The sequence below is a fragment of the Diadema antillarum genome, unplaced genomic scaffold, assembly GCF_040938485.1.
Source record: "Diadema antillarum isolate AM-2024a unplaced genomic scaffold, OU_Dant_1.0 seq00001877_RagTag, whole genome shotgun sequence".
Classification (NCBI taxonomy): domain Eukaryota; kingdom Metazoa; phylum Echinodermata; class Echinoidea; order Diadematoida; family Diadematidae; genus Diadema; species Diadema antillarum.
The window spans coordinates 21,304-93,392 of NW_027272545.1; the positions used below are offsets into that span (position 1 = coordinate 21,304).

Consider the following 72,089-nt stretch of genomic DNA (forward strand, 5'->3'; position numbering starts at 1 on the left):
ACAAAATAGCTGGTTACTGAGCGCGCTTCAAAACTCGAGTTCTTGTTATACTCGCAACTTTTTATGAACTTCATGATGATCGATATATTATAGAAACAAACACCTGGCTTTAACTGGTATCAGATTCCCAGGTGGGTTCATGACTTTAAATGTGTATAAACCATTTGTTGTCGACCGACACCCGAAAAAGGAAGCCATGAGTGATTTGTCGTCTCGAAGTCGTGCAGTATCGTACACATAAAAAGTGATGAGATATTAGAGCTGTGAAAGAAGTTTACCAGTATGAAGTTTATCAATATCAGCATAACCATTATGTCTACTATGTGAGAGAGAGAAAAAAAAAATCCAACCCACCAGCTCCGATTCTCAATTAAACACATTTGTAGAAGAGATTTGAAACGATCGTTTTGTAATGTGTTATGTGGCACAAAATAATTGCACTTATTTTTAATAATGGTAATCGATAACCAAATGAAAATCAATTTGCCAGATATTAGCCAATATAAGATCTTTTCATTTAGTTGGAGTAACGAGCATCAGTTCAGAGTCACAGAGGCTACTTACGAGCTTTTATAAAATGCATTCATAGGAAACTGATAACTACAAGTTTGAACGATGATATCACCCATTATGATGGTTACAGTTCGTTATTGAGGTGAGTATTCCGAAGGTTCGTTATTCCGAAGATTCGTTATTCCAAAGGTTCTTTATTCCGAAGGTTCGTTATTCCGAAGGTTCGTTATTACGAAGATTCGTTATTCCGAAGGTTCGTTAATCCGAAAATAAAACAAAGCTCGTTATTCCGAAGGTTCGTTACGGACCCTATTTCATTGTCGGATCAACGAACCTTCGGAATAACGAACCCTATATTTTATTTCCGGATTAGCGAACCTTCAGAATAACGAACCCTATTTCAGTTTCGAAAAAACAAGCCTTCGGAAAGCGAACCCTATATTTTTTTTTTCGGATGAACGAACCTTCAGAATAACGAACCTGCGGAATAGCGCCAAATATGTTCGGATTAACATAGGCCTACCGTTTTTTTATGTTAGGAATAACGAATATCCGAAACACACAAATCCCCTATACCTAGAGGTTTGTTAACCCGAAAATCAAGAAAGGTTCGTTAATCCGGACATTTGTGACGTTATTCCGAAGGTTGGTTAGTCCGAAAATAAAATAGGGTTTGCTATTCCAAAGGCTCGTTTATTCGAAAATGAAATAGGGTTCGTTATTCCGAAGGTTCGTTAGCCAAAAATCAAACAAGGTTCTGGAACGGGTCACAAGACTTTTTGAACGTTCTTAAAACGTTTTTAAACGATCTAGAGGGCTTTCAAAAGTTATCTGAATGTCTATAACGTCCAAACGTTTTTCTGTCGTCCTTAAAAATCATGTATAGTAAGGTTTTTAATTGTTATTTTTTACGTTTATGAAACGTTTTTATAACGTCCAATTGAAACGTTATAAATACGTCGAAAAACCTTCCAGAAAAATGACGTTCTGACAACGTTTTGACAAAACGTCCAAATAACGAACTTGGAACGTTTCAAGAACGTTTAGAAAACGTCCAAATGTTAGCTAGGAACCAGATTTGTATCATGGTTGTCTTAAGGTGCTCACATGCACTTTATTAGACCTTAACCGGCCACGATCTAAAAATGACATCAAAATCACGTCCATTTTCCTTGTTTATTTTTCCTGAAAAAGGCGTCTTTCAGACATCTTTCTTGTTTTCTTTACCAATATACATCAAAAAGGCATGAGACGTGAGATGACGTGCTCATGACATTATTCTGAAGTACATCTTGTCTTTAGAATTGTGTTTTACACATCATTAAGACGACTCTTATGACCACCAATGACATCTTTGGGACAACTTCCATTTGAGCAAAAATACGACATATTCACGTCAGTTTGAAATGTTTATATGATGCAAACTTGTATCTGCCTGTTATTTTCGTTTATGAGACATTCACTTAGTAATTTACACGTCTTTACGATATCTTTGTATAACCAACCAGGCGTCAGAAAGACGTCACAAATATAACGTCTTTTAGATGTCTTCAAACAATAATACGACTTTTTGGCCTTAGGTTGAGACGTCTAAGTAGCGTCTGTTTTCTTTGCTTATTTAGTAATACGTCAAACAAACGACAATTATTACGCCTTTCTGAAGTCTAGATAATGAATTCTCTCGATGTCTTCCATTTTAGCAAAAAAAAAAAATCTTATTTTTGACAGTTGACTGACGTGGAATTGTCGTCGTTGTGACGACAGTATAATCATACTGATAAAACTCTGTAAAACTATAATTCGTAAGCCTTAATTATATGAAGTCACAAAGACATCGCAAAACTGACGTAAATTTAACGTCACGTCATTAATATGACGTGGTAAATAGGTTGCAAGGCAGCGTAAATTTTATTTCACTAATACGTCGTAAATATAAAGTGGATAATACGTCACAAAACTGACTTGAAATTTACGTCTTTACCCAGCTAACAAAAAGACGTTTTCTAAACGTTCTTGAAACATTCCAAGTTCGTTATTTGGACGTTTTGTCAAAACTCTTTTAGAACGTCTTCTTTCGGAAGGTTTTCGACGTATTTAAAACGTTTCAATTGGACGCTATGAACACTTCTTTTAAACATTAAGATAACACTAAAAAAAACCTTTCTAAATTTTTAGGACCGACAGAAAAACGTTTGGACGTTATAGACATCCAGATAACTTTTGAAAACCCTCTACAACGTTTAAAAAAGTTTTAACAACGTTCAAAAAGTCTCATGACCCGTTCCAGAACCCTGTTTGATTTTCGGATTAACGAACCTTCGGAATAACGAACCCTATTTCTTTTTTGAATAAACGAGCCTTCGGAGTAGCGAACCCTATTTTATTTTCGGACTAACGAACCTCCAGAATAACGTCACAAAATGTTCGGATTAACGAACCTTTCTTGATTTTCGGGTTAACAAATCTCTAGGTATAGGGGATTTGTGTGTTTCGGATATTCGTTATTCCAAAGGTTCGTTAATCCGAAAATCAAAAAGGGTATGTTAATCCGAATATTTGTGACGTTATTCCGCAGGTTAGTTATTCCGAAGGTTCGTTTATCCGAAAAAAAAAAACTAGGGTTCGCTTTCCGAAGGCTCGTTCATTCGAAAATAAAATACGGTTCGTTATTCCGAAGGTTCGCTAACCCGAAAATAAAACAGGGTTCGTTATTCCGAAGGTTTGTTGATCCGACAAGGAAATAGGGTCCGTAACGAACCTTCGGAATAACGAGCTTTGTTTCATTTTGTACTCTCTTTGCAACTTGTTCTGTGTTTGTTATTTGTTGTATATCATTGCATATGTTTGCATTTTCGCCGTGTGTTTGTATACTTTGTTATTCTATGTGAAACACGGCCTTGCTGAAAAACAAAAAATAAACTCAACTCAACTCAACTCATTTTCGGATTAACGAACCTTTGAAAAACGAAACTTCGGAATAGCGAACCTTCGGAATAAAGAACCTTCTGAATAACGAATCTTATGAATAACGAACCTTCGGAAAAAAGAATCTTCTGAATAACGAACCTTGTAGATAACGAACTGTAACCATAATAATGGGTGCTATCATTGTTCAAACTTGTAGTTATCAGTTTCCTATGAATGTATTTCATAAAAACTCGAAAGTAGCCCCTGTGACTCTGAACTGATGCTCGTTGCGCCAACTTAATGAAAAGATCTTAAATTTGGCTAATATCTGGCAAAGTGATTTTCATTTGGTTATCGATTACCATTTTTGAAAATAAGGGAAATTATTTTGTGCCAAATAACACATTATAAAACGATCGTTTCAAATCTCGTCTACAAATGTGTTTTACTTGAGAATCGGAGCTGGTGGGTTGGATTTTTTTTTTCTCTCTCTCTCACATAATATGGTTATGCTGATATTGATAAACTTCATACTGGTAAACTTCTATCACAGCTCTAATATCTCATCACTCTTTATGTGTACGATACTGCACGACTTTGAGACAACAAATCACGCATGGCTTCCCTTTTTGGGTGTCGGTCGACAACAAATGGTTTATACACATTTTTAAAGTCATGAACCCATCTGGGAATCTGATACCAGTTAAAGCCAGGTGTGTGTTTCTATGATATATCGATCATGAATTGTATAAAAAGTTGCGAGTATAACAAGAACTCGAGTTTTGGAGCGCGCTCGGTAACCAGCTATTGTGTACGTGTGAATGCGGCTAGTGTTCTTACAAACAAACAAGCAAACACACAAACAAACAAAAATCAGTGTTTTAATATTCAATCGTTTCTCTTCATCAATTCAATTAAGGGTGCTAGGCCATGTGGGCATTGGAGGAAGGGATCGAGTAGGAATATATTGCCAGTCGCAATGCTTATTTAGACTGAGGATAATGGTGATGATGCAGAAAACTCTGAAAGAGATTTCGTGAAGTTGTTGTTGATAGATTGATGACATGAAAAAAAAGTATTGATAGTGGTGGAAGATATATTGCTTGTGGTGATATGTATACGATGGTAATACGAGTGATAATCGTGGTGATGATGATAAGATGATATCCAGTTGTGAAATGATAGAAATGATGTTTATGGTCGTGCATGGTAATCTAATAAAAGCAATTATGGTATAAGTGATGAGTGCAGTTGTTAAGAAACCAAAACCCAAAGAACAATATGGATTGAGTGAACGCAACAATATTAGCGTTACACATCAGTGAAAGTTTGAGGAAAAATCGGACAATCGATGCAAGTTATTCGTTTTTATATTTTTGGTATTGTAATCACTGAAAAAAGAGATTACTATAGAGACCGTGACGTCTTTAGTGGACAACAATGTAAAGGAAATATAAAGAGAATTCCACACACAAAAAATCAATAAAATTACACATTCCCTCAACTTAATTGATACTGACAAAATTTTTGTTAAGGGTAGTAATCATTCCCCCTACTTTCTGAAAGTGGTTAATCAAATGCTCTTCCATTACTCAAGAAAAGTGAAAACATGCTTGTTTTCTTTTTTCTTTATGTTGTTGCCCACACATGATGTTATATGCAGCCAGTGGTTCAAACATCAAAACGTTAAATATTCATAACTTTTGCATCGATTGCCCGATATTCCTTATACTTTCAGTAATGTGTTCTACTAATGTGGCTGCTTTCACTCAATCCATATTTCTTTTTGGGTTTTGGTTTCCTTCAATGATGGTCGTGGTGGTAGAGGTGACGATGGTACGTGATGAGAAGGACTCGATAGGGTTGGCAATGCAAGTGAACGTCAAAAAAATTATTGATAGAGCAATTCAAATCGTGATACTAGAGCAATTTTGTACATGTATGGACTGGGAAAATAAATTGATTTTGTTGGACATAGGACTTTTTTTAATTTTTAAATGCCGATTCAAAATGCCTTTGTAAAGCTGATTAAATTTATAGAGAGATTTTATCGATCAAAATCGATGATTACTAGCTCTACCCCAGTTTCTCTTCCCTCCCCCATCTTCATATTGGATGTTATTTCACGAGAATGTAATCACATATCTTGATTACATGAACCTGAACAATAGGCCTAAGGAGCCTATACTACGCCTTTCTGAATCATCGTGAAGTTGGAGGATAAACCCAAATTAACCCAGTAGTTCATCCATGTTACCCAAGACCCAATGCCCACTTCAAATCTAGTTTGCAGGCACAAACCCTTGTTGGTCGTATTAGGAGTCTGCATGTGCCAAGACTAATACACGCACCACTGCACTGCAGCCTCTCCCAACAAGGGAGAAGCTACAACACAGGGCCTATATAGTCTGGGTGCCAAAGCCACTTTTTGGGCCTAACCTTGTTTTACCGTCCACCCAATGTTTTTTTGATGGTTTTACCCTATTTCGAGGGTGCTGAATCCGAATCTGGATGATGCAACTCTTGCATCGTTGAGGGTTTTGAGATAATCAAGATGGCCGCCAAAATGGCCGCCAAAACCGGAAATTCCCACGTATTTCCTTCTAAATGGTGAGATATTGAAAACAATTAATGGTTTTACCCTGTTTCGAGGGTGCTGAATCCGAATCTGGATGATGCAACTCTTGCATCCTTGAGGGTTTTGAGATATTCAATATGGCCGCCAAAACCGGAAATTCCCACGTATTTCCTTCTAAATGGTGAGATATTGAAAACAATTAATGGTTTTACCCTGTTTCGAGGGTGCTGAATCCGAATCTGGATGATGCAACTCTTGCATCCTTGAGCGTTTTGAGATATTCAAGATGGCCGCCAAAATGGCCGCCAAAACCGGAAATTCCCACGTATTTATTTCTAAATGGTGAGATATTGAAAAGAATTGATGGTTTTACCCTATTTCGAGGGTGCTGAATCTGAATCTGGATGATACAGCTCTTGCATCCTTGAGGGTTTTGAGTGATTCAAGATGGCCGCCGAAATGGCCGCCAAAACCGGAAATTCCCACGTATTTATTTCTAAATGGTGAGATATTGAAAACAATTAATGGTTTTACCCTATTTCGAGGGTGCTGAATCCGAATCTGGATGATGCAACTCTTGCATCCTTGAGGGTTTTGAGATATTCAAGATGGCCGCCAAAATGGCCGCCAAAACCGGAAATTCCCACGTATTTATTTCTAAATGGTGAGATATTGAAAAGAATTGATGGTTTTACCCTATTTCGAGGGTGCTGAATCCGAATCTGGATGATGCAATTCATGCATCCATGAAGTTTTTTAGATATTCAAGATGGCCGCCAAAATGGCCGCCAATTAAAACCGGAAATTCCCATGTATTTCCTTCTAATTGGTGAGAAATTGAAAACAATTGATGGATCTACCCTATTTCTAGGGTGTTGAATCCGAGTCTGGGTGATGCAAACTTTGCATCCTTGAGGGTATTGAGATATTCAAGATGGCCGCCAAAATGGCCGCCAGAATGGCCGCCAATTAAAACCGGAAATTTCTATGTATAAGCTTTTAAATGGTGAGAAATAGAAAACAATTGATGGTTTTACTCTATTTCGAGGGTGCTGAATCCGAATCTGGATGATGCACCTCGAGATAGTCAAGATGGCCGCCAAAATAGCCGCCGAAATGGAAACTCTAATGTATTTCCTTCTTATAAATGGTGGGAAATTGATAAGAATTGATGGCTTTACCCCAAAGATTTCAGGTATTCGTCAATGGCACAGTTTGAACTTGCTGTATATACAGTGAAACCAGCTCTATCTTTGAGTTGGTACGATACAAGTGTGCCAGCAATGGACCCTTCAAGACTACAAATGCGGTTGAATAATTGCAAGATTACACTGTTTCCTCTACATATAATGGATAAGTTTTGAACACTAACAACAAATGGACAAGACATGTTCATCTAAATCATATTGTGATAGTGATGCAAGAGAAGTGTACTGAAATTACCCAACATTACCTGTCTTAATCCATGAGCAGTTTTAATCTCTTCATTCATGAACACTCAAATTGGTTATTTGGTTTATATTGGTGGTCTTGATGACATTGTTGAAGACACGAGTGGGACATTTTTATAGTTATGATTCAATTAATTTTTTTCTTCAATACGATGTAATATTATGTATGTGTATATGTATATATATATATATATATATATATATATATATGTATATATATAATATATATATGTATATATAGGCCTAATCTATTACAACCACACACGAGGGGACGGACAAATCACAGGTAACGCGCCGTGAAAAAAAAAACTGAATAAAAAAACAAACGACAACATGGAAGGTAATAGTTGATAATCCAGTACTTACGAATATCATAATCGCGCAGAGTGCTTTTGAAATTACCCTTATTGATATCTACTATAGTGGTCATGGATGCAACCATTTCCAGTGACCTAATAAGAATATGCGGCAAGTTTCATAAGAATACGAGGCGAGACTCGTCAGAATACAAGACAAGTTTCAACACCAAATACCAACATGCCATAATTTACTTTTACTCTATTGATAGCCGAAAAGGATTAACTTCACATCTGTGGAGCCATATTATTGGCGACCACAAGCATTATTTTCTAACAATTATGCATAAAGACATTTTCAGTCGTATCTTTCTTTGTGTTTGTACGTTTCAGTATGATGTCAATATCACTTCTTTTTTTTTTCCAGTACGTGTTAAAGTTCCCTTTGAGACATATCAGAATATCTCAGCATATTGCAATACCATTGTGACAAGCATTTTGGATGTCAATAACTTTTGGCTGATTTGACAAATTCGCTCAGCTGAGTTGAATTTAAGAATACGAATTATTGCTTTTCACCCTACATGGGTTTAATCCCCCGCTTCCCGTTAGAGCATAATACTTCACCATTTTAGTATAAGAAAATGTTAAGGAGTTTCCGTTCATACAGGACATTTATAGATGTCCGAAAACCTTCAAAGACCTTCAGCAGCCTCGAAATAGGGTAAGACCATCAATTTATTTTTAATTTTTACCATTAAGAAAAAATATATTAACATTGGAATTTCTGCCACTTATTTTGGCTGTCATCTCGGACGTCTAAAAACCCTAAAGAATGGACGAATTTCAACAACCAAATTTCGAGGGTGCTGAATAGGGCCTAAAATTTACAAATTTTTGACAGTTATTTTGGCGGTCATCTTGGACATCTCAAACCCCTTAAAAAAAAGAACACGAAAGTTGCATCAACCAGGTTCGGATTCAGCACCCTCGAAATAGAGTAAAACCGCCAATTGTTTTCAATTTTACACCATTTAGAAGGTAATATAGGGCTTACATGGAACATTTCGTTTTTGACCATCTTTATTATCTCAAAACCTTCAAGGAAGTTAGAGCTGTATCCTGGAGCTTCAAATTCAGCAAACTCAAAATAGTGTAAAACCACCAACTGTTTTATATTTTACACCATTTAGAAGGAAATAGGGGGTCTACATATGAATTTCCGATTTTGGCGGTCATTTTTGGCGACCATCTTTATCATCTCAAAACCCTTAAGGATACAAGAGTTGTATCCTGAGCTTCGGATTCAGCACACTCAAAATAAGATAAAAACCACCAATTGCTTTCAAATTGTCACCATTTAGAAGGAAATACACGGGAACTTCCGTTTTGGGCAGCCATTTTAACGGCCATATTGAATATCTCAAAATCTTCAACAATGCAGGAGTTGCACCATCTAGATTCTGATTCAGCACCCTCGAAATAGGGTAAAACCATCAATTCTTTTTTTATTTCTCACCATTTAGAAGGAAATACGTGGGAAGTTTCGGTTTTGGTGGCCATTTTGGCGGCCATCTTGAATATCTCAAAATCCTCAAGGGTGCAAGAGTTGCATCATCCAGATTCGGATTCAGCACCCTCGAAATAGGGTAAAACCATAAATTGTTTTCAACAGCTCACCATTTAGAAGGAAATACGTGAGAATTTTCGGTTTTAATTGGCGGCCATTTTGGCGGCCATCTTGAATGTCTCAAAAAGTTCATGGATGCAAGAGTTGCATCATCCAGATTCGGATTCAGCACCCTCGAAATAGGGTAAAACCATCAATTGTTTTTAATTTCTCAACAATTAGAAGGAAGTACATGGAAATTTCCAGTTTTAATTGGCGGCCATTTTGGCGGCCATCTTGAATATCTCAAAAACTTCATGGATGCACGAGTTGCATCATCCAGATTCGGATTCAGCACCTTCCAAATAGGGAGAATCACCAATTACTTTCAATTTCAAACCTTTTAGAAGGAAATACGTGGGAATTTTCGGTTTTGGCGGCCATTTTGGCGGCCATCTTGAATATCTCAAAACCCTCAAGGATGCAAGAGTTGCATCATCCAGATTCAGATTCAACACCCTCGAAATAGGGTAAAACCATCAATTGTTTTCAACATCTCACCATTTAGAATTAAATACGTGGGAATTTCCGGTTTTGGTGGCCATTTTGGCGGCCATCTTGAATATTTCAAAACCCTCAAGGATGCAAGAGTTGCATCATCCAGATTCGGATTCAGCACCCCCGAAATAGGCTAAAACCATCAAAAAACATTGGGTGGACGGTAAAACAAGGTTCAGCCTCTGGCACCCAGACTAATAGGACAGTGCCGAAGTGGTGCATATAGTAGTCTTGGCGCAGACTCCTTTACGACCAACAAGAGTTTGTGCCTGCAAACTACTTCAAATCTGATTTTGTGGGGGTTGATAGACATGATTAATATTGATAACAATAGCAATCGCTGCAGCTGTAGACCTAGATATATAATACTTTGATTATAATTTATTCCAAGCTTCAATTGGATTTCCAATTTACTTTTTTTTGCAAGATATTGATGACGACGTCGAGTTTGCATGCATCCTAATTGGGCTCACACCTGTACAAATAAAATGGAATGTCCCAGACCCCTTCACAAATTCGTACCAAAGATACCAAAATAAATGAAGAAGAATTAATTTAAAATCAATGATATAGTTTGGCAAAAACTGAATAACTGTAAATATTGAGTATGAATTCTTCTACAAACTGCATTTTGGTTGGAAGATGAAAGCTTTTCTGATTGAATTTGAGGAGACTTTATTTCATTGGCTGCATGTACAGAAAAGATGTGATTTTTTGAGTGAAGAGAACTCGTAATTTGGCTTTGCAGACCCTTGGACAGAATTTAAGCCGAAGAACCCACCTGGGAAATTTGATGGATGACAGGGTATATCTCACTTATCCAGGTTAGTGAAGATGAAACATCTCATTTCTTCCAGCTGTTTTACAGAATTTTTTCTAAGGGGAATTATTTACCCGTGTGAGCCCAGTAGACACAGGAAAAATGTCAGTAGACGGCGATCAAAACCACAGAAATACCTACAAAGGCGAACGCGATGCTGATGACATGTGAAGTGGAAACACACACATACACACACGCACACACACACACACACACACACACACACACACACTCACACACACACACACATACCCATACACACAAACCCGTTATGCTTCTGTTTGAAGGACGGCGTCTCATTCTCACATTGTAATCTGATTCTGTAGTTAGCAGACGACCATGCCAATGGTACTGTGTGGAACAGTACAAACTCAACGCCTAACTGCCCAAGTCATGCAGTCCACGCACATGCGTACAAAAACCAACTTGCACACTGATAGTCTTTGCTCAAGCGACACAATGGGCAATTTCGACGCGTTAGGGTTACGGAAAAAAAAATCGCTACCTGGACTGCCTTCGTATACGGTGTGTACTAGTATGGTGTGTATGGTATGAGCAATATCGCACACGGAAATACCGTCGTTGAGGGCGTGTAGTATAAGGAGAGACCCCGTGCAGATCTTTTTTTTTTTCGAGGGCAGCAATTAGGCCCCCCCCCCCCCAAAAAAAAAAAAAAAAAAAAAAAAATTGTTGTATTGGCGTAACACACCCGACCCTACTTTCTTTATTATTATTTTTTTTTGCTATCGATATCAAGTATCTTGTTGATTGCGATCACGATCGCAAAAACCCGGAAGTGGAAAAGGCTCTGGGGACATCGGATGTACGAGGAAGAGATCTAGCTTGCGACTCGACTCGCATAGCCTCGCTTGATCAGTACTAAGTACTAGTATGTCATCTGTTTCCCACACGGACGCGTATCTATATATATAATACGCGAAGTTGTTGTTGTTGTCGCGACCTTATGTACATTGTATTTCCTGTTTTATTCCGGCGTTGCTGGTTTGTCTATCTCCTCCCGAGCCGTCGGCTCCGGGCAGCTGCGACCGGTGCCGTCGGCCGCAGGAGAGTATCCTGCATCGAATGGCGCGGGTTTCGTCCCCTCTCAGCCTCCGTGTCGACGTCGAGGATGAAAAAGAAAAATTAATCAGATAGATGCATAATGCATTTTTGTGCGTGACGAAAGAGCCGAATGTTTTAATATTCACCAATCCTGCGCTGGACTCCTACTTTCTCGATACACAGTAGTGCATCTTTTAGCTTGCAGAGACAGTGGGATACTAAAGATAATGGGTGCAGCGAAATTTCTGACATCTTCCGGCGGACACGCAGGCATGCACACAATGTACTCTCGGGTGGGTACGGTATGCCAGTGTGTGGCCTGCGCCTGTGTATGTATTGACGATGGTCACACGAAACACTATCTGGGTGCGCGTGATATGTACACTCATTATGGTATAATACACGGCGCGGTCATACAAGTACAAGGGCATTTACGTACAGCGACGTTCGCCATTATTGGCGTGCCCAAATGAAAACAACGAACGCTGTTATTTTATTGTATTTTGCACAACTGCAGGATACTATGCAGCTCAGGTATGTCATTTTGTTCACTCTCAAGTCGGGTATCATTGTACTCAGACTGTTCAGGACGGCTAAATATCCACTTAAATTTTGTCCTTGCCGATCGTACCCTTCCATATCAGAGTACACGCGCCGCTGTTCTTTCGTTTACTGCATGCATGCATGGCTGCTGTAAACATGAATATTCATGAGACAAGCGGACGCGGGGGAAACCCTCGCTTTGCTGACCGCCAATTTTTGAAGTTACAAGTGGACATCAAATGTGTGGTTCTATGGTGCATCAAACCAAGTTTTGGTGACAAAAATAAAAAAGAGGGAGCAAATGACGACAAAAATATTCTTCTTTCTCCCATAACGTGGGAAAAGAAATATTAAAGAAAAAATATGAGGCCCTGAGACCCACGGATTCCAATGACAATGATCTCTCCCTCCTCAAATATAACAATGATGATTATAATGATGATAATTATCATAATAATAAAAAAAAATGATAATAGTGATAGTTATAATACTAATAATAACAATAATGATGATAATAATGATGATAATGTACAGTCTGAAGCAGAAGAAGAAGGACATTCATGATTATGATAATAATGATAACAAAAATGTACAGTCTGAAGCAGATACGCGGGTGGTTCTATGATCCATCAAACAAAGGTTTGGTGATAAAAACAAAAAGAAGAGAGCAAACGAAGACGAAAATATTTCATTTCTCTCAGCACAATAGTAACAAAAACACTAGGGGTCTATATATGAAGTAGTCCTCAGCACAAGATTACGTATGTTAGTGCAGTGAGCAGTTTTGGACAGTTTGCGCAGGACTGTCTTCAGAAAAGCTTTTTATCAAGAGCAGAAAAATGGGGGATACAGATTTTTACAATTCTTAACAAATTAACATTTCCGCCTCCTTTGGTTGATCATTCCTATGTTATGACTCTACCATCTGTCTACTCTCTCCTCTCCCCTAAATAATATTAATAATTTTAGTAATAATAATGATAATAACAATGACAATAATACACTGAAATAATGATGATAAAACAATAGGCCAATGCAAATGAATGGGGAGGGGATGCTATGATCTATAACTTAAGAGTGGGCGGAAGAGACACAAACAGGTACAGGATTGTTTTGATGTTTAAAATGAATTTGCAATGATAATGAAGCTATTTGAAATGTATATCAGTCGTAGAGTAACCTTGACATGACGGAAAAAAAGATATTCACTATCCTTGACCGATAAACTTTTTTCCTTAATTCCCTTGATTCATCCCCATGTCAATGAATAATATAAAATGATAAAACCGAATGACTATGATCTCCCCTCCCACAAAATAACAATAGCAATAACAAGAACAATAATAATAATAATGATAACTATGATAATGATGGCGGGAACGATCCCAACCAATGGACTGGATCGCAGGGCACGTACTACAAATGTAATATTAAATTTTTGGGAAGGGTGGTCATTTAGAGGACAGCGCGTCACAATTAACGAAATGAGAAAACTTTCCTTTTTCAATTTCTTCAATAAAAATGTACAAAATCGTATCATGAGAAAAAAGAATAAAACCACTCAGACCCGAGGATTTCCACGGGTGCTGCTATAATAATAATAATAATAATAATAATAATAATAATAATAATAATAACAATAATAATAATAATAACAATAATGATAATAATAACAACAATAATAATAATATAAATCGTAACAATAATAATAATAATTACAGTAATGATAATGTACAGGGTGAAGGAGATAAACGGGTTAGAATATGTAGACATACATATTCATAAGACATGTGCGGACGTGGGGAAAAAAGGGGGGTGTTCTATGATCTATTAAACCAAGGTTTGGTGATAAAAACAAAAAGAAGAGAGCAAATGAAGACGAATATATTTTATTTCTCTCAGTACAATAGCAACAAAAACACTAGGGGTCTATATATGAGGTCCTGCTCAGCTCAGCTATACCGTTTTGCTTTTGTCGTTTTGGTTATTTTTCTCTGAATATTTGTTTTTGTATTTTGTTCGGGGGGGGGGGTGGAAATGTGTGTGTGGGGGTGGTGGTCATGGGTAGAAGAGAGCACACTTTACCAACGAAAGGATGAGAAAACTTTTCTTTTATTTCATCAATAGAAATGTCCAAAATCGTATATAATCCTTATTATGAGGGGAAAAAATAATAAAACCCCTAAGACCCGTGGTTTTCCACGGGTGCTGCTAGTTCTATCAAGATTTATACAGTGTATACTTTGCATTCAGACTGCAATGTACTAGTATTGTGCAGCGTTTCGCCATAGGTTCTTCTGTGGAGAACTTACGCGCATCTCTATATGTGGGACTGTATAGAGATCGCCGTGTGCGATGAAAAGATCGTACACATGAGGTCAATTTGCACCTATCTTATCTCATTCAAAATAGTAAAATATGAAGTGATAACATTCAGGATAGGGATTTCAACATCTTTTAATTCTGTGAAGGGGTATAATTCCAGTAAAATCGGCCCCATAAATGATTTGTAGAATAGAGGAACGCAGCACATTCGGTGCGGCAGTTGTGACTGTTTACTGAGCACGAGTTGTACACGTAAAATGCACGTAAAAAAAAAATCAGCCCGCCCGACCCTATTTGAAAATCTCATGTACAACTTTTCTCTCTCTCTCTCTCTCTCTCTCTCTCTCTTTTTTTTTTTTGGGGGGGGGGGGGGGCCTTAGTGGACTCGCGCGATGCGAGGACTGTCGCGATCGAGAAGACCTCGCGCTACCGCCAACGATGGCGTATGAGAGAATGAGAAAAAAGAAAAGAGTCCCGCATCGGGACTAGCAGGATGCTGGATTCGCACGGATTCGCACGGTAGCGTGCCAACACCACGCACGGTACCGTGCCAACACCTCGCACGGTACCGTGCCACGCACTCGACGGTGGCACGCAGCTGCACGGAGGCGCACTGACTGGCACGCAGCCGCACGGAGGCGCACGAGGGCGCACGAAGGCGCACGAGGTCGCACGGGGTCGCACGGGGGCGTACAGAAGCGCACGCACCCGCACGAGGCCGTACGAAATGGCACGGAGCCGCACGCACCCGTGCGAAACCGCACGAAGCAGCCCCGTGCGCACTGCGTGCGGGAGTAACATAACATAATGGTCTGACTGTACATACATGTACACACATGCACACGCACAAGAAGAAGATGGAGATGGAGGAATTGCAACACTTACATGGTAGCTCACAATGACACCATCAGCCAATGCCTTGTCAAGCATCTTCTTGTACCAGTCCTGCAGTCTCTTTTGCTTAGGGATCTTCTGCTCCGGTGGGTGACAGTGGAAGATATAGTCGTCGCCTTTACTGGGTGGACACGCCCAGATGTGAGCAAACTCGTATCTACATTCAAGAAGAGAGATGGAGAGCAGGTTTACTATTCCTGCAGAAATCTCCAACTGATAACACAAGTATAACAATATTTCCTATGAAGGATAAAATATGAATATGAATATATATATATATATATAAATACAAACTGTGCAAATTACATTTGTGGTAGCTGAACAGATGTGTAGTGTTTTCGCTTTCCCTTTATTTTGTTAACTTTGTATGTTGCCACAATCTCAGGCATGCAAGATGCAGACAGATGTTCCTTGTTTGTTTATTTACACTACGCTACCAGCTGTTAGCTAGTCAATGACCTGGCCGTGGACAATTCTAGGCCAAATGTAAATAAAACAGCATATTCACGACAGGTTATTTATGTATGTTTAAAGTACATTTGAAGGAACTGTCTACAAAAATTGCGACAGATGCAATTTCGCTCGACACCAGTTCCCTCTAAGAAATAAAAGGGAAGCATCAAATTGGGACGCTACAACTGGCATTGAACATTAACATACATCAGCACAGCTACCTAGACGGCCAGTTCTGCGAGCCATCCGGTGCTGCTATGCTGCTGCCCCCCTGGCCCAGACATCAATGAGTGCAGACGTGCCGCTGACCTCGGCTCGTTCCCAACCAGTGCCACTATGCCACTGACTTTGGCTGGTTTAATACCGGTCAACACCGCCATGCCAACGCCCTTGACCAGGGCACCGACCAGCACCAGCTACGCTCCTGCTGCCACAAGGACACCAGGCAACCTTATCTCATTGGCTAGGACCAGCCCCGACATCGCCACAGCGCCCAAGGCCTCAGCCACGTCATTCGCAACCTCGCCGGAACTTCACGCCGCCTAGTCGAGGAAACGCCGTAATGCCGCAGATGAAGCGGCCAAGCGAATCCCCTTAGCGGCGTCCGACTCCAGTTCTCCCCACGACGCAGTGTTAGCGAATTGACTACAAGTGTGGACACGCCCTATTGCAATCACACACAGCACTACCATTCGTCACCCCTGCAAACAAGGTTTAACTGTTTCATTTTAATTCGTGATATGCTGATATATGCCGTTGGTCCAGGTCAATTCAATTCAATTCAATTCAATTCAATTCAATTCAATTTATTCATTTCATAAAATCACATATAAAATATCTACATAAATGTGTGAGTCAAAGGAGGAAATCACACAAAAGCCCAGGGCTTGGAAATGGAGATTCCCTTCACAATATCGATTAAAATCACAGTTTTGAATGAAACATATATATATATATCAAAATAGAACTTAGATTAGAGACCGTTACGAAATCAACAATATATTATGATGGAAACAGGAAACAGGAAACAATACAACGACTGAACTACCGTAAAGTTCCGTGTATAAGACACACCCATGTATAAGACGCACCCCTACTTTCGGACCTAAAATAAAAAATTAAAAAAACACACGAAAATTTCCACGCAAATATTGTGTGTGTCATACATATTATTTCAGCTCAAAATTTCCCTAGAATGCAGCATGTATTTGCTCTATTTTTCGTTTCCTTTTGTATTTTCTTTTAACGGTATTCATCGGACATCGGCAAAATGTGGAAGACGCAAAATGCGAGACTTGTCTCTGTACTCACTTGCACCTTTCAATCTTGGTGTCGTGCATATCGTACTCATGAGTGTACAGTACGATCTTTGCTGTCATACATAGCACTGGGTGTCTCGCATATTGACGCATGTCAGACTGGAAGGTTCATTACGAAAAATAAGAAAAACATCAACAAGTGTAGCAGAGGGATCATACGGCAAGACGTGCGTACGGTAGTACACTCATGCACTACCAGTAACGTGTGTCTCTTGTACCATGCTTGTATGCACAGTGCTAGCCTTTTGCAAAAGGCAGCTTGCTATAATTTCAGCACACGCTCACAGAGAGCAATGGACTTGCACACACAGCGCGCAACGGGCAAGCGCGCTTCGATCCGATCGCTGTGTGCACGCGAGTCCATTGCAAAAGCCTCTCTGCAGCTAGCTGCTGCCTCTAGTAGCTACAAACGTAGCTAGCTACAGTGTAGCTATGCTATCCTAGCTGGCCTCGTGAAATGAAGAGCAAACGAACGACATGGATATGCATGCATGCTTCACGCATCGTTCATATTTACGGTGACATAGTGTCGATCCTACTCCGTATTTTACAGCTTTTGTCTATGGCCATATTGATACTAGTACATTGATAAGTTTTACGGTATTGGTAATTTAGTAATGATACCTGTACATCCCGTATTCCAGCTACTAGGTTGGCTGTTGGTAGCTTGGTAGACTGACATCGGTAGCATACAGCAGTGTTGTTACAGGTGTTGTCTATGGCCAGATTGATACATCGTTACTGCACAAGGCCGATGTAAGTTTATCTCGTATTTGCAGCTTTTGTGTGTGTCCAGATTGAAAGATCGTTCATTTATCCGTAAGTTTTAGTGATTGCTTACCTTCCAAACGTCGATGGGCATACATGGCACCAAGTTGGCCTTATAAAATTGGGTGTACATGACGGATTTTTTTTTCCCGTGATTTGACTGTACCCGTGTATACGACGCACCCCCGATTTTCAACGTTTTCCGACGAAAAAATAAAGCGTCTTATACACGGAACTTTACGGTAATACAATATATTACAATATAATACAATATGTAAGGTCACGTAATTAATTACTGTTATCCTGTTGTCATTGATGTGATTTAAGTGAAGTTAGGATGAATCCTAACTGTTTTTAATGATGCGGTTGAGGTAAAGTTAGGGTAAATTAAACTCTGTGTTATTGGTAAATTCCGTAATTATGCAGGTTATATGTTTCGAGACACACAGCACATGCTCACGAAGCTAATAGAAATTATAAAATGGGTTCAAGAATGTAGCCAATAGGAAGCGCTGAAATGAGACACACCTCCTTCCTTTACTTCAGTACAACTGCACTGCCTGTAATCCTATGGTAGATTGCCGATCGTCTGTGCGCGCGGCGGCTCCTTTGATGAATTGCATGCATACGCGTACGCGCTGTCAATCCTGTAAACAACTTCTAGTTCGGGCTGCCGGCCGGCCGGCCTGTCTTCCCTTGTGCATAACATATGTGGCGTACGTACGTATACTGTACTATACGTACACTTTGTACAGTACAGTAGACCAAGCGTTATGGGACCGGACGCGTACATGGAGTCACTTTGAAGAGCAAATCCAACGATTTAGCAGGTTAATTCTCACGCCGTTTTCAGAGTATGTTGTCTAGTAGGCCTATATGAGGAGTCTATATCAAGTCTTTAAGGTAAAGGGTGCATATTCTATGTAAAATAAGTAAGTTTTCATGCGGGTGTCCGGAAACCCAACCCCCCATTATACTTATACTGTATGTGCGGGACTTCCGCGAGTGCGACGTGCGTAAAAGTTTGGGACGAACATCTTCGGACGTCTTGACCCACAAAGGTACGTGAAAAACGCTGAAAAATGATGTTAGTTTTCGAATTTTCGACCCATTTTATAAAACAAATGATGCACAGGATTATTTCGTGGCGTTAGTGTACCCTCACTACGCCTACACTAACGCACTCTATCCTGTGCATCATTTGTATACTGTGCAGTGAAATTTACTCAGTATACATAGAAACGTGTGTTATCATTAGCATATCCGATTGCAGGAGCGCCCTCACTTGGCCACTGTCATAATAACTGCCGTTATTATTTGTATGTTGAACGTGAAGAAATCAAAGGAGGCACACTCTCTTATGGGCATGAATCAGTCTTCCCTATATTGTATAACAACCCGGTTCGATCACCAGATGTTCTGGCAATAAATTTTATTAGGTTGAAAAGGTAATATCATTGATTTTTGGTTATTTTTGTATGAGTAAAAAAAAAGGTGAAGAGTCTGTATGCGAGAGTCGGGGCTGACATGTCTGTCGCCGGTGTGCCTGCGTGTGTGAATACTTATACACTCCCACCACGGCCTCAAAACTAAAGATGAATTTTATGACACCTCTACAGACCTACATCTGGTCACTGTACCCTATGAGCAAATTCTTAAAATGTCTCTTTACTGTATATTCCCCTTCTCATCAAGCTGCAGTTCTGTTAAGATAAATTGGGCCAAATGTTCACATGTGACATCAATTTTTTAAAGACACAAAAGGCTGGCCCGGCTCAGATACTGTGTGTATTTGAGAATCCCTGTAACAAACTGCGTACAGCTGTATTGATCTCTATGAAAGTACACACAAAGCCGAGAATCTTGGCTGGGAGTCAATCATTACTTCGTGTATGAGTGTGTGCTTCAACGCACATATTCGCTGACCATACAGTTCTATTGGTGGTTTCTTAATATACTCGTACCTCAGTGGGCAGCAAATGAATCAAGCCACCCATGAATCCCTGGTTTATTGCCACTTGGTCTGCTATCAGATGGTCTACTTCTCAGTTCGTCTAGCACTACTATCATGGCTATTGAACTAATTTGGTCTGCTACCAATTCTGTCTAATGGCCATTTGGTCTAATCCTCACTTGGTCTAATGCCCAGTTTGGTTTATTATCGTTTCGTCTAATGACCAGATGGTCTAATTGCAATTTCATCTACTTGGATTTTTTCCCATATCATCTAATATACCGTGGGTATTAGATGATATGGGCATAGTAGACAAACTGGTAATGAGGCTAAGTGGCAATTGGACTAAATGGTCATTAGATAACTGGTTGTAGATGAAACAGGATTAGACCATATGCATTGAGATGAAGTGGGAGTAGACCAGGGGTGGTTTACTGAAAATCTTCCTAAGATTTTTCCTAAATATTTTCCTCAGTCAGATAGTCAGGAAGTGCCTACGAAAGACAAAATTGGTATTTTTAAATTTCTTCCTAGAAACTTCTTAATGCAAATTAGGTCATCCTTATCCTCTCCCACAAATGACTTTTCTTTCTTAGGCCAGTATAAAATGTTGTATTATAAGGAACCAACCTATGACAATTGTATGAAATTATGATGTAAGGTTGAATACATGTGTTGTGCCCACGATTTGTGCGCAGCGAGGCATGTCTGATATTTCATGCCCATTTCGTGCATATAAATGCTTATTGCACACAGTTAAGATAAGAGAGCACATCATTGTAAGTATAGAAAGCTATATACAGATTATAGAGTCAAACTTGTCTACAGCAGCCACCAAAGGAAGACAAAAAAGTGGCCGTTATAGACAGGTGACTGCAATCTACGGGTTTCAATATTTAACATGCTTTTCTCTCAGAGAGAATTGCTTTTACTGGTCATATACGGCAGACACAGACAGACAGACAACCTGAAAACATTATGCCTCCAGCAACACTTTGCGGCAGAAGCATAAAAATATGTTGTTATTACAGCAATGCATTGTTCAACATTAACCAAAGATGTGTTTTGCTCATCTAAAATTAATCACATGTGCCAAATTTCAATTCAAATGTTCAAAAAGTAGTGAGCAAAATCCACTGGTAATTTGTATAAATTTTCATTAAAACAAATCGATAACCACTTTGACTGCTCAAAAACTGAGCGAGTTAGCCCAATCCACATTATTTTTGTGAGATTTTTATTTCAACCCTAATACTCTCAGGGTATTTTTAGTCCTGTTATTATCGAGGGTGGCCGCACATTTGGCCCAGATTGCATTTACATCGAGAAAAGGCCGGGCTTGGCCGTGGCTCGGCCACGGCTCGGCCGCGGCCGAGACCACCTCCAGAGCATGGCCAAATGCGAGGCCAATTTGGCCTCGCATTTGGCCTTTTGCGCGTTTACACTGAAGTGAAGGTGGGCTCAGCTGCGGCTTGGCCGCGGCCGAGCCTTGCACTGTAAACGGGGTCTACTTCTTTTATTTTATATGAATTAACTTATGCTTATTTATGCGATAAATCACAGCTTTGGTTATTTCTCACTGAATGAAGCTTTAGGAATAGCAATAATTTTTTAGTACAAATGTCTTTTAATAACTTCCTTATCAATTCCTGTTAGAAAATAATAGGTTGTGATTTTTATTACCTCCGCCAAGGGAGGAGGTTGTGTTTTCGTTACCGTTGGTTTGTTTGTCTGTGTGCAAAATAACTCAAAAAGTATTTAACATTTGGATGAAACTTGCAGGAAAGGTTGAGAATGACACAAGTAACAAACGATTAACTTTTGGTAATGATCCGAGAATTTTGGGGGAATTTATGAAGGATTTTTGATATTTTGGAAGGTAGGGTCAATGAACTTGGGGGTTCAGGCTGTGCGTATTTGAGGTTTGCCTGTGCGCACCAAAGTGCGTGCTCTAGTTTCTGCTGGGGTGAGGCGCGCCGTGCAGCTGAGGGTTTATGACGTAACAAAGGCTTCTATATTGGGAAATCGGGCGACTTTCAGCACCGATGCTGTGTGTACGTATGATATCTCTATGGAAGAACAAGATCAGTGGTGGAAATAAGCTGCATGCTTGGCGGACGTCTGCGCTCTCAGAGTGCTTTTCTAGTTTTTCATGTATTTATTGTTTTTAATTTCCTTATGCATTTCTTTGATTTTTAAACTTTTTTTTGGCTGTGTGTGGGTGTGTGTGAGAGAGAGTGTGTGTGTAGTATTTGTTTTACACTATTTGAGAAAGTTTTGATACTTCCTAGAAAGTATCTACATAATTTGGAAAAGTTTCTGATTTTGTTCATAGGTTTATACACAGTTATATAAAGAAATAGCGAAATTTCAGCGCCATGTATTCACTTAACATAATCTGACACCCATACCATAGGTCCGATTACCATAAATTTCATATCAAAACGCATGGGAAGGACAATAGAAAACAAGAGACCCGCGGGTCACGCGCTCACCTGAGTATCGCAATTTCACCTTCCATGCATTCTTGCACACTCTTACCTGAGAACATTGGAAACTTAGGTCTGCATATGGATCCCCCCCCCTCAACTCCAGGGTGGGGGGGGGGGGGGGGGGGCAAGCAGCCCTGGATCTGCAATGAACAAACTTGGAACTACACGTAAAGTCATCAATGTACAAACTCATGGTATTAACTATGCTTTATAATTTCTGGTTCTAGAGTAGAAGATTTTAAATATTCCTTAATGTGGGAGGGGGGAGGGGGTGGGAGGTGGGCCCAATAGGGGCCCCCAAGAGGGACATGGTGCCCATTTGAAGGAATTGAGATTCTATCCCCCGAGGGATGCTACCTGCTAAGTTTGGTCAAAATTCATCATGAGGTTTTTAAGAAGAAGATGAACGTGTACAATTCAGGCCCCATTACAACTGTAGTGTAGGACTTCTCTCCATCCCCTCTCCTGGGTCCCAAGGGAGGGGGGGGGGTGGTACCCCTGATTCCGCCAATCCCATGAACAAACTTGAAACTACAGTCATCAATGTACTAACTCATAGTGTTATCTAAGCCCTATCACTTCTGGTTCTAGAAGATTTTTAAAGATTCCTTAATTTTAGGGGGTTTGGGTCCCCCTGGGGGCCCTCCAGGTGGGCCATGGTGCCCATTCGAACAAATTGAGATCCTATCCCCCTAGGGATGCTACCAACCAAGTTTGGTGGAGATCAGACATGGGGACATCAAAGTGAATATAAAAACGTACGATTTAGGCCCCATTAGGACCCCTCCCCATCCCCCTCCCCTGGGTCCCAAGGGGGGCACCCCTGATTCCCCCATGAACAAACTTGAAACTACAGTCATCAATGTACTAACTCATAGTATTAACTAAGCTCTATCACTTCTGGTTCTAGAGAAGAAGATTTTTAAAGATTCCTTAATTTTAGGGTGTTTGGGCCCCCCTGGGGCCCCCCAGGTGGGCCATGGTGCCCATATGAACAAATTGAGATCCTATCCCCCTAGGGATGCTACCTGCCAAGTTTGGTGAAAATCGGTCATGGGGTTCTCAAGAAGAAGATGAAAATGTAAAAAGTTTACGCACGACGGACGACGCACGACGCACGACGCACGACGGACGACGCACGCCGGACGAAGAGCGATCGCAATAGCTCACTTGAGCCTTCGGCTCAGGTGAGCTAAAAAGCCATGGAATTTCGCTTCGAAATATTAAGGTGTTAGGAAGCACTGACAAAATTTCAATAGGAGGGCCATAATGCCCCCCCCCCTCAGTATTAGGGTTAAGATATTGTTACCATGGTAACACACTGTTTGACAATGATACATGTAAAATATTACAAAGTTTTTACAACTTAATGTCATAGTGGTCACTTGCCTTATTTCAAGTCAAATGTTCAAAAACTGAGGGAGGGAGCAAAATCCACATATACATGTATTCGTGTGATTTTCATACAAAATATGTTGTCACCATGGCAACAGATTGTTCAACAATGACGACAGATAGAGTTTGCACATCTAAGTACTATACCAGTTACATGTGCCAAATGTTAAGCCAAATGCCCAGAAATTGAGGGAGTTAGCTCAAACCACAATATCTTTGTATGCCTTTTGAAGGAAAAAAAAAATGCTGTTACTTATACCATCATGGAAACACATTATTTAGTGTTGCTGAAAGATGTGTTTCGCACATCTGAACTTTATATTCAATTCTATTCAATTCAATTTTGGTTTATTATTAAAACCCCACATAAAAGTCTGAAGACTAAACCACATTTGGTTTACATCAAATTTGATGACAAATGCATGTACAATGTAAATAATCCAACTTTACAGCAGGGAGACCAAACCAACACTTTACACAACAAATAATTCATATCTTGAACACAATATCTTGAACCTACCACCCAACCGCCAACTGACCGCCTGGCCACGCGACCTCAAGAGTGATTCCTACTATGTACAGATTGTACATCCCCATACAAACTATGTGTGGGTGAGGGTATAAGAATAATGAAATGATGGACATGTTGTGAATTACCCGAGACATCCTGTGTATTCAAGGTAGCCGATGAGTATTTGATGATAGACAGCCGTCCTGAAAGACCTTGGCTGGAAGAAATGGACACTGTCTAGGTAGGATATGTACACACGCCTGGAAGTAGGAATGAGAACGGCAGAAAAACAAATTATGAGATGCGTGATAGTGGAAATGGCTTTGAAGCAAGGCACAATAAAATTAAAAAATTGCAAATTTGATTTTGTGGGAATTACTTCATATGTTTTCTCATTCTCACTCGCAATGATGAAATTTAAATCTGTAAGCAAAATCATGCCACCTTCATTACGGTGTACATGAATACTGCATTATGTCTGCTGGCAAACAACAAATCATGTTTTGTTATTCACAAGGAATGGACATGGGTAGGCAAAAACATTATGAAACAACATACAGTTTCATAGCATTCCTATCATTTGCAGCTTACTATCATCTTGACCAACACAGTCATGACATATTGCAGGCAACATACCCCTGGTTTGGTTTTGGACTATCTGATCCGTACTCTTGCACATGCATCCCAAAGAAGCACACCTCCACCCCATCGATTTCCTCAAAGGCAAAGAGCGCCTTTGACTTGTATGGAAACCTCTCCGGAAGCTCGTCACCAAATCTGTAACATAAAGGGAGGTCAAGATAAAATGAACCAAGGAACAATCAAGAAGATGAAGATGAGAACCACAGGAGCGCTTGATACTCGACCACGTTCAAGATGTTGCAGACCTTGAGGCAACCTCCTTTATCATCCTCATCTTAATTATGGTCTCATTGGTCAAAATCGTTTTATTTGGTGGGATGTCTTATTCACGTAAGGACAAAATTTGGGGAGAATCAAATGTAAAGCGATTATCACTGCTTGGCACATTATAGCTGAGTGCACGGTTATAGGCTGAAGAGTATTTATGGTGCCCATAGGCACTATGCTCTCTAATTCACTGACATTCATAATGTCAGTATTTTAATATTTGCCTGATTTCAAAATGATATCACAGATCTGTAACACCACTAAAGTGTGACACAAAATTGTTTTTCTCTCACACAAAGTCTATTGATACAGTTATTGGGACACTTTATCATTAGCTTCTTGCAGCACAACAAACAAACAAAAAGAACTAGAAATGTCGCTATGGCGACTGGTATGCCTCCGTCATAATGCATGATTCTCCTAACAGGTCTAGATAGTACATGTGGACAATGTGTGATTACATTTTCACAAAATTGGCAAAATATTGAAATGACAAGTTTGTCACAAATGTGTTGAATGTTCACCTTCCCAGACCTAGGTTTAATTGGATGAATAGGAGAGCATAATATTTGGGGATTTAAGGACTTTAACTTGACTTTGACCCATTCATACATTTATGCATTGAGTAATTTTCAAGGTACGGAGAAAAAGTGCAATTCTGTATTGAACAGTAAATTGTTACCATTTTCATCTGGCCTTTGACCCTACAATTCCTAAGATAATCACTGTCAGGCAGAACATGCATAAATATGTGGTAAGCTTCAAGATAACTTGAGCCACTTCCGAGACATGGAGGAAAAAGTTAGTTCAGCACTTTCACTTGATCTTTGACCTTTTGACCTTTGAGGCAAAAACAAAAAGAAAAAGATAAAATTTCCAGAGAATTTCTATTAGGTTACACATGCATACACCACGAGTAAAAAAAAATTAATCCTGCTGGCATTGCATAAACATGAGGGAAATACTAAAATTTTGAAGTGTTGTACTTGACCTTTGACCCCTGACCTTTGACCCCATGAACCCTATATTCTCTAGATAATCACATCCAGTCAGTACATGTATATGCTTTGTTCCATGAAGATACCATGAACAATTTCCAAGGTACGGAGAAAAAAAAAATGAAGTTTTAATATTTTTATTTGACCTTTTGACCTTTGACTTTTGACCTCATGACCCAAACTTTCACCAGAGAATCTTAATTGGGTAATACATGTACACACTAAGTTTCAAGAAAATACACTGTATATTCAGGCATTTCATAGATATGGTGGAAATAGTGAAATTTTATGTATTTGACTTGACCTTTTGACCTTTGACCTTGAGCATGTGCACCCAAAAGTTGATAGGCACAACTTAACCCCCCAATACACATACATGCCAAGTTTCATTAGGATACCTCAACAGGTTTTGATAGTTATCTTGTCCATAAAATTCATTACGGACGGATGGAAGGACGGAAGGACGGAGGGACGGAAGGACGGACGGACGGACGGAAGGACGGAAGGACGGACGGAAGGACGGACGGACGGACGGACGGACAGACGGACAACCCGAAAACATAATGCCTCTGGCACCACTTCGTGGCGGAGGCATAAAAACAGAAAAAAGAGGTGCCTGGAAATTGTACAACACAAGAAACAGCAAAGAAAACAAATACAATTCCCCCTATCTCCTTTTAAAATGTAGTGTGTGAGTAACAAAGGGAAAACACCTTGCTCGCATGCCAGGTTTGACTTCCACCACCTTCCCTGTGCAAGACATGACCCTGATGAAAACTTCTCCAGCTCCAGCGTTGTGATCTCTCAGGAAATTGTTCACTCGATTTTCAAGGTGCATACCTAGCTTGGAATTTTGAAGTTCTGTCAAATGCACAAACACCAACAAAACAAAGCTAGTACACTTTGCAGAATGACTTGAACAGAGAGACTGTCTATCTTAACAAAATATTCAAAAGTAAACATGAGCTGCATGAACTTCAATTCATTATGTCCATCAAATTCTATTCAACATATTTTCACTTTTCTCACATAATAACAGCACAACTGGCTTGCCTCTGTCAGAAGGCAGGGGAATAATATTACCCTTACAATTATGTCATTAACAAGTCCAGGGAACATGTACATTTCAACAAAAAAAAGAGAAATTTTGTGAAATTCACTTTAAATTTCCTTTATCATCTATGCATGTGACATTACAAACTGCAGTAGTCTTCTCATCCAGCAAAGGCAGCACTGATACTTCGAGAATTCATAACTCTTAAATGGATTGTCTGATTCTCCTTAAACTTTAACCCTATTTTAACTGGGGGGGGGGTCAAATTGACCCCCCTTGACAATTCGTGCCATGATTCCGCAATGAGCAAAGATTTTGCCACGTCGTTTCATGACTTTTTTCCTTGAAGTCTCCAATATATTTTAAGACCAAATTTGCGACGTCCGGGTACACCGTTCTGAAGCTACATAATGTTTTGCATATGCATGTCAACCCGAAAACAGCTCAAATTCATGATTTTGAGTGCAAATCCAATGCAAATTGTGTTTTTTTGTTTAAATGATATAAAATAGATTATTTCAACTTTTAACCATTGAAATTAATCAATTCTAATGTAGATAGGCTCAAAAAAAGTGCCTGCAACAAATTTTGGCAAAAAAACAATAGAAAACAAAAGGTCGAAAAAACAAGAAAATACATAAGAAATTAACAAAATAATAAAAAACAAAAGAAACTGATTTTGATTGCACTATTTTTTTACAAGAAAATTGTTTAATGTGTCTTGAGGAACTCTGACACAAAAAATTTAGCAATCCTTTAATCCTTTTTAATGGAGTTATAGGTGAAAATATGATTTCATGCATAAATTTGCATAATTAATGTATTAAAAAATATAAAATTTCTATTGTATGACCATATAATCTTGTAGTTGGCATCCAGCTCTATGTGCAGGCAAAATTTTGCAGCGATCGCGCGATCGGCGGCCGAGATCTGGAAGGGGGGGTCAAATTGACACCTCTCTCCCCCCCCCCCCCCCCCCCCCCCCGAGTAAAAACTTGGTCTCAAATAGCCCAGGTAAGAGATGTGTTCTACTAATATTGCAGCATTCACTCAATCTACATATTAAGGTGAACTTGTCCTTTAAAAACCCACTTAAAACAACCCTTACATCACACAAAACACTTTGATTACTGAAAGTCAGAATGTAAGAGGAATGGGGGGAAAGCGAGATACTCACTCTTGGCGGTGAACTTGTTCTCTTTCTTCTTGATGTTCTTCTGTTTCCGGCAGCCGTCGCAGATGAAGCCTTCCGTCCAGATGAATTCCACATGCATGACACAGATTTGGTGTAACTTGCGTCCACACTCCAGGCATTCAGTCATTCTAGATTTTATTTAATTCAAATCAAGAATCAGTATTAGATTACGGGAAGGTAGCGGATGCAAAAAGACAAACACACAAACAAACAAACCAAAACAAAAATTTAATATTGAATTTTGTCATGTTTAACAAAACAACAACCAAAATTGGTGAAATACAACTAACAAAGGATACTCACGGTTCTGGCTGAAGAATGTCATTCGTCAATTTCACAAAGTTCTCCTTCTTTATTGTCCTGTAGCATAGAAAGGACAGAATAACAGAAGGCTGATAACAGAATATCATACATTCTGATGTTTAGAAATAATCATGAGACATTGGAATATATAACTCATTTTTAACACTCATTAGGTGATATGCTTAACGGCTATAACATATTGGCCCAAATTCATGAAGGTGGTACAATTGAAACCATGGTTTAAACCATGGACAATTTGTATGGAGCGCCAAGTGTCGCATGGCCTATTTCGTTATGAAATCCGGCCGTCATTTCGTCGACAAAATTACCATTTCTTTGACAAAATGTTGCCATTTCTTTACAAAATGATCATTTCGTTGAAAAAAATTACTGATTTCGTAACGAAACAGGCCATGCGACACTTGGTGCTCCATACAAATTGTCCATAGTTTAAACCATGGTTTCACCTATACCATCTTCGTTTATTCAGGCCAAAGTGTTTGTAAGGAATCTTCCTTTCTTTCTTTTTTTCCCCTCTTTCTTTCTGACAGATTTTGTGAACCCAATATCTCAACAATATGGCTCAACATGAAAGTTTCAGTCATCTTATCTAATTTCACTATCTAAATAAAACTTTTCATAATGTTAACCTATCAGTGACCTCATCTTGGTGCCATTTTGTGATTTCATATGATGTGAAATGATTGATCATATCTTTGTAAGTAAATGTCATATCTTTATCATTTTCAATGGGCACAAAATTCATATGACCGGTGATCTTCTTGCACAGTGTTCATCAGTCAAGCTATCATGACGCATGCATACACCTGCATCAAAAAATTTAACATGATCAAAACAACTTCCTGACCGATTTTCTAGTCGTTTCAGACAATTTTAAGCATTAAAAAAATTTCCATTTGTACGCGTCCATCCTGAAGTTTTCCTGAGCAAAGCGCTTAAGCAACATGAAAATGCACTTTTTGCACCTGATTTGGAGTCCTGATACTTGCAGTAGTAATGACCATATATTTCTGGTCAATCTTGACTAATAACAAGGAAATGAACATGCACTGAAGTTAAAATTCTGTGCACAAATCTACGTGCAAACACAATGAAAAAACATGCCTTCATTTATTTCTCCATAGCTCCTCAAAATATTGGGTGATCTCCCATTTTTATTGCGTATTTCAAAAGCGTACGATTTACAAATGACAGTTCATGTATCAATATTTCAATGACATTTGCATGTCATTATATCGTCATTTGAAATAAAGAAGTGGAATTTTATTTCATGACGTACTGTTTCTGACATTCATTTGCATGACATTTTTGCTCAATATTCTCTTAAATATGAATATGGTTTACTTTGAAAAATTGTCTTTTGATTCAGCATCATTGTTTTTCAACTTGATGTCATCATATTGAAAATTGTGATATACTGCAAAGTGTCATAATCTGCCAAGTTTATGTGTTATGTCTATGGGAGGTGATGACTTAGCAAATCATGCATTGATTTGACAAACATGCTGGAAGCTGTATCTCATCTGATTTTGTTTCATTTCCTCTGAAAGTTGAATAATGTTATAGCTGAGACAACAAGCTTTTGTGATTTTGCATTTTATTTTTACAAATTCCTGATCAGGATGGAAATTTTGTAGTCTAAAAGTGAAAATAGATGCATATGGAAACTGGACAAAATGATTCTTGATTATCTTTCACACTCAAGCTTTGATACGTTCCACACGTCTTGTTTGTGGAGACGTATGGGCAAGTGGTCAAGAACTTTGCCTCTAACGCCAGCAGGTTTGAGCCCAGCAGGATGAAAATCCTCTTTTTGGGGGGTGGGGGGAGGGGGTAAATTGAGCTAAACTCTGGTTTAGTCAAAATGTCAAAATCATATTGTCAAGTAAACACACCCATACGCACACATACGCAATGTCCTTTTGTTTTGCATCGACTGCTGTAACATTTTGTAGGCTTGTAGAGCTTGTCCAACTGATCAGATCACCCTATATTATAATGCGCTAAGTGGTAATTTGTTGCTGTCACGGCCTTATGTATTCCCTGTTTTATTCCGGCATTGCTGGATTGTCCATTTCCTCCGAAGCCGTCGGCTCCAGGCCGCTGCAACAGGTGTCGTCTGCTGTGGGAGAGCATCCTGCATCGAACGGTACAGGTTTCATGTGCGCTCTACCTCCTTGTCGACGTCGAGGACGACAAAGAAAAATCAATTAGATAGATGCATAATGCATGATGTCTGTGCCGAAAGAGCCAAGCGTTTTAATATTCACTGAATTCTCCACTGGACTCCTGCTTTCTTGATAGTCTATCTGTTAGCTTGCAGAGACAGTGGGATACTAAAGATGATGGATGCAGCGAAATCTGTGTCACCTTTAGTGGACACACACGCACACACGCAATGTACTCACAGGTACTGTAAAACATGATATATTCGCGGCATGAATTTTTCGCGAATTGGAGCCAACGGCCTTTTTTGCGGCATGAAATTTTCACGAACTGCCACTGGCATTCAATGCATATAGTGTAGACAAGAACTTTCGCGTGCATTTTAATTTTCGCGAAATTAAAATGCACGCAAACATTCCTCATTTTACAGTATGCAGTGTGTGGCCTGCGCCTGTGTATGTATTGACAATACACGAAACACTCTCTATGTGCGTGTGATATGGACTCTCATACAGTTACATGTGTAATTACGTACTTGCCATTGGCATGCCCAAATGAAAACAACAAATGCTGTCATTTTCTTGTATTTTTGCACAACTACAGGATACTATGCAACTCAGGTACAATGTACATCATTGAATTTACTCTCAAGTCGGTATCATTGTACTCAAGACTGTTTAGGATGGCTAAATATCCACTTGATAACTAGGACATGTCTGTGCCAATCGGGCCCTTCCATTAGAGATTACACGAGCCACTGTCCATTCATTTACTGCAGCTGCTGTAAACATATATATTCATAAGACATGTGCGGACGTTGGTGTAGTCTGCTCACTTTGTTGACGACCTATTTTTGAAGTTGCAAGTGAAAATAAAACGGGTGGTTCTATGATCAATCAAACCAAGTTTTGGTGATAAACATGAGGGAGCAAATGAAGACAAAAACATTCTATTCTTTCTCTCATAACGAGGGAAAAGAAATATTAAAGGAAAAAATATGAGGCCCTGAGACCCATGGATTCCCACGGGAGCCTAATACTTATAAAACCTAATGACTATGATCTCTCCCTCTCCTAATAGTAACGATCATAATAGTGACAATAATATATTAATAATAATAATGTACAGTCTGAAGCAGATAAACGGGTGGTTCTATGATCGATCAAACCAAGTTTTGGTGATAAAAACAAAAGGGAGGGAGCAAATGAAGGCGAAAATATTTTATTTTTCTCTAAAAACGTGGGAGAAGAAATATGAATAAAAAAGATACAAGGCCCTGAGACCAGCCGTGGATTCCCACGGGTGCCTGCATGGAGGAAAGAGCAGGGGGTAATTAATATCAAAATCATAGTGCCAAGGGTATCTCCCCGTTTCGACAGGAACAATCTGTGGGCAGAACTTTTGGGGAAATTTCATAAGCGTTTTTAGTAATTTTTCCCTGAATATTTGTTTTCATTTTTGTTCTGCGAGGGTGGAAATCTGTGTGTTTGTGTGTGTGAAGGGTGGGGGTGGGGGGTGAGTGAGGGACAAGAAGACAACTGTTCGACTTCAACGGGTGCAAATAACCTCTCAAAACTCAAGTTCTATAATAAAAGCAAGTGGCAAGAATGATCCCAACCAATGGACTGGATCACCGGGCATGTACTACAAATGTAATATTAAATTTCTGGGACGGATGGTCATGGGTATAAGAGGGAGCAATTTAACGAAGGAATGAGAAAAAAAAAATTATTTCATCAATAAAAGTGTGCAAAATCGTAAATGAGAAAAAAAATAAAGGTCCTCAGACCCGCAGATTTCCACGGGTGCTAGTATCATAATAGTACAGCAAGATTATACACAGCCATCTTGGCTATGCAAATAAGGGTGAAAGTTCATATTTGAAAAAGCCAATTTTAAGGTCAAGCTTCTGGCCTGTATATCATTTCCTTATTCGTGGAAATGAGAGTTGAAGTTAAGGAATGCCTGTATAGGGGTGTGATTACTTTTGAATTAATAATACCATTCTTTCCCAAAAGTACTGCTTTTAAGTACTGCCCGTTCAAGAGGTGTCGATCACAGGTATCTGATCACGCCCTGCGTATCACAAAACTCTTTCTAAAGTAATGAGTTTCATATCTTGTTTCATTTTTTTTAAATACACTGTAACTGCTCAAAAGATCCTATTAGCATACTTGTTGAGAAAATGGTCAATGATGCTTTATCATGAAGTGAAGAGTATTTACAGAGACTGGCCTTTACCCTGGTAATCGTGAGGTCATACCATGGTCTATCAAGACAAAATCCATATTCTTTGACTGAATCACACATAAGTCGCTAATATAGACTTGCACTGTGCTTTCATTAAATGACCCATTACTTGTTCGTTTATCTCTATGATATCTATATCACTGGTTTAAGTACTCAAGTACAATAATATTGAAGGAATACATCTGAATTGGTGCTAGTCAATCACAGCTGATCATTTGAATTCTGCCCACTTGAAACTACTTACAGCATTGCCACTGGCACCAAATTTTCATATAATGATGCATTGATTTTTCTTGAACATACACTTCAGTTCAAATAATTTTACATCCAACAAAGAGTAATACAAAATACAAAGCATGCATTACATCATCACATTGTTTGATCAATTTGATAAAGAAGATAATGCAATGGGAATTGTAAAGTATAAGTATGTATACTTAGTATAAGTACTAGGTACTAAATACTAAATACAAGAGACCCGCGGGTCTAGCGCTCACCTGAGTATCGCAAGTTCATCTTTCACGCAGTCACTAATCTAAATTATTCACAGCTCTACCAAAATTTGACCAGGCATTCTCAAGTAGAAGATGAAAATGTACAATAAGGGCCCAATTTTTTAAAGATTCCTTAATTTGGGAATATTGGGGCCCTCTGGGGCCCTCTGGGTGGGGTGAGATCCTGACCCCCTAGGGATGCTACCTGCCAAGTTTGATGAAAATCCATCATGAGGTTTTCAGGAAGAAGATGAAAATGTACAATTCAGGCCCCCATTTGGACCTTCCCAACCAACCCCCAACACCCCCCCCCCCCTGCCCCCAAGAGGGGTGCCCCTGGATCTCCTATGAACAAACTTGAAACTACAGTCATTAATGTACTCACTCATAGTATTACCTCAGCTCTATAACTTTTGATTCTAGAGAAGATTTTTCAAGATTCCTTCATTTGGGGGGTTTGGGCCCCCCCTGGGGGCCCCCTGGGTGGGGCATGGTGCCCATTTTAACAAATTGAGTTCCTAACCCCCTAGGCATGCTACCTGCCAAGTTTGGTGAAAATGGGTTATGGGGTTCTCAAGAAGAAGATGAAAATGTACAATTTAGGCCCCATTAGAACCCCTCCCCACCCCCCTCCCCTGGGTCCCAAGGGGGGCACCCCTGATTCTGCCATGAACAAACTTGAAACTACAGTCATCAATGTACTAACTCAGAGTATTAACTTAGCTCTATCACTTCTGGTTCTAGAGAAGAAGATTTTTACAGATTCCTTAATTTTGGGGGGTTTGGGCCCCCCTGGGGGCCCCCTGGGTGGGGCATGGTGCCCATTTTAACAAATTGAGTTCCTAACCCCCTAGGGATGCTACCTGCCAAGTTTGATGAAAATCGGTCTCGGGGTTTTCAAGAAGAAGATGAAAATGTAAAAAGTTTACGCACGACGGACGACGGACGACGCACGACGGACGACGGACGACGCACGACGCACGACGGACGCCGGACGAAGGGCGATCGCAATAGCTCACTTGAGCCTTTGGCTCAGGTGAGCTAATAAGTACAATGTATGTAAAGATATACAGTGAAACCCTGTTATAACGAGTTCGGTTATAATGAGGAACCACTTTAAAAGATGTGATGGCGTCAGTCCCATTTTCATTTGCGTGTAAGCCCATGGCAAAATGCATCGGTTATAAGGAGGACATTTTCAATGCATCATGATAAAGAAAAACATAAGCAATCTGATTGGATGATAAAACAAGGTTTCATTTCTTGACCTGCCTCCTCCAAACCCCCAACAAATGAAACATTGAAAACCGAATTCATGCTATCCACGTATTCTCTTTCCTGCCCTGTAGAGTCTGTGCTGAACACTTTAGAGGGGATGGCTAGTAACTGATCAGTGGGAATCAGTGGGAATGCTGGAGGATGATTGTTCCAATCCTTGTGGGGTTCATTTAAGAGTACATTATATATCTATTCTTGTGTGAAAACTATTTGCTTCAGAATGGTCTCATATTCAAGTAATGTGCAGTTTAATGTTTCCAGGTAAGCGTCCCTGGTCAGTGACGGGGCATTAATCTACACATTACTTGAATATGAGACCATTCTGAAGCAAATAATTTCCACACAACAGTAGATATATAATGTACTCTTAAATGAATCCCACAAGGATTGGCATAATCATCCTTCAGCATTCCCACTGATTCCCACTGATCGGTTACTAGCCATCCCCTTGTGTACACACATGTGCATTATCTGTATAATGATCCCTATGCCATGTCTATAGGAATTATCTGAAGTGGGAAAAGGAAACATGCTCGGCTCAGTCCTGCTGTTATCCCTCTTTATAGAGCATTATCAGTGACAAATAACTGAGTACTGTTCTTTCCATGTTTTCTTATAAATCTCGCGATAAGACACAAAAATACCCTCCAATGCTTTTGCTAAATCACTGAACATAATCATTTGATTCTTTCCTCAAGATACACATGATTTATATTAGCTCAAACCAGATCGCAACGTGGAAAAAAAAAAAAACTCATTCAAAAAATTCATTCGTGGCAGAAAATGGAAGAATATCTCATTGGAATATATGTGCATCTCATCACTACATCCTTCTGATTTTGAGTTCTGACTTCCAGTTGTTTTGTTTGTTAGGAAACATTGGCATGTACATTATCATCGCGATCTCGCCGGTGACAATAGCGTAAAACAAGTTGTGTAACGCATGTTAATCTACCTGACCAGATGTTCAGAAAAAGTAACAAATGCATTTAACAGTTTAATTGATGTGATTTTGTTCATTGTCATTTAACACTGCATTTCACAAATAGATATTTTCATTCTTTGCAGAATTGTCTATGATGACGTAGAGATATGTGTAAAAAGGATAAAGAATTCAACCCTGTCACGTATCTTTCATGAATGCGTGTACAAAATGCGAAGAGAATTTCGGAAGAAAATAAAAAACACATTTTCAACCCCTTTTGGCGCATACATCATTAAAGATTACAGCCAAAATAATTCATGATATCATCACAATCCTGCTGGGCACCAAGAGCGCAAAATGCCCAGCAAGTTAAATAACGCCATGTTTAATACTCTACTTGAGCCTGTGTTTACGAAAACTTAACAAAGGCATTTTATACAATCTAATTTTGTTCAGTATCATTTCACACTGTATTTCAGAACCGAAAATTGTTATTCTTTCAGAATTGTCCAATAAACGAGGAAGAGAGAGGACTGGTGTACAAAGTATCACAAATATGACCCTGCCATGTACTTTTCAAGAATGCATTTACAACATATGCAAAGAGATTTTCAGAATAAATATAGAAAACAAATTTTAATCCCTTTTTCTTTTCCTTTTTCGTACCGATTCACAAATGATTCCATTTTATTCTTTCTCAATGATGATGATCCACACTTGTGTAACAACGCAAAGACTGCTCATAGGTTTGATTCATTGGTATATGACTCCATGCTTATAATGATTCTGAGGGTGCAGCACATGGTGCTATGGAAAATTTTGTCTAACACCACCTAGCAACACCTAGCAACAACATAATGAATATAATAGCATTTATATGCTCCACCCCTTAATAATTTATGCAACCATCATCCAATCAGTTGTCGGTTACATGGCTGTAGGCCATGATCATGTTCCAAAGTGACCATCAGGCTGACTACTAGACTACACTCTACTTTGTCTTGTAGCAACTGTCCACTACCACCTGGCTGGTCATGATGGAAAATCCCATGTATGAGTATGTGTGGTGCTTCTCCCTCCTCCCCGGGACTAGCACCCTTCCCAAAACTTTCCATAAGTTTCCCCAGACTTGACATTCTTATATATCTATTTGTAACAGTTTGTACTGGGGAAACAGCCGAAACTTTCCACAAATTTCCAAAGACTCAACATTTTCTTGTATTTCTTTATATTATGGTTTGCGAACTCAACATTTTCTTTGTATCTCTTCATATTATTGTTTGCAAAGGAGAAGACAGTTTTCTGCTGAATGACCAACTTTTATACCATAGAGCCAATATGGCGGCTGCAGTATTGATGCACTAACTACTGTTACAGTATATGCTGTACAATTAAAGGTCATCCTTTCAAATGGCCGATTATTCAATATCATCAATTTATGGTAGATGTGTGACACAGGATTGATCCACTTGCTCTGTCACAATAACATTCAACGGTAACCATAACAGCTGCAGTACAGGGCAAGTTGCTGTTATGTAATGTGTGTCATGACATCCTCTTTCTCACGTGAAAGCTTACGTTTGTGAGTTCGTCTGGTTGTCGCCAAGCACAACCGTGTCCCCCTGGATGTCGCGGAAGCATTTCTTGCAGAAGTGGTATCTGTTACAAATAAGGACGATACTTTGTTTACTGTGAAGTAAGGTTAGGCAAAGGACAATGTCTCAAAAATACAACAGGAAAAGCGAAATTGGTGGAAGATAGAGGGGAATAACATGAGGTAAAAATGAGAAGAATGAGTAGAAGAGAAAAAGGCAAACAAGAGGCAGCCAAGATCTATTCACAAAGACATTCTTGCTCTGACACAGCTGTTGTTAATGACAGTATTCAGAGAAGAGTCTGAGGAATAATAGATTTATTTTACTGTGTTAAATGGTCAATGAAAGACTACTAAACAAGATTAGAAACATAAACACATAGCAATGACATGGTGAAATTTATAGTCAAGGATCTGACATTCCATAAGTAGCCTGCCTACACAGTTGCAATGATTTCCTTTCACAAACAGGCAGCATTAAACATGTATATACGCAGGCATCACTACTGAAATGCCCTCTGTTTGATTACTTATTGCTCTGACAATCAGATGGATGAATTGCAAACTTATTCTGATGGTATTGCAGTGAAATATACACATTTTGAGTAACAATAATGAAGTTTTGCAACCATGACATTATGTTTATAAAACTACTTGAATCAATGAGTGAATCAAATGCCTGACCATTTCATGAATCACCAACAGAAAACACTTCTTTTCACACTCGTTTCCACTTGACCTGGGTTGAGGGCTTAAGCTCATTCAAAACAAATTGTCAGACTATAGTCTACCACTCTTTCATTCCATACATACCTGTTTTCATACGTCCAGTACTGGGCATCCCTCGAAATAGTACACAATTGCTTCCCGTAACAGCACAGCGCTTGATGGAAAACACGCTGCAGGGAACAAATAACACCCAGATAAGTTATTTTCCAAAGCAACAGGAAGAAACACTCTTGGACCCATTGCATAAAGCTATTTTAACTTTTAACACTTAATGGCAGCTCTGCAATCAATGGTAAGTACAATGTACAATAGCAACACTATTCAATGACCAATGGAAGTCAAGATATTACTGATGGTTTTAGTTACCACTGATTGCAAGTTACCATTAACTGTACACTAACAATGGGGCCCTAGTATTGTACAAACATAATGTGTCAGCAACAGCGCTATAAAGCCATGACATATCCTCATGGTTCATTCAACATACTTGAATTTTCTTCTTCATCTCTTACTTAGTGATTTTCATTTGGGCTTCAATGTGAATTCTACAAGTACAGATTCATAAAATTTGTAGGTAATTTTAGCTCACAATAACTTGCAAAATCCATGAAAATATATTCAAATAAATTTCTTGATGCTGCATTATACTAATGATGCACAGGATAGAGTGTGTTAGTAAAGGTGCGGCGCGCTCGAGAGTATTGACAATGGTGCGACATGCACGAGGCGCAGCCGAGTGCATGTTTGCAACCGTTGTCAATACTCGAGAGTGAGCCGCACCTTCACTAACGCCACGAAATAATCCTGTGCATCATTTGTTTTATAAAATGGGTCGAAAACTAACAGCATTATTCATGTACCTTTGTGGGTCAATACCAGTCAGCTACATGTAGCACTCGCTCAAAAGTCAAGATGTCCGAAGATGTTCGTCCCAAACATTTACGCACGTCGCACTCGGAAATCCCGCACATAAGTACTGTACGTACGTATAAGAGTATACGTACGCCACGTACTGTTATGCACAAGAAAGGCCACCGGCTGTTGTGGCAGCCCGCGGCCCGAACTAGAGGTTGTTTACAGGATTGACAGCGCGTATAGTAGCGCGTGACGCACTTGTAACAACTGATTGAGTGCGCACTGCTAGTGTAAAACATTGTGACGTACGTCAGGCCAAGGAGGTGGAAGAGAGACTCTTCTTAGTGCATACCTGAAGAAAATAATGCACGCACACGTGACTCATTTCAGCGCTTCCAATTGGCTACATTCTTGAACCCATTTTATAATCAACAATAACAGCTAAACAAGTTTCATTTCTACACTTATAGAACTATCACTCAATGTGATTAATTCCCAGGGCTACCTAAAACTGAGGGAGTTGGCTCAACCAGCAATGATTTTGTATACGTTTTATCGAGAAAAAAAAATGTTACCATGGCAATGCATTGTTCAGCATTGAATAAAGATGTGTTTTACTTATTGTTAGTCACATGTGCCATATCTCAAGTCAAGTGCTCAAAAACTGAGTGAGTTACATGTAGATAAATAAACTGGTAATTTCTATGATCTTCGTTAAAAAATTGCAACACAATGTTTGAGATAAACAAAAGATGAAGTTTGCACAACTTCAGATCATATAATAGTCACATGTGCCAAATTTCAAGCCAAATGCTCAAAAGCTGTGGGAGTTAGCTGAATTCACTATATTTTTGTATGATTTTCGTTCACAATATACTGTTACCATGGCAACACATTGTTCAACAATGGCAAAAGATAAAGTTTGCACATCTTTGTACAACAGCAGTAGTGTCACATGTGCCAAATTTCAAGTCAAATAATCATAAACTGATGGAGTTAGCTGAATTCACTACATATTTGTATGATATTCATTCAGAGTATGCTGTCACCAAGGCATCACATTGTTGAACAATGACAAAAGATGAAGTTTGCACATCTACATAAAGTCTGTACTAAAGCGGTTACATGTGCCAAATTTCAAGCTAAGTGTAGCAAAAAAAGGCTGCTGAAAACTGCTTATCCAATGAAGGTGAGTCAATGGAGTAAAATGGAGTCAAAAGGGGCCTGAGCTTTCGATCCTAGCAGAATCTTCATCAGAGGCAAAATGACAAACAAGCAGGGAAAGCAATTACATATAAGGACTTCACACAACAAGAACAGTCAGGGACAGGCTGGGTACACAGAACAAAGAAAACAAAGGAGAGGGTGGGAGGTCACAGGCAAGGAGCCCACAGGTAAAGGGAGGGGGATTAGAGCAGGAGGGTGGACAGACAAAAGGCAGAGGGGGCGGACAGGCAAAAGGCAGAGGAGGGTCAGTAATGATCATGAGGATCATGGGGGCAACCATTGAAGGAAAATGATGAATAGGGAGGCAACATCAAAGAAGATAAGGAACACCAGAGGGATAAAGAAAGGAAAAGAGCGAAAAAGTAACAGCCACGGGAGGGGGTGGGGGCTGAGCAAACAGTGAGCCCTGAAAGGTGTACCAGGAGGAGGCAACAAAATGAAAGTAACCAAACATATCAAAGTGTATATGTGACCCTCTACAACAAAAGGATCCTAAAGTCGCTGACGAGTGAGCCGAGAAAATCAAGTTTGAAGTCAGATCATCAAAATCTGTCAAAACATTTAAATTTCTGTTTTTGACATAATTTTGTAGTCTAATGTATCTTCTATCATCTCCCGAAATTTCGAAGCGAAATGATCAAAGAAAAGGCAAGAAAATTGCATTTTTCTGGGCCATGATTTTCCAACTTTCAACGGAACAGAAACGTGTTCCTAAGATTTGGATTCAGCGCCGCAGCTAGACTCCTCCCCTAGCAACGGGAAAGTGATCTCATTGGTCAGTGTGTGTCATCCTCTGTTACTGATTGGTCCTGCGTAGACTGCTGGCACTAAGCTTGAATGAACATTGCAGAGGTCGCTAGGAGCATACCTTCTATTGTCAAGCGGTGAAAACTGTCTCGCCTCCCCTTGATCATGTTAGCGTAGGAAGGAAAACTTTCAAGGCGTTTTTCTCGAAACTCTGATTTCTTCTACCACTTGACATGCGCTAATAAAATCATCAATATCTCCGCAAGGGAATAATGTAACGTCATTTTCAGAAAATTATCCTCCCCCGACTTTCGGACCCTTTTGTTGTAGCGGGTCACATATCCACACACTGTAATGATAATAATGATCATTACAATAACGATAATGATTATAAAGATAATATATAAAAGAAATAAAATAAAGCACATATGAAAAACGGAGGGGGGGGGGGGAACAACATCCAAAGGAGAGAAAATGGTATATATTCTAACAAAAAATTCTAATAAAAAAGGTGTCTTGCACATCTACCTTTGATAGCGGTCACAAATGCCAAATTTGGGGGTAATTGCTAACAAAAATGAGTAAGTAGTTCGATCCACAAGATTTTTATAAAAATTTGCCAATGCCATGGCAAAGCATTATGCAATACTAACGAAAAAGGTGTCTTGCACATCTACAGTCTGTACCTTTGATAGCTGTCACACATGCCAAATTCGCAGTTAATTGCTCAAACAAGGCAAGTGCCAAAATGTGTCTCGCCCATTCGCGTAAAAGAAATTAATGTTTTTCTAACTCCTGGAAGTTCATTGACCCTGCCTATGACCTTTGACCTTGTGATGACCTCAACTCCCCAGGGGACATCTACCACCAAAGTTTGGTCACAAACAGACACATGGATCAAAAGTTTTGAGCCATAATCCAAATGCGCCGTAAAAACTTAACATTGGGCCCTAAAAGTTTGTTGACCCCTGTTTGTGACCTTTGACCTTGTGATGAACTTCAACTCCCCAAGGGACATTTACCATCCAAGTTTGGTCACAAACGGAGATAGGGATCAAAAGTTATGAGCCATAATCGAAACGCGCCATAAAAACTTAAAGGGACATTCCAGGCGATTTTTATAATTTGACATCATGTAGTACATAAGTCAACAGTTCCATGTATAGATTTGTGGAATTTATTGTGGTTCTTGAGCAGAGAATCAATACTTTGAAAAACCTTAAACGAATTACACTGAACAAGGATGATGACATAGGAGGTTCACATATTCCAGAAATGTAGCAGTGTAATTCCATTACAATACCGCTTGCTTGCGAGTTCACCTGTGTATAATCTATGCATGCTTTCTTCTTTTGTTCTGCTTCCAGGAGCCTCAAGTCATGCATTCTAATGGGGAACCTGCCATGTCATCATCCTTGTTCATTGCAATTTGTTATAAATTTCGAAAATTTTGTTATTTTTCATCCAAATTATCATAAATACTGAAACTCTGTCCTCAGTATAACTAATTTATAGTGATTCAAATGTAAAAATATGAAAATCATCCGGTCTCCTTTAAAGGGAACACAAACCCAAAGAGCAATGTGGATTGAGTAAAATCATTAACATTAGTAGAACACATTAGTGAAAGTTTGAGGAAAATCGGACAATCGCTGCAAAAGTTATGAATTTTTAAAGTTTTGGTGTTGGAACCGCTGGATGAGGAGACTACTAGAGGTTATGACGTATGAGTGGACAACAACATAAAGAAAATATAAAAGGAATGGAATTCAACAAAAATTTACTTTTCCAGCAAAATGAAAGAGTCCTTGACTAACCGCTCTCAGAAAGCAGGGGGAATAATTGCTACCCCTAACATATGTCAGTATCAAGTTGATGGAATGTGTAATTTTCATGAAAAATTAATTTTTATTGAATTCCCTTTATATTTTCCTTGTATTGTAGTCCACTCATACGTCATGACCTCTAGTAGTCTCCTTGCCCAGCAGTTCCAACACCAAAACTTTAAAAATTCATAACTTTTGCATCGATTGCCCGATTTTCCTCAAATTTTCACTGATGTGTTCTATTAATGTTACTGCTTTCACTCAATCCAAATTGCTCTTTGGGTTTGCATTCCCTTTAAAATTGGGCCCTAAAAGTTTGTTGACCTCTGTCTGTGACCTTTGACCTTGTGCTGACCTTCAACTCCCAAAGGGACATATACCACCAAAGTTTGGTCACAAACAGACATATGGATCAAAAGTTTTGAGCCATAATCAAAATGCGCCGTAAAAACTTAAAGGACAAGTCCACCTTCACAGACATGTGGATTGAGTGAATGCAACAATATTAGTAGAACACATCAGTGAAAGTTTGGGGAAAATCGGACAATCCATTCAAAAGTTATGAATTTTTGAAGTTTCTGCTCAGTCACAACTGGATGACAAGACTACTATAGCTTGTGATGTCACATGAGTACAACGAAATAAAGAAAGTATGAAGAAAATTCAACATATTTTTACTTTTCTCGCATAACATAAGAACACTCGACTTCTCTCTTTCCAGAAGGCATGGGGAATAATATTACCCTTAACATATCGTCTGTTGAGAATGAGAAGGGCTTTAAGTCTTCTCGAACACTATAGGTTTTGTGGTCACTTAACGCCCTTATCATTCTCAACCGACGATATGTCAGTAACAAGTCGAAGAAATGTGCACTTTATTTAAAAAGTTAAGTTTTGTGAAATTGTCCTCTTATTTTCTTTATATTGTTGTACACATATGACATCATACACTGTAGTAGTCTTCTCATCCAGCAGTGACTGCGCAGATACAAGTACTTTAACAAGGAAAAGTAGAAATTACGCGGTGCGTAAAATATGTCCCCGCCGGAAGTAGCATTTAGTATCAAAATGTACTATATAGGTCAAAAGATCAAGGTCAAAGGTCAAAGAAGTCAAAGGTCAACATTCTGTGTAGAAGTTTTGAAGCCCTCACCTAGTGCCATCACATAAAGCAAACGGAATCGAAATCCGGTTAGAAATGGCGAAGGAGTAGCATTTTGTAGCCAATGTACAATATAGGTAAAAAATCAAGGTCAAAGGTCAAAGAAGTCAAAGGTCCAAATTCTGTGTAGAAGTTTTGAAGCCCTCATCTAGTGCCATCACATAAAGCACACGGAATCGAAATCGGGTTAGAAATGGCGAAGGAGTAGCATTTTGTAGCAAAACGTACAATACAGGTCAAAAAATCAAGGTCAAAGGTCAAAGAAGTCAAAGGTCAAAATTCTGTGTAGAAGTGTTGAAGCCCTCACCTAGTGCCATCACATAAAGCAAACGGAATCGAAATCGGGTTAGAAATGGCGAAGGAGTAGCATTTTGTAGCAAAATGTACAATATAAGTCAAAAAATCAAGGTCAAATGTCAAAGAAGTATTTTGTATTGAAGTAATTTTGTATTGAAGTATTTTTGTAAAGAAGTACTTTGTATTGATAAACACGGATTATTACGTAAGAAATTGAAAATGGTTATATAGATTACTTAAGAAATGGCGCCTTAATTATTATTCACAGTACATAGCGCCCTCAAACCAACCACCCGAAAAGCTATGTAGTCAGAATAACCTGTTCTGAATTGCCATTACGTTGCTACATAGCGTTGTATACCCATTCTCACTCCTGGTACAAATACCAATGGTTAAGTTAATGTGCACCAGATGTTGTATGATTAACACCCCTGTGTGTTTAAAAAGATCTCATTGACTCTATGTTTCTTGTTGCTAGGCAATCCTTAAATACGAAAAAGCTGACATACATAGTAGTGAGCCAATACGGTCAATACCCTCATTCTCACTATTGGTACACATACCAAGGGACAAAATCCTGCCCACCAGTTGATACATGATTAACGCCTCCAAATATGTGTAAAAGAAGCTCCAGCTGTCATTATTATTCTTGTGATTATATAGGCAGTCCTTTGAGTATCATAGATGTAGCATACACAGTACTGAGTCACTGCGGTCAATGCGCTCATTCTAACTTTTTGCACAAATACCAAGAGGTAATTTCTGTCTACCAGATGTTGCACGATTAACACCTCGATCTGAATATGTATTAGAAAAACTCCGACTGCCATTATCTTTCTTGTTGCTAAGCAGTCAATCCAGTATGAAAAATTTGGTATACGTAGTATTGAGTCAGTACGGGCAGGTATCGGACACATTTTTGCCTCTTTAAGGTATTTAGTAAACACTGGTCGACAGGTTATCTATATCCGCAATAGAGCTTGAGCCCCGGTCGATTGGTATCACATTTTATTCAGTGATTAGGTTTTAAATAGATAATTTTAGTATGACGCTCGGTTTAGTGAACTTAACCTAGCATATGTGTTGATACTACTGTCGCCCCAAAGACAAGACTGAAAACAAAACAAAATTAAACAACGGCACAGTTCGGCGTTTTTTTATAATTTCTCGCTATTGTATCCATTCACATTATTGATTACTACATCATACAATCGGGTGTATTTATGAACTACAGTTTCTATGTTGAATATCTCCAAACTGTTTGCGAACAGTTTCTATGTTGAATATCTCCGAACTGTTTGCGTAGTAGATGGTAAAGTCTGTATTCTTTTTTCTTTCTCTTGTTTTACGAGGCAAAGTTTGATAGTCGTAGGGTGTATTGCAGAATCAAATCGGTCTTTTATCCGACCCCAACTTCAATCCGTACATACTGTTACAGTCGTTAGCAATGCGGAGGCCCATCCATTATGTACTGTTTAACGCATGTCCGCATTTCTCCTGTCAACTGCCGAAGTGATGGTGCTTCAGTTTATTCAGCGCATAGCAACCAAATATTTCTTTTTCTTTTTCCTCTACTGATGTAATATATTGTCAAGGTATGGTGCACATTGGGGTGCATTGTGGGGTCGGCGTGGTTGGCTGCCGGGCCCCCTTCCGCTCCTTTCATATGGTATAAAACCATGTGGAGGGGGGGGGGGGGGGGGGGGGGGTCCGGTGGTTGACCGTGTTGGCCCTGCGGTGTGCTCCGGAGTGTCACTAACCCTTAATATGTTAAGTGTAGGCCTCTTCACAGGTCAACAGACAACCGGTGATTCATTTTACAAACTACTACAAGTGACGCTTTGTATGTTGGACTAGACACCTGCACTACATCGAAAGCGGAAACTTTAGAAAATGTCAATGGTTGGTATGCATGCGGTGTAATTGCGAAAGCAATTATTATACAGGATGATCTGAAATAACCGCATTTCAACGTTGCACACCCCTTATCAAAGAGCTCCATTTGTGTGTTACAGGTGAACCAGATTTTATGTTCTATTCTTATGATAGTAAATCCAGTGCAGGAGTTTTGGTAGAGTTTGCATTGAGGACTCAATGAGGTGAATAATAGTTAAATGTGCATTTATACGCAGATTTATAGCTAAGTTCCCCTGTTTGTTTGTTGTTGTTTTTTATGACTACTAGTAGTAACGTAATCATGTTGACTCTGGCTCTAAGTATTTCGTTTCAATTACTCCTTTATAGTTTGTTACAGCACACCACGCACCGATGCACCTCATCGTATACACCCCGTGCATACGATATGCACTGCACTCCACGTTGCACCACGATATGCAGTTATCACATAATGTCACTCATTGTAAATGGATTTTGATTTTGGAATAGATGACCAACAGCTAGTGAACCACACAAGCCAATATTTCACTATCAACGAATTTAACAGTCAATTTCCTTTCAATACCGCAAATCAGATTTGTGCTAATTTCAGTTTAATTCATTTTAATATAAGAAGTTTAAATAAAAATTTTGAAATATTTGAATTATTTTTAAGTTCCCTCAATGATTTCCCATTTTCCGTCATAGGAGTTACCGAGACATGGTTGCACACCAATTCCCGGACCTATTTGGCATTGAAAATTACAATTTTATTCGTAATGATAGAAAGTATGGCAAAGGAGGTGGGGTTGCCATGTACGTCAATAATCAAATTGAATTTAAAATTCGAACTGATTTGTGTATTCAGGAAGCAGAAAGTTTATTTATTGAAATCCTAAATGAAAATGAAAAAAATATTATAGTTGGTACTATTTACCGTCCTCCACAAAATGACATTCAATCTTTTTTTGATAACTTCGACCATTGTGTTAATGAAATCTTTGGAGAGAGAAAATCCATTTTCTTGATGGGAGATTACAATATAGATTTATTGGAACCTACCCATTTCCACGACATATTATTTTCCAATTCAATGCATCCCCACATCAATAAACCTACCAGAATAAATAACACCACACATAGCAAAACATTAATAGATAACATAATGTCTAACGTAATAACGGAAACCTGTACGAACGGCATTATTTACTCAGATATATCCGATCACCTACCAATTTTTATGATAAATGATAAATCTGTAACAACCCCAATACGTCACCAACCCAAACAATATTTGAAAATGCATAGAAATGTAACGCCACATAATATTGATTCATTGAATCAAGATTTATTTGAAGAACAATGGAATGACGTCTTTGAACTCCAAGATGTTAATTCTTCTTATGAAATTTTCTTACAAAAATTATTAGATTATTGTGATAAGCACATTCCTTTAACTCCCAAAAGAAAAGGAAGGAAAAAAGCTCGGCAACCCTGGATTACTCAAGGCCTTATACGTTCCATTCTCACTCGAAACCGTCTTTATAAAATATCTTTGAGAAAACCTACTCCTGAAAATGTGAAAAGGTATAAAACATATAGAAATAAATTAACTACCTTGATTCGAGTCTCACGTAAATCATATATTTCAAATAAACTCGAATCTAATAAGGATGATAAAAGTGCTCTTTGGCGGACTGTTAATGAAATACTCAAAAAGAAACCTACGGAATGTCCTGACAGCATTACTCATAACGATAATGTTATTACTAATCCTGACCAAATTGCAAATATTTTTAACAATTTTTTTGTTAATGTTGGTCCTTCTTTAGCAGCATCTATTCCTGCAAATGATACAAAGAATTATAAAGATTATTTATTTGAAAGTAATCAAAATTCTTTGTTTTTTACTCCAATTAATGAATCGGAAATTATTGATACTGTTCGATTTTTGAAATGTAGTAAATCCTGTGGGTCTGATAATTTAAGTGTGAATTTGTTGAAAAAAATAATTTACCCCCTAGCAGCCCCTCTCACCCATATATTCAATCTATCCCTACTCAACGGAAATTATCCAGACTCCTTCAAAACGGCCAAAGTTATCCCCATTCATAAAAGAGAAGATCCCTTAATGGTGAAAAATTATAGACCCATTTCATTGTTACCTGCAATATCGAAAATTTTAGAAAAAGTAGTTTACAAGCGTCTCCACTCGTTCATGATTGAAAATGAAATACTAAATGCGAATCAGTTTGGTTTTCGGAAAGGATTTTCTACCGATTATGCTATAATTAAATCTGTTGATAATATTATTGATGCGTTTTCTAAAAAGGAGCACATAATTGGAGTTTTTATGGACCTTAGTAAAGCGTTTGACACTATTGATCATGATATTTTACTTGAAAAATTATATAACTATGGTGTGAGAGGGATTACTCTGTCGTGGTTCAGAAGTTATCTAAGTCATCGAAAACAATATGTTGTATTTAAATTCACTCACTCAACATATTCAAACGTGTCATGCGGTGTCCCTCAGGGATCTATCCTTGGGCCCCTACTCTTTTTGATTTATATCAATGATATTATCAACTCCTCTCCTCGTTTAAATTTCATCTTATTTGCAGACGACACCAATGTTTTTTATTCCCACAAGGACATTGTAACACTGGTTGACACATTAAATACGGAATTAAGCAACATCTCGAAGTGGTTTAGAAGTAATAAGCTTTCATTGAATATTGATAAGACATGTTTTATACACTTTCATACGTTACAATCCCAACCCACCCTTCCTCAAAGTATTTTTATTGATGATATAAACATTGCTGAGAAACATTCAACCAAGTTCCTAGGAGTAACCCTAGATAGCAATCTAACTTGGAATACTCATGTTCAGAATATTACAACAGCAATATCTAAAGCAACTGGTGTTTTAAGAAGAATAAAATATTTGATTAATGATCAAACTTTAATTATGTTATACAACACTTTATTTTTACCATATGTAATGTACTGTAATATTGTATGGGGCAACAGTAGCAAAACAAAATTGAACACAATTTTTCTTCTCCAGAAAAAGGCTCTTCGTATATGCACACATTCACATTTTTTGGCTCACACTGACCCCATATTTTATCGCCTAAAAACTTTGAAGGCCCATGATATACATTTATACCTAACTGCCATATTTATGTATAAACACACTCGAAATGCATTACCATTTTTTCATAATACCCTAGTAACCAATGACCATATTCACTCATACCCTACCCGTCGTTCCCATGATTTTCACTTAAGTAATCCAAAGCTTTTACTTGCTCAAAAGTCGATTAGACATCAAGGTCCGGATACATGGAACACTCTTCCTGAGGAGTTGAAACAGTGTGCCTCCTTGTTTTCATTTAAAGCAAACTTAAAGAAGTACATTTTATTACAGTATATTTCAAATATGAACTAAAAACAAATAACTTATATAAATCTGTAACTAATGTTGGTCTCCTGATAGCAACAGCGCATATCGTCCCCTCTTTCAGTAAACCAATTTCACTATTCTAAATTCCAGCCTATCTGCTATTGTGCACCCTCAAGCACCTGCACACACATTCACCACCACCACCATCACACACCAGAGTTTATTTTCCCCTGCTACCTTCGCAGCAGAATTTATATTGTTACGAATTTAGTACGTCCTTATCTTTTCCTCGGGCCGGCCATCTTTTCAAGCAATGCTTATAATGGCGGCCCTCTGCATAATCGTTTCTTAACTATAAATGTTATTCTTATCACTGCTGCATAGACATGCATACTGTATATTAAATTTCTTTCATATCGTTGTTTATGCAAGTCAAAAGACTGTGTTAAATTTACTTTACATATGTCCTACGTGTTCATGATTATGTACTTAGTATGTATCGTGGTTTATGCAAGTCAAACGACTTTGCGTTTAATTTACTTTGTATATTTCCTGCATTTTCATGATTATGTAACTTATGTATATTGATTTGCAGAAAATAAAGTATCTACCAAACAAACAAACAAAACAAACAAGTCAAAGGTCCAAATTCTGTGTAGAAGTTTTGAAGCCCTCACCTAGTGCCATCACATAAAGCAAACGGAATCGAAATCAGGTTAGAAATGGCGAAGGAGTAGCATTTTGTAGCAAAATGTACAATACAGGTCAAAAATCAAGGTCAAAGGTCAAAGAAGTCAAAGGTCCAAATTCTGTGTAGAAGTTTTGAAGCCCTCACCTAGTGCCATCACATAAAGCAAACGGAATCGAAATCGGGTTAGAAATGGCGAAGGAGTAGCATTTTGTAGCAAAATGTACAATATAGGTCAAAGGTCAAGGTCAAAGGTCAAGGTCAAAGGTCACGACTGAAATTCTGTGTAGAAGTTTCAAAGCTCCCATGTAGTGCTATCATATAAAGCAAACAGAATCAAAATTGGCTCATAAATGACAGAGAAGTAGCAAATTGAAGATTTTGATCACACACGGACGCACACACGGACGGACGGACGCTACGACACACGGACGGACACACACACGTACGGAGCCCGTTTCATAGTCCCCTGCTCGAACTCGTTCGGCGGGGACAAAAATTCATAACTTTTGAACGGATTTTCCGATTTTCCCTAAACTTTCACTGATGTGTTCTACTAATATTGCTGCATTCACTCAATCCACAGGTATATGAAGGTGGACTTGTCCTTTAATATTGGGCCCTAAAAGTTTGTTGACCCCTGTCTGTGACCTTTGACCTTGTGGTGACCTTCAACTCCCCAAGGGACATCTATCAACCAAGTTTGGTCACAAACGGACATATACATCAAAAGTTATGAGCCATAATGGAAACGTGCCATAAAAACTTTTAACATTGGGCCCTAAAGTTCATTGACCCCTGTCTGTGACCTTTGACCTTGAGGTGACCTTCATGATTGTTAAAATGTGTAACTATGTATAACCACTCTTCCTTCCAAGTTTGATTGAAATTGAAGTCCTCAGTAGAGAGTTATTCAAGTTTTTGTAGCGTTACGGATGGACGGATGGACGGATGGACGGATGGACGACAGACGGACAGACGCCGCAGGCGATCCCTTAGTCTCCCCGCACCTCCGGTGGGCTCAACAAAAATGAGAGAGTAGTTCGATCCATAAGATTCAATTTGCAACAAACGAACCATCCGCCCGGCCACCCGACCTCTGAGCAATTCTTATTGTACCCCCATACACATTATGTGTGGGTGGGTATAATCATTACAGTACATAGTCAGTCAATGAGTTGCCTACATCTACTACATCTGCAGCACAGAATCAAGGTCACTTTTATACAAGGTTGTACCTTTTTCCCACAGCAGTAGCCAAATTTCTGCATGACCGGATCTATCTCCTTCTCAAAGACTTCAGCCAGCTTAGTACAGTACTTGTAGACACGGGATGTCTTGCGGTTGTAGAGCCATGCATTGTCAAACATCAGCCACACATCATCCACAAACTGCCAGGGATCAATGTACTGTCCTGTGTCCAACTTCTTCTTGATGGTAGACAGATCCATGGGGTGCTTGATGATGTCAAAGTAGTCATGTAGAGATTGGGATTTACGCCGCATGCAATGACCCAAGTTGGAAATAGATAGACAGACATACCCACACACACATTTCTGTTGGGAACAGTCGTGAATCTTTGTTACTGCTGGATTCCCACTATTATGATAGGTGCAACGATTGAAATTGTAGTTTTAATCATGGAGCAATCATGGTGATCTTATCAGATTTTATCAGACCTTGAGGTCAATTGTGGCAATTGCATTAATTATAGAAATTTTTTTTTACAGTTCAAAAATTTTCTATGATCAACACGATTTATTATCACTCGTGACCATGGCATCAGATCGTCTTGGATCATAACAAACCAGCGGATCCCATCTAATCGTACTTCTTAATCGTGTTGATGAGAATCAACCTTTTCACTTCCCTTCTGTGTATTTATTGCACTTTGCCCTTTTTTTTTAGCTAGAAGACTATAAATTTTGCATTCCGCAAGGTGGTAGCCTCCATCTTTCCGAATGAATAATTGCATGAATGCATTGGCACATTATTTGCATTATGTGAGGCATATACAATTAAATTGTTTGTAATTTCGTGAAATTAATCTTGTATAATATTGTTATATACATAACCTTATTTGAGTTGTGGAGTTGAGCTAAAATCGAGTTGTTCATGATCAAATCATATCGTTAGGTATACACACCTGCATGCACACACACAATTTTCCTTTGTTTTGCATCTGAGTATGCAAAAATAATATCCAAACATAATCATGGAAAAAAACATGAGACTTACTGGAATCTCCAGCTTTTGAGGGTCAACTGGCTGCTGGAAAGGTGAAGACTCTGGATTTTGGCGGTACAGTTTTTCCAACGTTGGCATGAGGGCCTGCCTCAATTCATCAGGTTTGAATGCTGAGCGGACAGAAACAAAAGGTAAAGAAGACAAGAATGTATCACTGAATAATCTTTGAATTCTACAGGTACCAGATGATTACTTCAATATCACACTACACACAGTAGCTATCATTTTACTTTTACTATTTCACATTCATAGGCAATACACTCTACAGGTCCATAATAAGAATTTTTATGGGAGGGTTCAGAATAAAAAATTTAAAAAATGGACCTTTAAAGTTCAAGTGTATGTTCCACATTTGGGGTGCAAAAAATATTTCTGTTGTCACTTCCTGGTTCCATCAGTTGACAAGTAAAAAAAAAACAACCAAAAAACAAAGACTTCCATACGATTTTCTGGTCGTACCACAACAATAGCCTCACAAATATGGTTTCGTCATTTTTTAAACAAAATTAAAAGGGGGCACACTATTCTTCTTAAGGAAGTGGCACAACTCATTCCCAGAACCCCCCCCCCCCCCCCTTCCCGGGCCTGCTCTATTCATTAAGCAGAAATAAATCTCTGAAAGACTCTGAATTTATTCATGATACAAATTAGTAGGATGAGTAATGAACATACTATCTGTAACTGATGTCTTTGTAATGTGCCTTTATATTGCATATGAATATCACTTTAAAGCCCGCTAATTATATAATAATTTGGTTCTTTGTTGAACATTCAAAACAAGAGACCCAGGGTTCCCTTCCTCCTTCCCCAAGTCTGGCACCTTGTCATCATGGGATTTTTGTTCTTTCTTTTGCTAATTCATTTTTTGTTTGTTTGTTCGTTTGTTTTTTGTCAAGATGGTGACAACACGCAGTCACTACCAAAGAGAATAGAAGCTCATGCCATGCGCTATTAAAGAGAGCTTACTCTTGTAATTTCACATGCAAACGGGTGTAGTATGCCATGGAGCCCAGCATGGAGCCCAATGGCGGCCATTTGGGTAACAAGCCCTTGGGGCAATGGGATTGTCATGAGCATATTACATGACCCTATGGAGCAATCTCTGCCTTCCTTTCCTTTCTCCATTAAGGAGGCAGATAGCAGTATAGCTGTGTTTCAGACCTCAAAAAGTCATCTAGAAGCATCCCTTCTGCCGAGGCATTAAAAAAATGAAGTAAATATGTCATTTACTTTTCAATCCATAGTCCCTCAAAGTTTGCGTTTGAGAGCTGACAAATGCCAGCCATCTCTTTCCCTCTCTGTCCCGATTGTTTACCGTAGGCCTATACAGTATTAAAATGATAATGATGATGATAACAATAGCACCGAGAACTATTACTGAAGGTGATTAATATCCCTGCTCCAACAGCCCAGACCCCTTTCAAAAAGAATTGAACCAGGGTTTGATAAAAGGTTCATTGTTTGTGTGTCTGTATGTAGTACCTTGTGTGTACCTTGTGAGTTTGATTGCTTCACAATTGTCGAAGTAGTTCACTCCACAGATTTTCAAGAAAATATGCCATTACCATGGCAACATCTTGTCGAGTACAAACACAAAAACTGTCTTGCATAACTACATCTATATAGATCATTATGCATACCAAATTTGAAATAGATTGCTTAATTACTATGAAAGTAGTTCGCTTCATAAGGTTTTGGGAAAATTTTGGATACCATGGCAATGCTTTCTCCAATAAACACAAAAAACATGTATTGCACATCTACACCTCAATGTCATCACGTACACCAAATCCGAGTTTAATTGATTCAAAATTGTGGAATAGTTCACTCCAAAGATTTTCAGGAAAATATGCCATTACCATGCCAACATCTTGTCAAGTACAAACACAAAGTGTCTTGCATAACTACACCTATATATCATTATCCATAGTATCAAATTTGAAATAAAATGCCTAAATACTATGGAAGTAGTTTGCTTCACAAGGTTTTGGGAAAATTTTGGTTACCATGGCAATGCTTCCTCTGATAAACACAAAAGACATGTCTTGCACATCTACACCTCAATGTCATCATGCATCCCAAGTTTCATCCAAATTGCTTCAAAACTGTACAAGACACAAGATTTGCAACGGACTGCCCGACCGACCACACAATGATTCCTATATACCTCCTCATGCACTTCATGTATATATGCAAGGGTATAATCATCATCATCATCATCATCATCAGGGAGTAAGATAATTGAACCAGAAATTTCTATGATTTTCAGTAAAAAAATATTACCATGGCAACACAATGTTTGACACTAGCAAAAAATGAAGTTTGTACAAAGTCACAGCTGTCACAAATGAAATTGAAATTGAAATTGAATACTTGTGGCTGTTTTCAATGTAACGGGGTCACATATATATAGACATCAAAATTTTGTATTTGTGATACCTCCTTGCAAACTTTTTACAAAAAAACAGGAAATGACAGCCATGTTTGAAGCCAGTTTGAACTTTAAGAAGAGCTCAAGTGTTTAAATTATCTTATTGGGTTCCTTGCATCTTAAAACATATTTAGACATTTCAAGTGTGTATTGGGGATATCGCGAGTTGAAAAGTTACAAGAAAACCCGAAATGGCTGCCATTTTGGATTTTTGTAAAATTTCACTCTGTTTTATTGGTTCTTGTCTGTTTCAAAATTTCTTAATACATATGTGACCCGCTACAACAAAATGATCCTAAAGTCGGGCGAGGTCGATTATTTGAAAATTGCATGATATAATCCCCTAATCTTTCTGCTTTAAATTGATATATAACACATTTTATAAAAATAATCGGCTGCGGAGATATCGATGTTTAAAAGAGAGCATGTCGAGACGTCTGGAAAATCACTGTTTCGAGAAAAGCGCCCTAAAAGTCTTCCTTTCGACCCAATCGCGATCAAGGGACACGCAAGTCAGTTTTCACCTCTGGACAATAGAAGGTAAGCCCTAGCAACCCCCGAAGAGTTCATTCAAGCACATCAGCGTCGGCGGTCTCCTCACCAACCAATCAGTGACCAGGATGTGAGAAGCGGCTGAGCATAGCGCACCCGCCCGCACGCACCAGTCGACTGGGCAGTGTGCGAGCTTCACGCTTCGGTGAGCAGCAAGCAGCAAACTGACCAATGAGATCACTCTGGTCGTTGTTAGGGGCGGAACCTATCTGTGGCGCTCAATCCAAATTTCCGAACCAGTTTCTGCTTAGTTGAAATGCCAAAAAAACATGGCTCAGAAAAACGCTATTTTTTGGTCTTTCCTTTGATCATTTTGCTTCGAAATTTCGACAGATGATAGAAGACATGTTAGACTCCAATAATATATCAAAATCAGAAAATCGTAAGTTTTGACAAATTTTAATGCTCTGACTTCAAACTTGATTTTCATGGCTTTGACCGTGCGCGACTTTAGGACCTTTTTGTTGTAGCCGGTCACATATCTTATTGCATTACTCCTACTTCAAAACAAACACTTATCCACTGAGATATTGTCTTGAGGTTACCTAATGAGAAAAAATGCTAAATGGTGGCCATTTTGGATTTGAGGAAGAGAATAAGTATTTTTATTTTTTTTATTTCTGTATCTCAAAATATCTAAATAATTATTTCACTCGGTTTCTTGTCTCTAAAAACATATACAGAAATGAAGAGTGTATATTGGTGATTCCTACTTGCAATTTTTATCTTGGATTGCAGAAGTGCCCTAGGATGATTTATGAGAACTTTCAGTATGTTATTCTAAACAGATTTCTGGACCCATTGAGAAAAACTAAACAGCTTGTTTAGAAAAATATCCAGGTTTAAGCTTATTCTGACCTAAAGATACTCTTACCCAAGTAAGGATCTAGATTCTTGTACAAATTAGTGGTGAGCAAGTTTGCTTCCACTCACTCTTCTTTGCCTTTGTGGCCCGGGGAGTGGGCTTGCCACCCTTGATATCCATGGGCTCTGTCTTGACAGTGACTTCGGTCTTCACCACAGCATCGTGGTTCACACTGACACTGTTCGGCTTCTCCCCCATGTTGCAGGGCTTCTGGGAGACGACCGGCTTCCCTCCGACAATGTTTGCGTTCATTCTTGCTGTGGATATGCCATCTATGATAAATGCAATAGAGAAATGATGTGGAAACTAAGCAGTGGAAAAGGTTTTTCACATTAAACTGTAACTGACAAGAGATGCTGCATAGGAGGAATTTTGTGCACATTGCCAAGTATGAAAATTTGGGGTTTTTTATTGTTTGGGAAGTAAAGGCAATTGAGCTACCAAGTCAAACAGCTTACCACTTGCACTGCAGATAAGATTGATGGTAACAAGTTTACTAAGCTACCACATACATGTAATACAGATGCTAAAATTATCTTGCAATTCTACTGCGCCATGGCTATTTTAGGCTGGGTTCACAAACGAGTATACTATTCGGCTATACGGTGCATGTTTTTGAGGGCATGCGAATAGCTTGAATTGAACGACAGGATTTCCTAGGGCCGGGTCACATAAGAGGGCACTATTCGAAAATGCTGTATAGCTGCGTATAGTATTATAGTATGATGGGAATCGTGCTTGTTCGATTTTTGTTCAGCGTATACCATCTCTCGTTTATAAAATTATTAAAGTTTTGGTCTGGATTTGCTCTATGGCAAAAATAAGCATTTGTGACACACTGCCACAAAAGGATTCCAAAGTCGAGGAAGGACAATTTTCTGAAAAAGGCATGACAGAATTCCCTTACTCTTCCACTTTAATGTCATATATAACATGGCTCATAAAAAGTACTAGGTTGCGGAGATATTGATGACTTTATAAGCACATGCCTAGTGGTTTAGGAAATCAGCGTTTTGAGAAGACCGCCTTCAAATTTTCCTTCCGACGCTATCATGATCAAGGGGAAGCAAGATAGTTTTCACCATTTCACAAAAGAAGGTGCACTCCTAGCAACCTCTGCGATGTTCATTCAAGCCTAGCGCCTGCCGTCTACATAAGACCATTCAGTAACCAAGATGTCACGCACTGACCAATGAGATTGCTCCCTCGTTTCTAGGGGCGCAGTCTAGCTGCGGCGCTAAATCCAAATCTTCGGACACGTTTCTGTTCCGTTGAAAGTCGGAAAATCATGGCCAACAAAAATGTTTTTTTCTTGCCTTTCCGTTGATCATCTAGCTTGGATATTTCTGCAGTAGACAAAGGATATATTAGACTACAAAACTATGTCAAAAACAAAAATCCCAACGTTTTGACGGATTTTGATGATCTGACTTCAAACTTGATTTTCTCGGCTCACCCGTCAGCGACTTTAGGATCCTTTTGTTGTAGCGGGTCACATTTAGACTGATATTCTGAATCAGATGCAGTGTTTTGCATTATGATCAAATATAATGTTATTAAACAAATTAAAAATGATTGGTTTTTAATGATTTACCCAAAATGACCCCCAGTGGAGTTGGGTCAGTTTTTTATTCTTGTACTCAAGTAATAACTTTCTTGTAACAAAAATTGTACATTCTAATGTTATCTTAGTTCAGAAACTGTTAATAAGATTGCTGGGATGGTTGTATAGGAGGAAGATATCCTACCTGCATGGGATAGGGAGTTGATGGTGCGGGTGATGGTGTACTGGGTCGACTTGACGGCGCCAAAAAAGAATATTAAAGTAGGACATGCGCGCTACATTATGTGACCCGCCACGCCCCGTATAGCGTATAGCGAAGAGTGAAGAGCGAATAGTGAATAGCGAATACCAATATACTGTATACCTTAATCTATGCTTCTATGTGAACCCAGCCTTACTGGAAGTAAAGTGTGTATAGCAATTAAACGGTGCATTCAGCTACAGCCAATGTTCATGTTCACACATTTGAATAAACTAGAACTGCACTGTACTGTAAAAGTGGATATTTTTTGTGTGACTTATTTTTCTCGCTTGGCGGGGTTAGAAGAGTTTCACATGTGTTTAATTCTGAGGAATCAAGACATCAACTACTAGACCATATGGCAAGCAAAAATATTTGCGTGTTTTAATTTTCGTGTTAGTTTCTGGGTGCGCAAAATGTGCGAAAAATTCAACCCTGCAAAAATTTCCACTTTTACAGTATCACTCAATGTGATTAACTTGCTGGAGTTCCCTGTTGATGCCACTGGCAGGAGGTTACCAAAAGAATTAGCATTTTGCTGTGGCTGCTGCTGCTGCTGTGGTGGTGGCTGTTGTGGTTGTTGGACCTGAGGTTGGAGCTGTTTGGGTGGTTTGCCCTGTTCCTGAGAGTTGACTTCTGCAGCCACTGCCTGGTCATTACACAACGCAGATTCCGGCTTCCCTCCGACAATGTTTGCGTTCATTCTTGCTGTGGATACGCCATCTATGATAAATGCAATGGAGAAATGATGTGAAAACTAAGTAGTGGAAAAGGTTTTTCACATTAAACTGTAACTGACAAGAGATGCTGCATAGGAGGAATTTGTGCACATTGCCAAGTATGAAAATTTGGCTTTTTATTGTTTGGGAAGTAAAGGCAAACAGCTTACCACTTGCACTGCAGATAAGATTGATGGTAACAAGTTTACTAAGCTACCACATACATGTAATACAGATGCTAAAATTATCTTGCAATTCTAGTGCGCCATGGCTATTTTAGGCTGGGTTCACAGATGAGTACACTATTCGGGTATATGGAGCATGTTTTTGAGGGCACGCGAATAGCTTGAATTGAACGAAAGGATTTCCTAGGGCCGGATCACATAAGAGGGCCCTATTCGAAAATGCCGTATAGCTGCGTATAGTATTATAATATAATGGGAATTGTGCTTGTTCGATTTTCGTTCAGCATATACCATCCCATCTCTCGTCTATAAAATGACTAAAATTTTGGTCGTGCTTTGCTCTTCAACAAAAAGAAGCATTTGTGACACACTGCAACAAAAAGGATCACAAAGTCGAGGGAGGACAATTTTCTGAAAAAGGCATGACAGAATTCCCTTACTCTTCCACTTTAATGTCATATATAACATGCCTCATAAAAAGTACTAGGTTGCGGAGATATTGACGATTTTATAAGCACATGCCTAGTGGTTTAGAAAATCAGCATTTTGAGAAGACCACCTTCAAATTTTCCTTCCGACGCTATCATGATCAAGGGGAAGCAAGATAGTTTTCACCGTTTCACAAAAGAAGGCACGCTCCTAGCAACCTCTGCGATGTTCATTCAAGCCTAGCGCCAGCCGTCTACACGAGACCATTCGGTAACCAAGATGTCACGCACTGACCAATGAGATTGCTCCCTCGTTTCTAGGGGCGGAGTTTAGCTGCGGCGCTAAATCCAAATCTTCGGACACGTTTCTGTTCCGTTGAAAGTCGGAAAATCATGGCCAACAAAAATGTTTTTTTCTTGCCTTTCCGTTGATCATCTAGCTTGGATATTTCTGCAGTAGACAAAGGATATATTAGACTACAAAACTATGTCAAAAACAAAAATCCCAACATTTTGACGGATATTGATGATCTGACTTCACACTTGATTTTCTCGGCTCACCCGTCAGCGACTTTACAATCCTTTTGTTGTAGCGGGTCACATTTAGACTGACATTCTGAATCAGATGCAGTGTTTTGCATATGATCAAATATAATCTTATTAAACAAATTAAACATAATCGGTTTTTAATGATTTACCCAAAATGACCCCCAGTAGAGTTGGGTCTGTTTTTTATTCTTGTACTCAAGTAATAACTTTCTTGTAACAAAATTTGTACATTCCAATGTTATCTTAGTTCAGAAACTGTTAATAAGATTGCTGGGATGGTTGTATAGGAGGAAGATATCCTACCTGCATGGGATAGGGAGTTGATGGTGCGGGTGATGGTGTACTGGGTCGACTTGACGGCGCCAAAAAAAGAATATTAAAGTAGGACATGCACGCTACCTTATGTGACCCGCCATGCCCCATATAGCGAAGAGCGAAGAGCGAAGAGCGAATAGTGAATAGCGAATACCAATATACTGTATACCTTAATCTATGCTTCTACGTGAACCCAGACTTACTGGAAGTAAAGTCTGTATAGCAATTAAACGGTACATTCAGCTACAGCCAATGTTCATGTTCACACATTTGAATAAACTAGAACTGCACTGTACTGTAAAAGTGGATAATTCTCATTTGACTTATTTTTCTCGCTTGGCGGGGTTAGAAGAGTTTCACATGTTTTTCATTCTGAGGAATCAAGACATCAACTACTGGACCATATGGCAAGCAAAAAAATGTGCGTGTTTTAATTTTCGTGTTAGTTTCTGGGTGCGCAAAATGTGCGAAAAATTCAACCCTGCAAAAATTTCCACTTTTACAGTATCACTCAATGTGATTAACTTGCTGGAGTTCCCTGTTGATGCCACTGGCAGGAGGTTACCAAAAGAATTAGCATTTTGCTGTGGCTGCTGCTGCTGCTGTGGTGGTGGCTGTTGTGGTTGTTGGACCTGAGGTTGGAGCTGTTTGGGTGGTTTGCCCTGTTCCTGAGAGTTGACTTCTGCAGCCACTGCCTGGTCATTACACAACGCAGATTCCGGCTTCCCTCCGACAATGTTTGCGTTCATTCTTGCTGTGGATACGCCATCTATGATAAATGCAATGGAGAAATGATGTGGAAACTAAGTAGTGGAAAAGGTTTTTCCAATTAAACTGTAACTGACAAGAGATGCTGCATAGGAGGAATTTGTGCACATTGCCAAGTATGAAAATTTGGTTTTTTATTGTTTGGGAAGTAAAGCCAATTGAGCTACGAAGTCATACAGCTTACCACTTGCACTGCAGATAAGATTGATGGTAACAAGTTTACTAAGCTACCACATACATGTAATACAGATGCTAAAATTATCTTGCAATTCTATTGCGCCATGGCTATTTTAGGCTGGGTTCACAGATGAGTACACTATTCGGGTATACGGTGCATGTTTTTGAGGGCACACGAATAGCTTGAATTGAACGAAAGGATTTCCTAGGGCCGGATCACAAAAGAGGGCACTATGCGAAAATGCCGTATAGCTGCGTATAGTATCATAGTATAATGGAAATTGTGCTTGTTCGATTTTCGTTCAGCATATACCATCTCTCGTTTATAAAATAATTAAAATTTTGGTCTGTATTTTCTCTATGGCTAAAATAAGCATTTGTGACACACTGCAACAAAAGGATTCCAAAGTCGAGGGAGGACAATTTTCTGAAAAAGGCATGACAGAATTCCCTTACTCTTCCACTTTAATGTCATATATAACATGCCTCATAAAAAGTACTAGGTTGCGGAGATATTGACAATTTTATAAGCACATGCCTAGTGGTTTAGAAAATCAGCATTTTGAGAAGACCACCTTCAAATTTTCCTTCCGACGCTATCATGATCAAGGGGAAGCAAGATAGTTTTCATCGTTTCACAAAAGAAGGCACGCTCCTAGCAACCTCTGCGATGTTCATTCAAGCCTAGCGCCAGCCATCTACGCGAGACCATTCTGTAACCAAGATGTCACGCACTGACCAATGAGATTGCTCCCTCGTTTCTAGGGGCGGAGTTTAGCTGCGGCGCTAAATCCAAATCTTCGGACACGTTTCTGTTCCGTTGAAAGTCGGAAAATCATGGCCAACAAAAATGTTTTTTTCTTGCCTTTCCGCTAATCATCTAGCTTGGATATTTCTGCAGATGACAAAGGATATATTAGACTACAAAACTATGTCAAAAACAAAAATCTGAACGTTTTGACGGATTTTGAGGATCTGACTTCAAACTTGATTTTTCTCGGCTCACCCGTCAGCGACTTTACGATCCTTTTGTTGTAGCGGGTCACATTTAGACTGATATTCTGAATCAGATGCAGTGTTTTGCATTATGATCAAATATAATCTTATTAAACAAATAAAAAATAATCGGTTTTTAATGATTCACCCAAAATGACCCCCAGTGGAGTTGGGTCAGTTTTTTATTCTTGTACTCAAGTGATAACTTTCTTTTAACAAATATTTTACATTCCAATGTAATCTTAGTTCAGAAACTGTTAATAAGATTGCTGGGATGGTTGTATAGGAGGAAGATATCCTACCTGCATGGGATAGGGAGTTGATGGTGTACTGGGTCGACTTGACAGCGCCAAAAAGGAATTCAAAGTAGGACATGCGCGTTACCTTATGTGACCCGCCATGCCCCGTATAGCATGTAGCGAAGAGCGAATAGTGAATAGCGAATACAATGTATACCTTAATGTATGTTTCAATGTGAACCCAACCACACTGGAAGTAAAGTGTGTATGGCAATTAAACGGTGCATTCAGCTACAGCCAATGTTCATGTTCACACATGTGATGCGCTCCGTCGGAATGAGTCAAAAGTCGCAAAAAATGAAATCGTAGTTATGCCTATATGTGAATTCTACAGACTCCAAGCTTTACACTGATATGTCCGACATCCCTATGCATCATAAAAACGAATATTAACTACGCTTATGATGCCAGTCCATTTTCTAAATAATGGAGAAAATCGCTCTCAAAGTTCAGGCTATGTTCAAGCTCACAACCTGTTTCTTTCACGGGACGAAACAATACAACAGTCCTGCTTAGCGACGCCGTTTACGCTCCATCGCATGCACTACCGTATTAGGCGATAGCTTGGGTGTGTAAGATAATTAACCAATCGCAGGACAGGTCTATCATTAACGATTCTGACCAATACGGCAGCCCGAATGTAAACTTCGGTGCGTTTGTGTCCGTGCCGCTGCTGCCGCATGAAAGAGTCGGTACGTGTTGTGTGTCGGCTGCGGTGTAGTTTGCCGCAAGTTTTAAACTTTTTAACAATAGGAAACAGTAGAAAGAAAAAAGGCACGCAATGCGTGGATTACGAGAAGCGTCTTTTAGCGAGGGCGTTGATCGCTTCCATTCTCCTCCCATGTTGTTGTCAATGGAAACTAAAGAGGATGCGTTTAGCAAGTACCAATGCCTAAACAGAACCTGAAAACCCATGGTAGGCGGGGGTTCAAAGACAGCATCGGTATAGAGAAAGTCAATGATGTTAATTAAAGATAGTCGTCTTTTGAGATTGTGTTCTTTGCGTGTACTAAAACCCCTCAAATTACGCACACGGTCGTAATGTTGCAGAGCATCAAAGACTGCTTTCGCGTCTGTTCTGCTGCAGCTGTATACAGCCGTAACATTCTGAATTCCCGCCATATTAGGCACATTTCCTTTATAGGCGTTGCGTCCACAGTAATTATCGCTTATCACGCCTGCCACTGCTGCACATGCTATACGTATCAGAAGCAAAGGTTGATATAGGCCTGACAGCTTCACGTTGGGTTTATAATTATGGAATATACTTCTTAATCTCGGTCACTTTTGTAATACCATAGCATATAAAGAACCATTAACTTGTAGCTTAAGCTTAATGTTTTTCTTTTTTTACATCACATTTACAGTTACAATCTTTCTGTATTTGGGAAGTTGAGTATAGATAATTATACTGACAATTATTTCGTTTTGTATTCACAAACCTGACTAAAATGAATGATAATTGCTTGATTCTTTCGGGTAGAGGAACCACCGGAAAAGGAACCGCATCTAATTTTCTTGTTAACGAACCTAAGCTAATAGCGAACCATATATTTCATTGTGTGATTAACGAACCTTCAGAAAAAGCAATTGTAAATCCCCCCCCCAAAGAAAAAAGCATTTCAATGTCATGCGTTGTCAATAGTGATTAAAGGCCCGTTTTTATTTCATAGTGTGTCTCAGTACTCCTGTGTTTGTTTTTAAGGATGTGCCTCTCTTTATGATTGCATTTGATGTTCAACTATTTCTTTCCCGCAAGCTTGAAAAGGAGGAAGCTAAAATTCAGCCAAGGAGACGAGTTTTCTTCCATAAGATACAATTATTAAGACATACATTTATTCCCGAGAGTTGTGTGATTGCTAATGCGCTAAAGAATTGTGTCCATTACATGTATCAGGCGCCATACAAAATGGTTGAAATCTGCTGAAAGTCGAACTTCTTTTTTTTTTTTCTTCATTTAAATTTCAAGTGGGGATACACTACAAATTAGTTTGTCTATACTGGCAGGAGACATAAGTTTTTCAGTACATACTCAGCATTTAAACAGTCGCCATATTTTCGTGGTCAGAATCAGATAATGGACACGTGATACACATCTGCCCTTTATTTTCCGTATAGGTAAAGCGCACACAAACGTAACCAAATGTTACCAAATACAGTGGAATGCATTGTACGGCGTGGTATTATCATTAGAAGTATTAATTATCCCATTCCTTTTTACTTTTATTTGCTTGAAGCAGTAGTCAAACCATGTGTCATTTTCGTAGCGACATCACTTAGGAATTAAAATGGATGAAGATAATCGTTACTCATTTATTTCGCGCTATTATAGCATTTACATTTTCCAACTGTTATTGACAGTATTATGTTACCGTATGGTTACGATTACGAATGTTGGTTATGAATTCAAAAGACTGGTTTATTAATCGAACTACAAAGGTAATAGCAGTTTTGAAAGTAGTTCGGTACAAGTTCAAAACACAATTGAAGTCATCGTAATAGGGGAACTGATAGCTCTAGAAAACTTGCTTTGGCCAGTAAAGATTGTCGTATGCAATCTTTGTAGAATGTTTTGACTTAGGCCATCTTTTAAGTAGTTTGAGAAATTATATAAAGAATAATTTGCTTTGATGATGTCAAGAGTTAGTTTGAACTATGAGAATAAAAAGGCGCGGTTACTTCAACAATGTCGTAGTTCGATTAGACATTATGGGTAAAGTGAATTCATGACTTGTTGACTAATCCTTACTGAATTGATGATCGTTTCTGTAAACCATCAGTTAAGTCTTATAGATGATACCTCTGTAATCGCAGTCAAAATTCTTTTGAGCGATGAGACGAAAACCAACAAACAAAATGTCATGTATCATTGCTCGAGTTTCCAACATGTGGCGTCACCCGACCAACAATAAGTGACAAATCAAATGGAACATTATATTGTGGGATAGCAGACTGTGTTACAATTAAATGTTGCGAGCAATTGTTAAAAAAAGAAAGAGAAAATGAGGCAAAGTTCAAGAAATAATTAGAAAAAGCACGTAAATGCAGACGATCATGTTTAATAGTCAAAATAAGAGATTACAATCGGCCATGCGAATGTATATAATTGCCTTATTTACATGTCTGATTTCTGTAAACTATGTTATACTTAAATTTAAGTTCCCTTCCCTCCTTGATAAAAGTTGTGTTGGGTTTTCGCTAAAGGCATTTATTAGGAAATGCTATAAAATCCACAACAAATGCCTACTATACGTCAAGAGATGACCTATACATACATGAAACACAGAAATTCAGTACATTCTGATATAATGCAACTGCTTGTTTGTTTGTTTGTTTGTTTTGAATTAAGATGGTCTTTGTCGGGGGAAAGATGAAGAAAAATAGTAAAGTGTATCACTCTCAAATTCGGATGATTGCAATAAGTGTGTATTCCCGCCCTTTCTATACAGGAAAACGATTTAAGCTTGGTATGCTATTATAAAAGCCTGGTGTCACGCAGAAGAACTGATTCTGCGATCACTTTTAACCTTTCATAAAATTCACATTTTAAGATAGTAACGATAGGAGATAAAGTAAGTTAGCGTCCCTGACTGTGGTTCTGAACACAAAAGGGGACTGAAAAATTCTTTTACAAATTAGCAGACATAATGCCGATCCTCCAACACTGTTGCTCCATTCCGTCACTGATTCTGCTATCAATGGCAAAGAAAGAATACTGGTTGCGTGATTATCCACCCTTGATAGCAGGAAGTTTACCTTTTATTGTTCAAGGCTTCGTTGATGCGGGGTTTATTCAGCGTGAACAGTGTCGTCCAAGTTCTTTCACTCGGAATTCCTCAGAATACACAATTAATAGGCAATTAGCGCTGCTACTTCGCAAAGCTGTTAGCCAAATTCTTTGCAAACTTGACCTCTCACATGTCAGCTACTCGTAATACATGACAAACAGCTATCATTACAAACATTCTAATTAGAAAAAAAAACAAAATGAAGAAGTACACTTTTGAATAGCGACACAGCTTTCTGTCACTTTCTCAAACAGGTCCTACTTCTTAAAAATACACAGATCACAACAAGAGTCAGAATATCCTCCAAAGGGAACACAAGCTATTTGGGCATTAATAATGTTTGTCTTCCGATTTCTCTCCACGCGGTCGCGGCAAAAACCATCATAAGGAAATAGGGCAATTAGTTTTATGAACCAGGGAAATAATATTATGCATTACATACATTTAGCTAATTATCACACGAATTGTCGACTTTATAAAAACGAGAATAATTGACAACTTAGACCCTACTATATCTCCAAAGACGAACTTTAAACAGCAAGTCACATACCAGGGAACGAAAGTTATAATTATCTGAATGAATTCATTAATGAGGCCAATAACCGTTGTAAAAGTACACACACGCATTAGTAGAGAGGTTTCAAGTTCGACGTGTGATCATGTATTAGCTCATTGATGAAGTATCATAAATTTTGCGTATTCGTTCGTTGGAATAAATTTTTTCAGCGCCATTTGTGCGTCACATCAATCACCACTTCATGAAATGCGGTGCATGTATCAAACGCAACTCGCTGATCATATTATCGATAGCCTTGGTCAGCTCACTGTTATTGCGTAATTCTAAAGCCCTAGCCGCCGCCAACACCGCCGCGCGCACCATGCTTTGTTTTGTCTTCAATGGGGTCAAGAGCAATACTTCATTAGCATACACCCTAGCAACGGAGGCGGAGTCTTGATCGGGCAAGAACAATAGGTGCGAAACGCAACGCAAAGGCGAGCGTTCGAAAAAAATGAAACCGAAAATGTTGCCTCAGAAAAACTGTGATTTGGGACACTTGCACTCATTTTTACACGTTGAAATTTTCTGTACATATAGATAAAACATCAGTGAATCAAAATCCGTCATAAAAAAATTTCGACCCGAGCAGTGCTTCCCCTTCATTTTGGCTCATTACGGGAAAATTCCCAGTGCGACTTATGACTCATTTTGTCGGAGCGCCACACACATTTGAATAAAATTAGAACTGCACTGTACTGTAAAAGTGGATATTTTTCGTGTGACTTATTTTTCTCGCTTGGCGGGGTTAGGAGAGTTTCACATGTTTTTAATTCTGAGGAATCAAGACATCAACTACTGGACCACATGGCAAGCAAAAATATTTGCATGTTTTTATTTTCATGCTAGTTTCTGGGTGTGCAAAATGTGCGAAAAATTCAACCCTGCAAAAATTTCCACTTTTACAGTATCACTCAATATGATTAACACCCCCACCTAAAATAAGGGAGTTTAGCTAAACCAACAACATATTTGTACGCTTTTTAATGAAAAAAAGTTTACCATGGCAATGCATTGTTTAACAATGAGAAAATATGTGTTTCGATCATTTGAGAATTATGGTAGTCACATGTGCCATATCTCAAGTCAGAGGCTTAAAAGAGCTGAGTGAGTTACAATGTAGATAAATAAACTGGTAATTTCTGTGATTTTCATTGAAAATGCTGTTCCCATGGCAACACAATGTTTGATGTAAACTGTAAAACAAAAGTTGAAGTTTGCACAACTACAAATCATAGCGGTCACGTGTCAAATTTCAAGTCAAATATTAAAAAGCCGAGGAATTTAGCTGAATCCCCAATATCTGTTGTATGATTTTCATTCAAAATACATGTATGCTGTAACCAGGCAACACGTTATTTGACAAAAACCAAGAATGACATTTGCACAATTACATACTGCAGTGTATAGCAGTCACATGCGCCAAGTTTCAAGCCAATTGCTAAAAAACTGAGGGAGTTATACTCTAGACTATTTTTGAATGATTTTCAATTAAAACAAACTGTTGCCATAGCAACTCACTCTTTGACAATAAAGAAAGACTAAGTTTGCACATCTGCATATCATAGCAGTCACATGTGCCAAATTTCAAGCCAAATGCTCAACCAAATGTTAGTTGAAGCCACCGTATCTTTGTATGATTGTCATTCAAAATGTGCTGTAGCCATGGCAATGCATTGTTCGACAATGACAAAAGATTAAATTTGCACATCTTTGTACTGTACTGACTACATGTGTGAAAATTACAAGCCAAATGCTCAAAATACTGAAGGAGTTAGGTCAATCTACATGTTTTTGTATGATTTGTATAAAAATTGCTATTGCCATGGCAGCTGATTTTTTTACACTCATGAAAAAAAAAGGTGTCTTGCATAATTACTACACTGATCACATGTGCCAAATTTTAGCTCAGTTGCTTTATAACTGAGAGTAGTTTGATCCAAAACATTTTTTTTTTACTGAAAATAATGCTGTTACATGGCAACACATTAGGTGATCCTGACAACAAAAAAAGGCATTTTGCACATCTACCTATCATAGCGATCAAACACGCCAAATTTGGGGGTCAATTGCTAAACAAGAGACCCGGGGGTCTTGCGCTCACCTGAGTATATCGCAAGTTCACCTTTCACACAGTCACTAATCTAAATTATTCACAGCTCTACCAAAATCTGACCAGGCATTCTCAAGGAGAAGATGAAAATGTACAATATGGGCCCACATTTTTTAAGATTTCTTAATTTGGGGGATGGGGGCCCCCTGGGTGGGGCGTGGTGCCCACTTTAATAAATAGAGATCCTCACCCCCTATGAATGCTACCTGCCAAGCTTGGTGAAAATCAATCATGAGGTTTTCAAGCAGAAGATGAAATATGTACAATTTAGGCCCCCATTTGAACCTCCCCATCACCACTCCCACCTGCCCCCAAGAGGGGCACCCCTGGATCTGCTACATGAACAAACTTGCAACAACAGTCATTGATGGACTAACTTATAGTATTATCTTAGCTCTATCACATCTGAGTCTGGAGGAGATTTTTAAAGATTCTTTAATTTTGGGAGGTTCGGGCCCCTTGGGGCCCTCCAGGTGGGACACGGTGCCAATTTGAGCAAATTGAGATCCTATGCTCCTAGGGATACTACCTGCCAAGTTTGGTGAAAATCGGTCGTGGGGTTCTCAAGAAGAAGATGAAAATGTACAATTATGCCCCATTAGGACCCCTACCCACCCCCCTTCCCTGGGTCCCAAGGGGGGCACCCCTGATTCTGCCATGAACAAACTTGAAACCACAGTCATCAATGTACAAACTCATAGTATTAACTTTAATAGCTCCATCAATTCTGGTTCTAGAGAAGAGGACTTTTTAAAGATTTCTTAATTTGGGATGGGGGGGGGGGTTGGGTCCAATGGGGCCCCCCTGGTGGGGCATGGTGACCATTTTAATAAATTGAGATCCTAACATGAAAATGTACAATTTAGGCCCCATTATATTAGGACCCCTTCCCACCCCCCTCCCCTGGGTCCCAAGGGGGGCACCCCTGATTCCGCCATGAACAAACATGAAACCACAGTCATCAATGTACTAACTCATAGTATCAACTTAGCTCTATCAATTCTGGTTCTAGAGAAGATTTTAAAAGATTCCTTAATTTTTTTATTTGTTTATTTTTTTTTATTATTATTATTTTTTTTTTTTGGGGGGGGGGGAGTGGGCCCCCTCGGGGCCCTCTGGGTGAGGCATGGTGCCCATTTGAAAAAATGAGATCCTGACCCCCTAGGGATGCTACCTGTCAAGTTTGGTGAAAATCAGTCTTGGGGTTTTCAAGAAGAAGATGAAAACGTAAAAAGTTTATGCACGACGCATGACGCACAACGGACGACGCACAAAGAACGATCGCAATAGCTCACTTGAGCCTTTGGCTTAGGTGAGCTAAAAACTGAGGGAGTAAGGTCAATACACATACTTCTGTATGATTTGTATAAAAACTACTGTTGCCATGGCAACATATTTCTAAAAACTTATGATAAAGGTGTCTACCACAACCACACATTACAATAATCGCATATGCCAAATTTCAGCTCAATTGCTTTAAAACTGAGAAAGTAGTTTGATTCACAACATTTTTATGATTTTTATGAAAATTTGCCAAATTGCCATGTCAGTGCATTTGGCGACATCACTGACAAAAAAGGTGTCATGCACAGCTACAACTGTACATATAATAGCGGTCACACATGGAAAATTTTAGGTCAATTGCTCAAAAAATGAGAGTAGTTTGAGCCACAACATTTTGCATGATTTTTATGAAAATTTGCCATTATCATGGTATTTATGCATTACTCCATACAAAAGAAAAAAGGTGTCTACATCTTCCTATTATAGCGGTCATGCATGCCAAATTTTGGGTCAATTTCACAAAAAATGAGAGTAGTTTGGGCCACAAGATTTTGAAACAGACAATCCAACTGACCAACTAACTGACCAACCACCCGACCAACCACCCGACTGCCCTGCCAACCACCTCAGAGTGATTCCTACATACCTGGTACCCTTATATATACTACGTGTGTGTGTGGGGGGGGGGGGTATAACAAAAACAAAATACTCTTGTTTGGATATTGGTGCTAGATCCAAGCTGCACAAGGCTGCATGAAAATGTATTAAAGGACAAGTTCACCTTCATAGACATGTGGGTTGAGTGAATGCAGCAATATTAGAGAACACATCAGTAAGAGTTTGAGAAAAAAATTGGACAATCCGTTAAAAATCATAAATTTTTGAAGTTTCTGCTCAGTCACGGCTAGATGAAAAGACTACTATAGCTTGTGATGTCACATGAGTACAACGATATAAAGAAAGAATAAAGAAAATTCAACATATTTCCATTTTTCTCGCATAACAAAAGAACACTCGACTTCTCTCTTTCAGAAGGCAGGGGGAATAATATTACCCTTAACATACGTCAGTAGCAAGTCGAAGAAATGTGCACTTTATTCAAAAAGTAAAGTTTTGTGAAATTCTCTTTTTATTTTCCTTATATAGTTGTACGCATGTGACATCATACACTGTAGTAGTCTTCTCTCCCAGCAGTGACTGCGCAGATACTGAAAATATTTGTAACTTTTGAACGGATTGTCCAATTTTCCTCAAACTTTCACTGATGTGTTCTACTAATATTGCTGCATTCTCTCAATCCTTATGTATATGAACTTAACATCTAATATTCCACATAAACAGAAGTTGAAAAGTTAAACACGATATTTGTTATGACATTCAGTGCATGGTAAAACCTATCCATCACTGGAAATACACCTTCTCCACTGGAAACAGAAAACTCCACTGAAATTGCTCTGGGCTTATGCAGTACAGTTTACTGTATACACCGAATATTTTGCGAGGTTTTTATTTTCGCGAATTTCGCGAGTCAGGTCCTATTTGCGAAATTAAAGACACGC

The 72,089-nt window shown here is 38.9% G+C and overlaps 1 protein-coding gene across 1 annotated transcript; it reads right to left on the reverse strand.

Moving 5' to 3' along the window:
* Positions 1-13,401: 13,401 nt before the first annotated feature.
* LOC139712931 (CREB-binding protein-like) lies at positions 13,402-52,778 on the reverse strand. The gene is given in 13 exon segments (XM_071624712.1): positions 13,402-13,407; positions 15,548-15,713; positions 24,595-24,708; positions 25,085-25,225; positions 27,069-27,216; positions 28,587-28,732; positions 28,908-28,964; positions 35,062-35,100; positions 37,138-37,148; positions 37,616-37,700; positions 38,449-38,534; positions 51,692-51,932; positions 52,693-52,778. Coding segments are annotated over 13 exon segments (1,326 nt in total).
* Between the last annotated feature and the right edge of the window lie 19,311 nt (positions 52,779-72,089).